We start from the raw sequence: 72,089 nt of genomic DNA, 5'->3' as shown, positions 1-72,089 counted from the left end.
ATTCCGCAGTTCGAAATTCGAAGACGATTCGTACAATATACAGAATTACTTAAAATTTCATATTTTATTTTTTTCGCATTTTTTTAGCCAAGCCTAACCCCTTATGAAAATTTTCAATTTTTGATGCGAAAAATTTTTTCGAGTTGAGTATACAGTATTGAAGATTGTGGCAAAAAATTGGGACTAGTTCAACTCCTATGTTTTTTCTGCAAAAATTAAGCTCAAAATCGCATAATTCATATCCGAAAAGTGCTAAAAAAGGCAACTTGTTTTCGAAATTACTGTAACTTTCTTAGTTTTGCGAACTTCAAAAGTTTTCAGACACCGTTGGATTCGTGAAGAAAGCGGCTTTCCGCCATGGTGCTGTATGAAGCAATAGTGTTAATTTTTCCATAAAAAACGGCGCAAAAAACAAGTTTGTTTGGGCGTAAAAATTCAAGGTCGTTTTCAAGGCCGAAAACGCTGTAATTCCTTCGTTTTTTCGAATTTCGAAAATTTTCAAGCATTCCGCAGTTCGAAATTCGAAGACGATTCGTACAATATACAGAATTACTTAAAATTTCATATTTTATTTTTTTCGCATTTTTTTAGTCAAGCCTAACCCCTTATGAAATTTTTCAATTTTTGATCCGAAAAAATTTTTCGAGTTGAGTATACAGTATTGAAGATTGTGGCAAAAAATTGGGACTAGTTCAACTCCTATGTTTTTTCTGCAAAAATTAAGCTCAAAATCGCATAATTCATATCCGAAAAGTGCTAAAAAAGGCAACTTGTTTTCGAAATTACTGTAACTTTCTTAGTTTTGCGAACTTCAAAAGTTTTCAGACACCGTTGGATTCGTGAAGAAAGCCGCTTTCCGCCATGGTGCTGTATGAAGCAATAGTGTTAATTTTTCCATAAAAAACATCGCAAAAAACAAGTTTGTTTGGGCGTAAAAATTCAAGGTCGTTTTCAAGGCCGAAAACGCTGTAATTCCTTCGTTTTTTCGAATTTCGAAAATTTTCAAGCATTCCGCAGTTCGAAATTCGAAGACGATTCGTACAATATACAGAATTACTTAAAATTTCATATTTTATTTTTTTCGCATTTTTTTAGCCAAGCCTAACCCCTTATGAAAATTTTCAATTTTTGATGCGAAAAATTTTTTCGAGTTGAGTATACAGTATTGAAGATTGTGGCAAAAAATTGGGACTAGTTCAACTCCTATGTTTTTTCTGCAAAAATTAAGCTCAAAATCGCATAATTCATATCCGAAAAGTGCTAAAAAAGGCAACTTGTTTTCGAAATTACTGTAACTTTCTTAGTTTTGCGAACTTCAAAAGTTTTCAGACACCGTTGGATTCGTGAAGAAAGCCGCTTTCCGCCATGGTGCTGTATGAAGCAATAGTGTTAATTTTTCCATAAAAAACATCGCAAAAAACAAGTTTGTTTGGGCGTAAAAATTCAAGGTCGTTTTCAAGGCCGAAAACGCTGTAATTCCTTCGTTTTTTCGAATTTCGAAAATTTTCAAGCATTCCGCAGTTCGAAATTCGAAGACGATTCGTACAATATACAGAATTACTTAAAATTTCATATTTTATTTTTTTCGCATTTTTTTAGTCAAGCCTAACCCCTTATGAAATTTTTCAATTTTTGATCCGAAAAAATTTTTCGAGTTGAGTATACAGTATTGAAGATTGTGGCAAAAAATTGGGACTAGTTCAACTCCTATGTTTTTTCTGCAAAAATTAAGCTCAAAATCGCATAATTCATATCCGAAAAGTGCTAAAAAAGGCAACTTGTTTTCGAAATTACTGTAACTTTCTTAGTTTTGCGAACTTCAAAAGTTTTCAGACACCGTTGGATTCGTGAAGAAAGCGGCTTTCCGCCATGGTGCTGTATGAAGCAATAGTGTTAATTTTTCCATAAAAAACATCGCAAAAAACAAGTTTGTTTGGGCGTAAAAATTCAAGGTCGTTTTCAAGGCCGAAAACGCTGTAATTCCTTCGTTTTTTCGAATTTCGAAAAATTTCAAGCATTCCGCAGTTCGAAATTCGAAGACGATTCGTACAATATACAGAATTACTTAAAATTTCATATTTTATTTTTTTCGCATTTTTTTAGCCAAGCCTAACCCCTTATGAAAATTTTCAATTTTTGATGCGAAAAAATTTTTCGAGTTGAGTATACAGTATTGAAGATTGTGGCAAAAAATTGGGACTAGTTCAACTTCTATGTTTTTTCTGCAAAAATTAAGCTCAAAATCGCATAATTCATATCCGAAAAGTGTTAAAAAAGGCAACTTGTTTTCGAAATTACTGTAACTTTCTTAGTTTTGCGAACTTCAAAAGTTTTCAGACACCGTTGGATTCGTGAAGAAAGCCGCTTTCCGCCATGGTGCTGTATGAAGCAATAGTGTTAATTTTTCCATAAAAAACATCGCAAAAAACAAGTTTGTTTGGGCGTAAAAATTCAAGGTCGTTTTCAAGGCCGAAAACGCTGTAATTCCTTCGTTTTTTCGAATTTCGAAAATTTTCAAGCATTCCGCAGTTCGAAATTCGAAGACGATTCGTACAATATACAGAATTACTTAAAATTTCATATTTTATTTTTTTCGCATTTTTTTAGCCAAGCCTAACCCCTTATGAAAATTTTCAATTTTTGATGCGAAAAATTTTTTCGAGTTGAGTATACAGTATTGAAGATTGTGGCAAAAAATTGGGACTAGTTCAACTCCTATGTTTTTTCTGCAAAAATTAAGCTCAAAATCGCATAATTCATATCCGAAAAGTGCTAAAAAAGGCAACTTGTTTTCGAAATTACTGTAACTTTCTTAGTTTTGCGAACTTCAAAAGTTTTCAGACACCGTTGGATTCGTGAAGAAAGCCGCTTTCCGCCATGGTGCTGTATGAAGCAATAGTGTTAATTTTTCCATAAAAAACATCGCAAAAAACAAGTTTGTTTGGGCGTAAAAATTCAAGGTCGTTTTCAAGGCCGAAAACGCTGTAATTCCTTCGTTTTTTCGAATTTCGAAAATTTTCAAGCATTCCGCAGTTCGAAATTCGAAGACGATTCGTACAATATACAGAATTACTTAAAATTTCATATTTTATTTTTTTCGCATTTTTTTAGTCAAGCCTAACCCCTTATGAAATTTTTCAATTTTTGATCCGAAAAAATTTTTCGAGTTGAGTATACAGTATTGAAGATTGTGGCAAAAAATTGGGACTAGTTCAACTCCTATGTTTTTTCTGCAAAAATTAAGCTCAAAATCGCATAATTCATATCCGAAAAGTGCTAAAAAAGGCAACTTGTTTTCGAAATTACTGTAACTTTCTTAGTTTTGCGAACTTCAAAAGTTTTCAGACACCGTTGGATTCGTGAAGAAAGCCGCTTTCCGCCATGGTGCTGTATGAAGCAATAGTGTTAATTTTTCCATAAAAAACATCGCAAAAAACAAGTTTGTTTGGGCGTAAAAATTCAAGGTCGTTTTCAAGGCCGAAAACGCTGTAATTCCTTCGTTTTTTCGAATTTCGAAAATTTTCAAGCATTCCGCAGTTCGAAATTCGAAGACGATTCGTACAATATACAGAATTACTTAAAATTTCATATTTTATTTTTTTCGCATTTTTTTAGCCAAGCCTAACCCCTTATGAAAATTTTCAATTTTTGATGCGAAAAATTTTTTCGAGTTGAGTATACAGTATTGAAGATTGTGGCAAAAAATTGGGACTAGTTCAACTCCTATGTTTTTTCTGCAAAAATTAAGCTCAAAATCGCATAATTCATATCCGAAAAGTGCTAAAAAAGGCAACTTGTTTTCGAAATTACTGTAACTTTCTTAGTTTTGCGAACTTCAAAAGTTTTCAGACACCGTTGGATTCGTGAAGAAAGCCGCTTTCCGCCATGGTGCTGTATGAAGCAATAGTGTTAATTTTTCCATAAAAAACATCGCAAAAAACAAGTTTGTTTGGGCGTAAAAATTCAAGGTCGTTTTCAAGGCCGAAAACGCTGTAATTCCTTCGTTTTTTCGAATTTCGAAAATTTTCAAGCATTCCGCAGTTCGAAATTCGAAGACGATTCGTACAATATACAGAATTACTTAAAATTTCATATTTTATTTTTTTCGCATTTTTTTAGTCAAGCCTAACCCCTTATGAAATTTTTCAATTTTTGATCCGAAAAAATTTTTCGAGTTGAGTATACAGTATTGAAGATTGTGGCAAAAAATTGGGACTAGTTCAACTCCTATGTTTTTTCTGCAAAAATTAAGCTCAAAATCGCATAATTCATATCCGAAAAGTGCTAAAAAAGGCAACTTGTTTTCGAAATTACTGTAACTTTCTTAGTTTTGCGAACTTCAAAAGTTTTCAGACACCGTTGGATTCGTGAAGAAAGCGGCTTTCCGCCATGGTGCTGTATGAAGCAATAGTGTTAATTTTTCCATAAAAAACATCGCAAAAAACAAGTTTGTTTGGGCGTAAAAATTCAAGGTCGTTTTCAAGGCCGAAAACGCTGTAATTCCTTCGTTTTTTCGAATTTCGAAAAATTTCAAGCATTCCGCAGTTCGAAATTCGAAGACGATTCGTACAATATACAGAATTACTTAAAATTTCATATTTTATTTTTTTCGCATTTTTTTAGCCAAGCCTAACCCCTTATGAAAATTTTCAATTTTTGATGCGAAAAAATTTTTCGAGTTGAGTATACAGTATTGAAGATTGTGGCAAAAAATTGGGACTAGTTCAACTTCTATGTTTTTTCTGCAAAAATTAAGCTCAAAATCGCATAATTCATATCCGAAAAGTGCTAAAAAAGGCAACTTGTTTTCGAAATTACTGTAACTTTCTTAGTTTTGCGAACTTCAAAAGTTTTCAGACACCGTTGGATTCGTGAAGAAAGCCGCTTTCCGCCATGGTGCTGTATGAAGCAATAGTGTTAATTTTTCCATAAAAAACATCGCAAAAAACAAGTTTGTTTGGGCGTAAAAATTCAAGGTCGTTTTCAAGGCCGAAAACGCTGTAATTCCTTCGTTTTTTCGAATTTCGAAAATTTTCAAGCATTCCGCAGTTCGAAATTCGAAGACGATTCGTACAATATACAGAATTACTTAAAATTTCATATTTTATTTTTTTCGCATTTTTTTAGCCAAGCCTAACCCCTTATGAAAATTTTCAATTTTTGATGCGAAAAATTTTTTCGAGTTGAGTATACAGTATTGAAGATTGTGGCAAAAAATTGGGACTAGTTCAACTCCTATGTTTTTTCTGCAAAAATTAAGCTCAAAATCGCATAATTCATATCCGAAAAGTGCTAAAAAAGGCAACTTGTTTTCGAAATTACTGTAACTTTCTTAGTTTTGCGAACTTCAAAAGTTTTCAGACACCGTTGGATTCGTGAAGAAAGCCGCTTTCCGCCATGGTGCTGTATGAAGCAATAGTGTTAATTTTTCCATAAAAAACATCGCAAAAAACAAGTTTGTTTGGGCGTAAAAATTCAAGGTCGTTTTCAAGGCCGAAAACGCTGTAATTCCTTCGTTTTTTCGAATTTCGAAAATTTTCAAGCATTCCGCAGTTCGAAATTCGAAGACGATTCGTACAATATACAGAATTACTTAAAATTTCATATTTTATTTTTTTCGCATTTTTTTAGCCAAGCTAACCCCTTATGAAAATTTTCAATTTTTGATGCGAAAAATTTTTTCGAGTTGAGTATACAGTATTGAAGATTGTGGCAAAAAATTGGGACTAGTTCAACTCCTATGTTTTTTCTGCAAAAATTAAGCTCAAAATCGCATAATTCATACCCGAAAAGTGCTAAAAAAGGCAACTTGTTTTCGAAATTACTGTAACTTTCTTAGTTTTGCGAACTTCAAAAGTTTTCAGACACCGTTGGATTCGTGAAGAAAGCCGCTTTCCGCCATGGTGCTGTATGAAGCAATAGTGTTAATTTTTCCATAAAAAACATCGCAAAAAACAAGTTTGTTTGGGCGTAAAAATTCAAGGTCGTTTTCAAGGCCGAAAACGCTGTAATTCCTTCGTTTTTTCGAATTTCGAAAATTTTCAAGCATTCCGCAGTTCGAAATTCGAAGACGATTCGTACAATATACAGAATTACTTAAAATTTCATATTTTATTTTTTTCGCATTTTTTTAGTCAAGCCTAACCCCTTATGAAATTTTTCAATTTTTGATCCGAAAAAATTTTTCGAGTTGAGTATACAGTATTGAAGATTGTGGCAAAAAATTGGGACTAGTTCAACTCCTGTAATTCCTTCGTTTTTTCGAATTTCGAAAATTTTCAAGCATTCCGCAGTTCGAAATTCGAAGACGATTCGTACAATATACAGAATTACTTAAAATTTCATATTTTATTTTTTTCGCATTTTTTTAGTCAAGCCTAACCCCTTATGAAAATTTTCAATTTTTGATGCGAAAAAATTTTTCGAGTTGAGTATACAGTATTGAAGATTGTGGCAAAAAATTGGGACTAGTTCAACTCCTATGTTTTTTCTGCAAAAATTAAACTCAAAATCGCTTAATTCATATCCGAAAAGTGCTAAAAAAGGCAACTTGTTTTCGAAATTACTGTAACTTTCTTAGTTTTGCGAACTTCAAAAGTTTTCAGACACCGTTGGATTCGTGAAGAAATCCGCTTTCCGCCATGGTGCCATATGAAGCAATAGTGTTAACTTTTCTATAAAAAACATCGCAAAAAACAAGTTTGTTTGGGCGTAAAAATTCAAGGTCGTTTTCAAGGCCTGAAACGCTGTAATTCCTTCGTTTTTTCGAATTTCGAAAATTTTCAAGCATTCCGCAGTTCGAAATTCGAAGACGATTCGTACAATATACGGAATTACTTAAAATTTCATATTTTATTTTTTCGCATTTTTTTAGCCAAGCCTAACCCCTTATGAAAATTTTCAATTTTTGATGCGAACAAATTTTTCGAGTTGAGTATACAGTATTGAAGATTGTGGCAAAAAATTGGGACTAGTTCAACTCCTATGTTTTTTCTGCAAAAATTAAGCTCAAAATCGCATAATTCATATCCGAAAAGTGCTAAAAAGGCAACTTGTTTTCGAAATTACTGTAACTTTCTTAGTTTTGCGAACTTCAAAAGTTTTCAGACACCGTTGGATTCGTGAAGAAAGCGGCTTTCCGCCATGGTGCTGTATGAAGCAATAGTGTTAATTTTTCCATAAAAAACATCGCAAAAAACAAGTTTGTTTGGGCGTAAAAATTCAAGGTCGTTTTCAAGGCCTAAAACGCTGTAATTCCTTCGTTTTTTCGAATTTCGAAAAATTTCAAGCATTCCGCAGTTCGAAATTCGAAGACGATTCGTACAATATACAGAATTACTTAAAATTTCATATTTTATTTTTTTCGCATTTTTTTAGTCAAGCCTAACCCCTTATGAAAATTTTCAATTTTTGACGCGAAAAAAATTTTCGAGTTGAGTATTCAGTATTGAAGATTGTGGCAAAAAATTGGGACTAGTTCAACTTCTATGTTTTTTCTGCAAAAATTAAACTCAAAATCGCTTAATTCATATCCGAAAAGTGCTAAAAAAGGCAACTTGTTTTCGAAATTACTGTAACTTTCTTAGTTTTGCGAACTTCAAAAGTTTTCAGACACCGTTGGATTCGTGAAGAAATCCGCTTTCCGCCATGGTGCCGTATGAAGCAATAGTGTTAACTTTTCTATAAAAAACATCGCAAAAAACAAGTTTGTTTGGGCGTAAAAATTCAAGGTCGTTTTCAAGGCCTGAAACGCTGTAATTCCTTCGTTTTTTCGAATTTCGAAAATTTTCAAACATTCCGCAGTTCGAAATTCGAAGACGATTCGTACAATATACAGAATTACTTAAAATTTCATATTTTATTTTTTCGCATTTTTTTAGCCAAGCCTAACCCCTTATGAAAATTTTCAATTTTTGATGCGAAAAAATTTTTCGAGTTGAGTATACAGTATTGAAGATTGTGGCAAAAAATTGGGACTAGTTCAACTCCTATGTTTTTTCTGCAAAAATTAAGCTCAAAATCGCATAATTCATATCCGAAAAGTGCTAAAAAAGGCAACTTGTTTTCGAAATTACTGTAACTTTCTTAGTTTTGCGAACTTCAAAAGTTTTCAGACACCGTTGGATTCGTGAAGAAAGCCGCTTTCCGCCATGGTGCTGTATGAAGCAATAGTGTTAATTTTTCCATAAAAAACATCGCAAAAAACAAGTTTGTTTGGGCGTAAAAATTCAAGGTCGTTTTCAAGGCCGAAAACGCTGTAATTCCTTCGTTTTTTCGAATTTCGAAAATTTTCAAGCATTCCGCAGTTCGAAATTCGAAAACGATTCGTACAATATACAGAATTACTTAAAATTTCATATTTTATTATTTTCGCATTTTTTTAGCCCCTTATGAAAATTTTCAATTTTTGATGCGAAAAAATTTTTCGAGTTGAGTATACAGTATTGAAGATTGTGGCAAAAAATTGGGACTAGTTCAACTTCTATGTTTTTTCTGCAAAAATTAAGCTCAAAATCGCATAATTCATATCCGAAAAGTGCTAAAAAAGGCAATTTTTTTTTCGAAATTACTGTAACTTTCTTAGTTTCAGACACCGTTGGATTCGTGAAGAAAGCCGCTTTCCGCCATGGTGAAGCAATAGTGTTAATTTTTCTATAAAAAACATCGCAAAAAACAAGTTTGTTTGGGTGTAAAAATTCAAGGTCGTTTTCAAGGCCTAAAACGGTGTAATTCCTTCAATTTTTTGAGATTCGAAAATTTTCAAGCATTCCGCAGTTTGAAATTCGAAGACGTTTCGTAAAAAAGCTAGAACCAATTCAAATTTCAAATTTTTTTTTTCGCATTTTTTTAGCAAAGCCTAACCCCTTATGAAAATTTTAAATTTTTGATGCAAAAAATTTTTTTTTGTTGAGTATACAGTTTTGAAGTTTATGGTGAAAAATGCGGTTTGGTGCTGTTTCTGTGTTTCCAACGCTGTCATATGTGCCAGTCTTAAAACATAAATTTGTTTGAAAAAAATCCTACCATTTAAAGGCAAATAAAAGAAAAAAAACTCATTCGGTGCTAAAATGTTTTCTTTTTTTTTTTTTGTTTTGTATTTTATAAAAAATTCAAATATCATTTTTTGTTTGTTTGTTGTTGTTGTATGTAATCATAAGTAGGGGTTTTGATATTAACATTTAAATTTGTTTAAAACTTATAAATAACTAAAACATACACATATATTCAGAGAGAGAGGGGGGAGAGAGAAATAAGGGCAATAAAGAAGTAGTTTTCACACAAAGAAAGAAAATATAAAAATAAATAATGAAAAAAAAAGAAAACAAAATTATATTAAGCATAATGGAATTTATGTTCAAAAAGGAAAAGGAAGTACAGAGGTATAAGCTGTTAAAAAAGCGGCCAGGAAATGTTAAAAGTATTGGTGATATTTTCATTTTTCATTCGTCGTTTATATATATATATATAGAGAGAGAGAGAGGGAGAGAAGTTAATTATATATAATTTTTTGTTTGTTTTGTTGTTGGTAATTTTGTGAAACTTACAACTTAAATACTGTATAGCAAAAATGTATATAGTTTATATAGTAGTAATACAATAATAATCATAATAATAACTATAGTAATAATGCAACTATAATATTATTTAGTTTAATATTTATATATATTTATAAATGTATATGCATGTATATACTGTGTGTGTGTATGAATGTGCTTATCATGATTCGATTTTTATTTTTATTGATTATTTGTTGTTTTTCTTTTTCTGTTCTTATAAGTTCTTAGCGGTCATTTTTTTTAATAATGGTTTCCCTTTTTTTGATACACATTTTTTTTAATTTTTCAAATTTCTCTTAAGGATTTTATATGTGTGGGTTACTGTGTGTGTGTGTGTTTTTTGTGTCTAAAAACTAAGTACAACAAATACAATTATTGTTTTTTTTTATTTTCAATTTATAAATTACAAAGTACAATTTTTATTGTTGAATTATTTATTTTAAATGTTTTTGTTTTTGTTTTTTTATATATATATACTTCCTCTATCATCCTCAAATACATACGCATTATCTCATTGTTCTGCTTTGTTCATATATTTCATTTTAGGTTTGTTTTCATGAAACTCTAAACCTTGTTTTTTTTGTTTTTGTTAACATTTAAAATTATTTTTTTTGTTGATATTTGTGTTTAGTATGTATAAAAAAGAAAAATACTGTTTAGTTAGTTTTTATTTTTTGCGAAAAATACAAAAATTAATACAAAGTGTTGTTTTGTGTGTTTATGTGTTTAAAATATATGCTTAAAACAAAATAATTTAATTATAAACTTTAAAATAAAATATATATTCTATATTTTTGTTTATTGAGTATACTTTTGGACAAAAATGAATTTCCGTTTTTTTTTTTCTTTTTCTTGTTCTGTTTGTTGTCGTTTTTGCAGTAAGTAGTAAATCGGGGCGCTTAATTTCGCTCTTTCACACTTTTTTGTACGTTTTTGTGTTTTTTTTTTTGCTATTTTTCCTTGTTTTTTATTTTGCATATTAGTTGGGGCGGGAAGGGCATAGCAGAAGGACATGCAAAATTATTACCTTAGCTTAAAAAAATACAGACTTTTTTTGTTTTTTCTTCTACAGAAATTAAAATTACAATTTTACACATAAAATCATTTTGGACATTTCTTAAAAAAAAAATTAAAAATTTAAAACTAAAGTATTGAGTTTCTTGTTTTCGTTTTTTAATTTGTTGTTTGAGCAAAACTTTTTAAAATAAAGACCTTTAATAGGGTGGAGGAGACAACAATTGTCGAGCCTTTAGAGAAATTTATGAAACTTTATAAAAATTTTTATGAAAAATTGTTATGAAACTTTATAAAAATTTTAGACAATACTAATTTTTTTTAAAACAGGGTTTATAAAAATTTTTCTAAAAAAAATCGGAAAAATTTACTGAATGCAATTGGCAACTAAATTTAATTTAAAAAGATGGAAAATTTTCAAAAAATTCTCAAAAATTCCAAAGTTTTCTATAAAATATTTGTTTAAAACAATGCATACTAAAATCTTGTATCTATGAGATTTTCTCTGTAGACTCAAATAGTGATACCTGCAAAATGCAAATTTGCCCATGAAAATCCATTAAGAAACAGGGGCAAACTTCTCACATATCAATGAGTGCAGTCCGATTCAAGTTTAAGCTCAATGATAAGGGCCTCCTTTTTATAGCCGAGTCCGAACGGCGTGCCTTATTGCGACATCTCTTTTGAGGAGAAGTTTTTACATGGCATAATACCTCAGAAATGTCGCCAGCATTAGGAGGGGATAACCACCGCTGAAAATTTTATGATGATCTCACCAGGATTCGAACCCAGGCGTTCAGCGTTTTAGGCAGACATGCTATCCTCTGCGCTACGGTGGCCTCCCATAACCTGAGGATGGGTTAATATGGGAGCTATATCTAAACTTGAGCCGATATGGCTTAATTGAAGCTGTTGTATATGTTCGGACGGGCTGACCTGGCTAGACTGGATCAACCATAAATATATTTTCTGGCGTCTCAAAATATGTTTTCCCAAAAATTTCCATAAAATTTAAAATTTTCCATAACTATTTGCAGAAAAAAAATTATTTTTAGGAAAAAAAAGTTATAGAGAATACATCTTCCAAAATCTTCTCATAGAAAGTAAATTTTCGGAATATTTAGGTAAATTTAAAAAAATTTGCTTTTGATCGCAATGATTTAAAAAGGTGGTCTCACGCGAACAGCTGTTATCAGCCGGCCAGGTTTGACGGTATTAAGATGTCAGATTTTTGTTTGCCTTCTCTTTGTTGTCATCTTCTTTCTGGCATATTATCTACTCATGTATGGACACGTATACACACGCAAAACGTCGATCAGCTTGATGGCAAGATGGCGGATTGCTCCATATGATTTGTGGTTGTTGTACAAATGAGACCACCTTTAATTGTTTCGCCATGAATTTACCTATGCAAAAAATATCCGAAAATTTACTTTCTATGAAAAGATTTTTGAAAATTTTTTGAATTTTTCGGAATTTTTTGTACTTAAAAAAACGGACAAAAAGCAAATTTCCCGGAAAATTTTCTACAGGAAGAAAATTTTCTGTAGAAAGTTAGTTTTATTTGCTGTCTTTTATTTTGATCTTAAAAATATTTTTGTGATTTTTCGAACCATTTCTTTCTTTCTATAGCATAGCAAAGGACTTATAAATGTTGAGCAAGTGTGTGCTGTTATTCAAAACACTTTGACTGGCAAGTGTATCATGATTTCTGTTACGCCATGTAACTTCATCAGTACCTTTGTCAAATTGATTATGGCGCCCAAACATTCAATAAATCCTCCAACTCAAGAGAGAAGAAAGCCTTACTTCCCATATTCCGATACAAACAAATCATTTATGCTAAGAACAACAAAAAAACTGCTCAAAAATAGGCCCTACATCGCTATTCATTTTTACAACTTCAAAAATTGTACATGCATGCCTTCAACTACGCACACATTCTTAGTGGGTGTGGCCGACAGAAAAAAAAAAGATGACTCATATTTTTGTTCAAGAAACAAATTTTTGCTCAAGAAATAAATTTTTGTTCAAGAAATAAATTTAAATATACAAATACTTTTATAAAAAGCCATTCAAAATTGTTTCCGAGTTTTTTTGGGGGAAATAAGCTAGTAATTGGGGATTTTTGGGGACAAACGATTCGAAATTTTGGGACAAGAGAAGGGAAAATTCAGGCAACACTGTAAAGATGTGCACATGAGTTTTTCACTCACACATGCTCACGGGACAAACAAATTCTTCACGCACGCTTACGCACGAATTTTAATTCGACTCACGTTTACGCAAATTTTACTCACGCACACGAGACAAAAATTTTACTCACGAAAAAATCACGACTCACGAAAAACTTGTAGATCACGGCTCACGAACGTGTGAATCACTGTTAAAAAAATAATTTTTATGCAAACGTGGGCTAAAAGTAGGTGAAAAATAGGCCAAAACACAAGTTCTCTTCTTATATTGAGGAAAATGGCATAGGAAAATTATATTAGCAACCCTTGAAACCATTACAGCTACCATTGCCGGTACAATTTTTTTGTTTTATTGGTCTAAATGGTTAGATTTTTTTTTATTTCGGAAAAAAAAAATAATTAATTAAATTTAGAAAACAATAAGTGGAGAAAAAAAAAAGTGTTTTGGTATGGAAACTAAAACATTTGAATGCTGTCAAATATCACTCAAGAAAATTTTAGCGACTTTTCCGATAGCAGAATAGAATATCAACACAAAGTCGTGAATTTCTTATGAGTCGCAATCTAGTGCTTTGTGATTTTCTCGTAAGTCGTGATTAGCGTTGTGAGTCGTGATTCACGCACGATCAAGTGTTTAGATTTGGATCTTACTCACGAATCAAGTGACACACGGGTAATGCACACATGACGCGACTACTCACGACTCACATGCACACCTCTACAAGACTGTACGTATTAGCAAATTGTAGAACAATTTTCTATAGAAGATAAGTTTTCGGAAAATTTTCTATAGAAAGTAAATTTTCAGAAAATTCTCATTGAAAGCAAATTTTCAGAAAATTTCCCATAGAAGATAATTTTTTTGAAATTTCTGTAGAAAATAAATTTACGGAACATTTCCTATAGAAAGTAAATTTTCGGAAAATTTCTATAGAAAGTAAATTTTATTTGTTGGGGTATTGTTGACCTGTTTTAACATTTTTTCAATTTTGTTGTATTGTATCGGCTATAGGTTCATGAAAACACAAATATTTAATGTTTTTTCTTTGATTTCATTCCAATATTTCGGTAGACTCCGAATATTTGTGTTTTCATGGACCTATGCAGATACAATACAACACAATTACAAGTAAATTTACGAAAAATTTTCTATAGAGTAAATTTTTGCAAAATTTTCTAAAGAAAGTATATTTTAGGAAATTTTCTAAAGAAAGTAAAATTTAGGAAATTTTCTATAGAAAGTAAATTTTCGGAAAATTTCCAGCAATTAATTTTTTTGTGAGAAAGTACATTTTCGGGCAATATATAAAACACATTTTTGAAAACCTTTCTATAGAGAGTAAATTTTCGCAACATTTTCTAAAGAAAGTAAATTTTAGGAAATTTTCTATAGAAAGTAAATTTTCGCAAATTTTTCTAAAGAAAGTATATTTTAGGAAATTTTCTATAAAAAGTAAATTTTCGCAAAATTTTCTAAAGAAAGTATATTTAAGGAAATTTTCTATAAAAAGTAAATTTGTGGAAAATTTTCTATAGAAATTAAATTTTCGGAAAATTTTCTATAGAAATTAGATTTTCGGAAAATTTTCTATAGAAATTAAATTTTTGGAAAATTTTCTATAGAAAGTAAATTTTCGGAAAATTTTCTATAGAAAGTAAATTTGTGGAAAATTTTTTATAGAAAGTAAATTTGTGGAAATTTTCTATAGAAAGTAAATTTTCGGACAATTTTCAATAAAAAGTAAATTTTCGGAAAAATTCCAAATTTTTGCAAAATTTTCTAAAGAAAGTATATTTTAGGAAATTTTCTAAAGAAAGTAAAATTTAGGAAATTTTCTATAGAAAGTAAATTTTCGGAAAATTTCCAGCAATTAATTTTTTTGTGAGAAAGTACATTTTCGGGCAATATATAAAACACATTTTTGAAAACCTTTCTATAGAGAGTAAATTTTCGCAACATTTTCTAAAGAAAGTAAATTTTAGGAAATTTTCTATAGAAAGTAAATTTTCGCAAATTTTTCTAAAGAAAGTATATTTTAGGAAATTTTCTATAAAAAGTAAATTTTCGCAAAATTTTCTAAAGAAAGTATATTTAAGGAAATTTTCTATAAAAAGTAAATTTGTGGAAAATTTTCTATAGAAATTAAATTTTCGGAAAATTTTCTATAGAAATTAGATTTTCGGAAAATTTTCTATAGAAATTAAATTTTTGGAAAATTTTCTATAGAAAGTAAATTTTCGGAAAATTTTCTATAGAAAGTAAATTTGTGGAAAATTTTTTATAGAAAGTAAATTTGTGGAAATTTTCTATAGAAAGTAAATTTTCGGACAATTTTCAATAAAAAGTAAATTTTCGGAAAAATTCCAACAATCAATTTTTTTTTTGTGAGAAAGTAAATTTTCGGGCAATATATAAAACAAATTTTTTAAAACTTTTCTGTAGAGAGCAAAGTTTCGAAAATTTTGCATGGAAAATAAATATTATGAAAATTTCAAAATAAATTTCAAAAATGAAAATAAAAAGAAAAAAATCAAAAAATTTTGAATTTAAATAAACTACAGAACAATTTCCTATCGAAATTCAATTTTCAAATAATTTCTTTAGAAAGAATTAAACAAAATCTTATAGACTTATATTTTACAAAAATTTTTTGCCAAATAAGAAAATGGGAAATTCTGTATAAAAAAATACTAAACTTCTGGTATACCTTTTTTATATTTTTTTTTTTTTAATTTTAAATCGACAAAATTAAAAAATATTGTTGCCCATAAAATTTGCATTTCCAAAAATTTTCCATGTAAAGTTTCCAAAAAAGAAAAAAATTTTTAATAATACAAAACTAAGCTGTCCCTCGAGAATTGATTTGGTTTACATTATAGGCAGTAAAAAAAATGTTTAAATATAAAATGCCATGATTTCTCTAAACATGCATTCATTGACGCCTCCTTCTCCCCATTCTATATTCAGTTGATGGCTTGTCATTTTTTTTTTTTTTTTTTGAAGAAATCACATTATCTCATTTTAATATATAAAAGTGGATTTGTATGTGTGTCTATATGTGTCTCAAGCTATTTTAGCTAATTTTAATTATAGTTCCGTCTAACTTTAAAATAAGGTTTATTTCTTGTGGGCATGAAAATGGTGGTGTTGTTAATTGGAAAAGTGTCAAGGAGATGTACTTGTTGTGTATGTGTGTGTGTTTCTATACTTAGTTTATAATAAATTTTAAGCCTTTTTTCTTTTGTTAATATGTGTGTTGTCTTATTTTACTATCCTTTAAATTGTAATAGTTAAAACTTTTGAAGGAAGTGAGGGGGGATCCTTACGGCGCATGTTAGAGGGTTTAGTGAAATGTTTATGCTCTTTCAGTGGTTTGTTTGTTTTTTTTTTTTTTTGCTTCAACTGTTTTTTCTCTAAATATTTATATATGGGATATAAATAAAATGTTTCTTTTCGACAAGAAAGAAAGAAAAAATGAAAATGTTTCACATTTCATTTCACATTATTGTGTGTTGGTATGTGTGTGTGTGTGTGTTTCTTTTTGTATTATTTTATTCGCTGTTATATTTGAGTTGTTGTTGTTGCGACTGTTGCGATTGTTGTTGTGGTTGTTGTTGTTGCTGCTGTTGTGTAGCCGTATGTTGTTGCATTTGATATCATGAGTGTTTATCAGTCAACTCAGCCCAACGCATTTCAAAGAACTTACGCATGCCATGACCAGCTTTACCCACCGGCGAATCGTCCTCATTGAACATTTCACAATTATCGAATATCTGCCGGACATCAACGCAGAAATCTTCGCGGCTTTTGTAACTGTTAACATGCAAAGAAAGTAAAGAATTAGAAAAAGTAAATCAAATATGTAAATCAATATAAAGAAATATAGTCCTTACCTCAGTTCTTGTAGTCTTTTTTTTATAGTTGACAAATCCATAGGATTTTTTATGATTTTACGGTAAGTAGGAAATTGTTTGGTATTTACTGGCAACAAAAATGGCCACGAATCTTCATGTAGCTGTAAACAAATTAAAAAAAAAGGTCTTAATACAATTTTTTCTTAAAAAAAATTATCCTTCCTTATAATCAGGGCTGCGGGGTCGAGTTTTTGAGGCCGGAGTCGAAGTCGGACTAATGAGCCGGAGTCGGAGTTGACCATGTTAGCCCCGACTCTGAACTCGCTCTCCGACTTCGGCTTAATAATCGGACTCCGACTTACACTCCGAACCGCGGACGAAGTCTAGGGCTAGACTCCGCAGCCCTGCTTAGAATCGAATATTCCCGAAAAGCCTCAATATCAAAAATTTCTTGGAAGAAACTGGGAGAGAAAACAAGTAAGAGCGTGCTAAGTTCGGCCGGGCCGAATCTTATATACCCTCCACCATTGACCGATTTGGCCGAAATTCGGCATGTAGTGTTCTGTTATGACTTCCAATAACTGTAGCATGTTCGGTCCGAATCGGTCTATAACCTGATATAGCTCCCATATAAACCGATCTCCCGATCTGATTTCTTGAGCCCTAACAAGCCGCAATTTTAGTCCGATTTGGCCGAAATTCGGCATGTAGTGTTCTGTTATGGATTCCAACAGCTGTGTCAAGCACGGTCCGAATCGGCCTATAACCTTTGCACGATAACTCTTTTTAGGCAAACAAAGAATAATGAGTAAGAACTGTTATGCTATTGGAGCTATATCAAGTTATAGTCCGATTCAGACCATAAATGAATTGAATGCTGAACATTGTAAAAGTCCTTGTGTAATATTTCAGTACATGCGGACAAGAATTGCGCCTTGTAGGGGTTCAAGAAGCAAAATCATGAAATCGGTTTATATGGGAGCTGTATCAACCTATAGATCGATTCAGACCATATTGGACACACAGGTTAAAGGTCATGGCACAAGGCGTTGTACAAAATTTCTGCCAAATTTGATGTGAATTGCGCCCTCTAGAGGCTCAAGAAGTCAAAATCCCAGATCGCTTTGTATGACAGCTGTATCAGGTTATGTACCGATTTACCCCACACTTGGCACAGTTGTTGAAAGTCATAACAAAACACCTTGTGTAAAATTTCAGTCGAATTGGATGAGAATTGCGCCCTCTAGCGGCTCAAGAAATCAAGATCCAATATCGGTTTATATGGCAGCTATACCAGATTATGTATTGATTTGAACCACACTTAGCACAGTTGTTGGAAGTGATACCAAAACACCACGTGCAAAATTACAGCCAAATCAAATAAGAATTGCGCCCTCTAAGAGCTGAAGAAGTTTAGACCAAAGATCGGTTTATTTGGCAGCTATATCCGGTTATGAAACGATTTGAACCATACTTAGCACAGTTATTGGAAGTGATACCAAAACACCACGTGCAAATTTTCAGTCAAACTGGAGGAAAACAGCGCTTTTTAGAGGCTCAAGGAGTCAAGTCCCAAGATCGGTTTATATGGCAGCTGTATCAAAACATGAACCGATTTGGCCCATTTGCAATCCCAACCGACCTATACTAATATAAAGTATTTGTGTAAATTTGCAAGCGCGTAGCTTATTCGTTTGAAAGTTTGCGGTCTTTCGACAGACAGACGGACGGACATGGCTAGATCGACTCAAAATGTCATGACGATCAAGAATATATATACTTTTAGGGGTCTTAGAGGCAGGTGTTACAAACAGAATGACGAAATTAGTATACCCCCATACTATGGTGGAGGGTATAAAAGGAGAAAAAAATCCTATGCAATTTCTGGTACATCAATACAAAGGGGTACGGTGCAGCTGCTGCACATTTTGCCGGTTTGTAAATGTCGGGGGGGTCACATAGTTCGGCGATGATGACACTTGTGATCCACCCTACAACATGGTCAGTACTACTATATTAGCCATTTAAGCACGCTCAAAAATGCCACTATGGATGCACCTCAAGGAAACCGACTGATCCGCATGACAAATCGAACAAAATGTATGGGATAACAGTTAAGTCAGGAACTGCCGAAATGGAGCTATACAACTTGTGTAACCGCCGTTTGGTAATTGTGACCCAGATTATAAGCTCATCCCAAGATATGGCGTTTTTGATTCGTAATGACCAGCGGAACACGGCTTTGGCAGAACAGATTGATAGGCTTCACGTTTTGAATGAGGATCTTACCTTCAAATCTATATAAAACCCATTCCAAAGAGGCTACCGTAGCACAGAGGTTAGCATATCCGCCTATGACGCTAAGAGCCTGGGTTCACATCCTGGCAAGAATATCTTAAGAAATTTTCAGCGGAGGTTATGTAAAAACTTCTCCCCAAAGAGGTGTCGCACTAGTGAGTCCTGATTTGCAATGAGTTCTTCGTGATGCGTGTGAAGGTTGATAAGAAGCCTCGAAAAGGAGATTCAGGAATTCTGTACTACTAACAAAATCCCTAATTGTTTTCCAGGTTTACCTTCTTTCTTAACTATGTAATTTCTTTACTTTTCATATATCGCTTACCTCCATCTCCCCTAGAACAGTCTTGCATACGGCCAATTCTTTCATCAACTTTTTGGTGGCATGTTTTTCTTTCTTCTCCTGTTTCATCTTCTCCTTGGCCTCTTGCACCGCATGTATATTAAGTGGTGGTGGTGGTCCCAAAGCAGTGGAGCTGGCAATGGGGGATGTTAGCGAGGGTGAAGTCATGGCAGGTGAAGTTGCTGCAGCCGACGCCACCGCCGCCGGTGTCCCAAGCAATTGGGGAGAATGTTGCGGCTGTTGTTGGTGCATCTGCAGCTGCTGTTGCAGTGGTACAGCATTATAAAGCATTGCTTGCGATTGGGTGGGTGTGGATGAACGTGGCGACGTTAGGGAATGTTGTGGTGATGTTGAACACATTAAAGAAGAGACTGTGGGTGCTGTGGTCATTGATGTGGGAAGTGTTGCTGTTGATAATATAGGCATATTAATCGATATGGGCAATTGGCTGGGTATAATGGGCATTGGTTGATTGCTCACTGGCGGCATTTGTGCGGGCATTGCAACTGAAACAGTTGTTACGGCCGTTGGCGGCGGCGGTTGTATCAATGAAGTTCCAACAACAGCGGCATTCATTGCAAAAGGTGCCAAATGATTGCTTTGATTAGCGGCAGCCATCGAAGGATGGGGCGGCACTGATGCTGCCAAATTGGCAAACAATGATGGTGACATTGTTTGTGGTGGTTGAGGTGGCAGCAGTGTTCCGGGCGCCATGCTATTGAAAAGTTGCTGTTGTTGTGGCATGGTTAAGGGTAAAGACATGGCAGGCTGCTGTGCTATCAAAGGATTTGGATTGGACAACGTAGCAATGCCGCCAGGAAGCTGGCTGTTTAACAGTTGCTGTTGCTGCATATGTTGTGTTTGTTGATGCTGCTGGTGTTGTTGCTGTGTTGCTAATAAAAGTCCATGATTAGTTGCTGCATTGATATTGGCTGCTGCCGGATTATTGATGGCATTACCATCCATGCTGGTATCGTTGTATTCATTATTAGGCTGAGGACTTAGCACCGATTGACGATTGGTAACTTGATTCTGGAAGCGCGTGGTATCTATGGAATTATTGTGATGATCGTCATAGGAAGTCGAGGCCACCGAATGGGCAGGACTATGAGAAAGAAAGCTATATGTTAATTCCATGCATCTAAATGGAATTTATTTTGAACAAATCTTTACTACCTTAAAGGCGGTGGCAATGAGGTCATGGATTCATCGTGCGATGAATTGTGCAGATTATGATGGTCCGTCGAAGTGTTTAGCTGCTCACAACTGGACGATGTATTGTGATGTTTGTCCTTGCGTTTCGACGATAGCGAGGTGGACGATGAGTCTCGATCACGGCGAGGCTTGCTGGAAGAGGAACGTTTTTTCGGTGGTGGTGCCTTTGAAACGCAACCATGACAATACCACTTGCCACGAGGCACTTTCAACAATGGCGGAATGTAACAATCGGCATGATAAGCACGCGGACACAAATCACAATAGATCATCTTGCCCACCGGGGGTAGGCGATGGCCACCGCATACAATGCATTTGCGTTCATTGGTGGCCTTATTGACGCATTCATAGCAATACCTAGAGAGAGGCAAAGACGGGAAGATGCAAAAAAAAAAGAAAATAATTTTCATTTTTCAAATATTTAACCATGAATCTGAGAATTTTTGGAATATTTTTGTTATTTCTCGTTAATTTTAGTGTTGGATTGGATTAGTGCTTTCTGAGAGGGAGAGTGGCTGGGTGACAACATGTTTCAAGTGGCATTGTGGTGGGGGTAGGTAGCAGGGCTTATAAAGAGTTAACAAGAAACTGTTGGAGACGGACAAAATATAATTGTTTCGAGACTGATGACCATACAAAATGAGATAAGACAAACTCGTTTGAAAAATGAACAGTTAAAAGTTGGTGAAGTGAATGTGGGAGGTTAACGAGCTTGGAACTGGTATGTCTCAAATGCAATGAATGCCATATAAAATTTTGATGCCACCAAAACGTTTTACACAAATTTTAAACAAAATTTTTTATTCAACCAAAAATATTTCAATTCGAGAGAGAGAGAGGATTTTTGTTAGTTCTGTTTTTTTTTTTTGCTTTTACTTACCAATCGCCATCCGGTATATTGTCCATTTTCGGCTTGAAACAATAGGTGTGATAACCCTTATCACAGCCATCACACAGCAACAGCTTATCCTCATTCTCGCCAGATGTGCAGAACTGGCAATTCTGTAAGGAATTCGAATATGGGGAAGAAGATTTTGTAGATGTGGTTCTTTTACGGCTTCTACCTAATTTTTTAGTATTTGTTGTTGTTGTTGTTTTGGTGGTGGATTTTAAAATATTGGGGCAGGGAGGTTCATTATCAATACTATGGGTGGTGATGGTAGTGGGATTTGTGGTTGTGATGGAATTGGAATCTTTTGAGGGATTGGTTGAACTGATTTTGGCTGTTTTCAATTTTTTACCACTATTATTCTTAGAAGCTACGTTTTTCATTTTGGCAGAATTTTTAACACAAGGACTAGTTTCACCTGATGGCAATGACAATTCAGAACCTAAAGAGTCGTTGCCAAGATCTGTGTTCATAGATGGCCAATGGTGGTTATGGTCTAGACGATTAAAAGGGGTAGGTGGATGGGAATCTGAGCTTATCGTCGATGATGATGATGATGTTGTTGTTGCTGTCTCAAATGATGTTTCGGGTGCTGCTGCGGCCGCCTTTAAAGCATTTTTAAAACGCTGTTTTGGGGTCTGATAGGTCAAATTTATTTTGATCGAAGTGGCTGTGGTCGATGCACAATACATCCCCATAGTCTCAGTTGTAGGAGAAACAGATTTTTCTCCATTCCCAAAGAAAGTTTGAAGACTCAGCGATGAAGTGTCATATTCACTATCATGATTTTTATTTTTGGATTTCTTCTTTTTTGGGTGTTTATGCTTATGTTTACCATTGGTGGTATTATCATACTCATCCTTGTGGGAGTTTTTCTTGGCTTTAGATTTTTTTTCTTTTTTTGATTTTTTGGATTTTTCGGGTTTTTTCACAGCTGCTTTCTTTGGTTTTGTAGGGTAGTTTGGACAGGAGATGACAACGGCAACAGGTCAACATTTAAACAAACAACAACAACAACAACATTTTTCAAGGATAAAAAGGATGGGAAGGTAATAATAGGAAAGGAATTAGGAATTTAAGACCATTTACCAATAGGAAGTGAAAGACAATCATGTGATTGAGTGAAAGAGTTTGGAAACAGTTTGGGCATGAGGATGGATAGGGATAAGTTATAATGATTTCAAATGAAGTGTGAAGAGTGTTATATTGATTGATTGCAAATGTTCATATGATGAAGATGATCATAAGGGATGTAATTGATTATGGTGTTTTTGTGTGATAATGATAGTTATGTGTGTTAATTAATTAAAAAAAATTAAGCGTATTTTGTTAACAAAAAAAAAACATTCACCATTAGGATAAACATAAAGAAACCATACACATCATATATTAATAATAACAATAAGACAAATTAACAAAGCACACAATTTTTGTTTTTTTTTTTTAATTCACATATAACAATACAAATTGAATACAATTTTCAAGAAAAATTAAAGTTTAACAAAAGAGAGATTTATTTTGTTTTTGGTTACATAGTTTTGGATTTGATCAAGCGACACAGATTAATTATAAAAGTGCGTAGTAATTGGACAACAACAAATATCATTTTTGTATTTTATTTAGAAAAGAAAAAAATCGAAAAGAAAATTAGATTTGTTGAATTTTTTTTTTGTTCGTCTTATATTTTTGAATTTTCTTTTCTTCTCATCGTTAAGGGATTAAGAAGCTAAGAAAGCCATAAGTAACTATAATTTCATTTTGTGAGAAACAGCAGCAAGAAAACAATTGTAACTACGTACGTAATGGGTGAAAGTAGCAGAAAAAAAACACAAAACATTAAATAAAAGATGTTAATGGTGAAAATAACAATAGATCTCAAACAATTATAACAAAAGTGAGAAAACAAAAAATTGGATATGAAAAAGAAATTTTAATGCCATTTTAAAGCCATTCTCAAAGTGGAAATTTGTAAAAAGTTAAAGGCTGGGTCCATCACAGATCGCATATGCAAAACTAATCCATATCAGTTAAGAATTGTATTCTTCTGGTTCTGCAGGAGTCAAATCGGTAGATCAGTTTATATGGCAGCTATATCAGTGCAATGGCCGATTCGGACCATACGTGACATGAAAGTCATAATATTGGGTTGCCCAAAAAGTAATTGTCGGTAATATTGTAGTAATATAGTCGGCGTTGACAAATTTTTTCAACGGCTTGTGACTCTGTAATTGAATTCTTTCTTCTGTCAGTTATCAGCTGTTACTTTTAGCTTGCTTCAGAAAAAAAGTGCGCCAAATTTCGTTTACATTTGTTTGTTTGGCGTCAGTTTTAATATGGGTACCACATGTATTGTAAGAACTTCATTTAACAAACCGAATCAACGCTTGTGATATGCACCTTAAACGCAATGAATTCGATCCGTTTTTAAAACGAATCATAACTGGAGATGAAAAATGGATTGTTTACAACAACGTTAGTCGAAAACGATCATGGTCCAAGCATGGTGAACCAGCTCAAACCACTTCAAAGGCTGATATCCACCAAAAGAAGGTTAGGCTGTCTGTTTGGTGGGATTGGAAGGGTATGGTATATTTTGGGCTGCTTCCAAGGAACCAAACGATTAATTCGGATGTTAACTGTCAACAATTGGACAAATTGAATACAGCCATCAAGGAGAAGCGACCAGAATTGGTCAATCGTAAAGGTGTCATATTCCACCAGGTAAGCTTGGCTGGGAACTTTTGATGCATCCACCATATAGCCCTGACCTTACACCATCAGACTACCATTTCTTTCGATCTTTGCAGAACTCCTTAAATGGTAAAACTTTCGGCAATGATGAGGCTATAAAATCCCACTTGGTTCAGTTTTTTGCAGATAAAGGCCAGAAGTTCTATGAGCGTGGAATACTAAATTTGCCAGGAAGATGGCAAAAGGTTATCGAACAAAATGGCAATTATATATTTGATTAAAGTTCATTCTAAGTTTAATTAAAAATGCATTTACTTTCTTTTAAAAAATCCGCAATTACTTTTTAGGCAACCCAATAGAAGCCACTGTGTTATAATTCAGTTAAATTAAACGAAATATTTTGGGGCTCAAGTATTCAAAGTTTGAGATCGGTTTATGTGGAAGTTATATCAGATTAAAGACGTATTGGCATGACGCTTGGCATGAAAGTTTGAAATTTTAGTAGATATTATTATGCAAAAGTTCAGGTAAATCAGAAATATTTAAATATTTTTTTTATGCGCAGGCCACTGCAATGTCAAATCGCCAATGATTCGCTGGAAGCAGAAACATGCCGGGTTTTGTGGATATATGAAGTGGTTTGAGATGGCCCTTAAGCTATTGAGCCAATGTCCCTTGCTCACAAGAAAGATCTTAGTTGGGGTAGTTTTAGTACCGTTTTCCAATAGAAAAGGCAGTTTTGGTATCCTTTAACAAGGAAAATCGCAGTTTTAGTACCATTTCTTTAAAAAATGCTAGTATTAGTACCGCTTACCAAAGGAAACGATAGTTTTAGCTACCTTTCCCAAAAAGAAGGGACAGTTCTAGTACCCTTTATCAAAGGAAATTATAGTTTTAGTACCCTTTTTCAAAGGAAAGGGTAGTTTTAGTACATTTTACCAAAGAAAACGGCAGTTTTAGCACCTTTTTCCATAGAAAAAGGTATATTCAGTTCCCAAAGGAAAGGTTAACTTTAGTACCAATTCCCATAAGAAAGGGTAAATTTAGTACCATTATCCAAAAAAAGGGTGCTAATTTCCAAAGGACGAGATAGTGTTTCTTTCTTTTGGAAAGGGGTATTCCAATTAACCTGCAATACCATGGAAGCCGGTTGTACGTACCGGATGGATCCGATGAATTCTTTCATCGGCAAGGGTTGCCGCCTCAGTGTATAACACACTGCTACAACAACAACAAAAGGGTAGTATTAGTGCCACTTACCAAAGGAAACGGTAGTTGCAGTACCTATTTCCAAAGGAAAGTGTAGTTTTAGTACCCTTTCCCAGAGGGTAGTTTTAGTACCCTTTCCCAAAGGGTAGTGTTAGTACCCTTTTCCGAAGGGTAGTTTTCGTACTCTTTCCTAGGGGAAGTTAAGTACCTTTTCCCAAAGGATAGTTTTGGTACCCTTTCCCAAGGGGTAGTTAAATACCCTTTCCCAACGGCTAGTTTAAGTACGCTTTCCCAAAGCATAATTTTAGTACCATTTCCCAAAGGGTAGTATTAGTACCATTTCCCAAAGGGTTGTATTAGCACCCTTTCCCAAAGAGTAGATTTAGTATCCTTTCCCAAAGGGTAGTTTTAGTACATTTTTCCAAAGGGTAGGTAGTTTTAGTACACTTTCCCAAAGGGTAGGTAGTTTTAGTAAACTTTCCCAAAGGGTTGGTAGTTTTGGTAAACTTTCCCAAAGGGTTGGTAGTTTTGGTAACCTTTTCCAAAGGGTAGGATAGTTTTAGTACCCTTTCCGAAAGAAAATGACAGTTTTAGTAAAGAACAGGGTGATTACGGTACCCTTTCCCAAAGGGTGGATTTAGTACCCTATCCCAAAGGGTAGGATTAGCACCTTTTTCTAAAGGGTAGTTTTGGTACTCTTTCACAAAGGGTAGTATTAGTACCCTTTCCCAAAGAGTAGTTTTAGTACCCTTTCCCAAAGGCTAGTTTTAGTACCCTTTCGCAAAAGGTAATTTTAGTACCCTTTCCCAAAGGCTAGTTTTAGTACCCTTTCCCAAAAGGTAGTTTTAGTACCCTTTCCCAAAGGGTTGTAATAGTACCCTTTCCCAAAGGTTAGTTTTGTACCCTTTCCCAAAGGGTAGTAATAGTACCGTTTCCCAAAGGGTGGTTTTGGTACCCTTTCCCAAAGAGTAGTTTTAGTACCCTTTCCTAAAGAAAATAGTGGTTTTAGTACCATTTCCCAGCCGAGGTGCATAGGGGTGTATGCCCGCTTGTCGTGTCCAAACTAACGGGTTCAAATCATGCCGATGAGAACACCTTAAAACATTTTTCAGTGATGATTATCCCCTCACCAAATGCTTACAACATTTGTATTTCAGCCATGTACAACTTCTCAACAAAGAGGTGCCACTTTTCAGTGACACGCCGTTCGTACTCGGCATAAAACAGGAGGTCTCCTTATCATTGCGCTAAAATTTGAATCGGGAAGCACTCTATTGATAATGTGAGATGTTAGTTTACTCCTAATTTGTTCCATATAGAATGTTCCGAAAGCACTAAACCACATTCCCAAAGAAAACAGTTGGTTTAGTACCAATTCCCAGAGCAAATGGTAATTTTTGTACCCTTTTCCAAAGGAAAGGGAAGTTTTAGTAGTCTTTCCCAAAGAAAAGGGTAGATTTAGTACACATTTTCCAAAGGATAGGGTATTAAAATTGACCTTTCCCAAAGGAAAGGGTACTTTTTGGACACTTCTCAAATGAAGAGGATAGTATTAGTACCCTCTATCAAAGGAAATGGTAGTTTTTGGGACCCTTTATGAAAAGAAATGATAGTTTTAGTACTATTTCCCAAAGGAGAATTGTTTTAGCACCATTTATCAAAGGAAATGATAGTTTCAGTTTTAGAACGATAGCTTTGTACCCTTTATCAAAGGAAATAAACGTTGTAGTACCCTTTTTGAAAGGAAAGTGTAGTATTAGTACCTTTTTCCAAAGAAAATGGTAGCTTTAGTACCTTTTTCCAAATAAAATTGTAGCTTTAGTACCTTTTGCCAAAGGAAAGGGTAGTTTTAGTACCCAAAGGTTAGGTAATTAAACTTAAACTTTTACAAAGGATAGGGTAGTTTTAGTACCATTTCCCAAAGTAAGTGGTATAACAATTAGCCTTTACCAAAAGAATGAATACCAAAAATAAAATTTTCCAAAGGAATTAGTACTAAAATTACCTTTTCCCAAAGGAAAGAATACTAAAATTGCCCTTCTCAAAGGTATGGACATTAAAATTACGCTTTTTCGAAGGTATGGGTACTAAACATACACTTTTCCCAAGATATTGGAACTAAAAGTACCCTTTCCAAAGCTATGGATACTAAAATTACCCTTCCCAACAGTTTTTAAAACTAAAATTAGCCCTTTCCGAAGGTAAAATGCTAATTTTGTCCATGAACATTCCACTAAGGAACAGGAGCAAATTTCTCACATATCAATGAAAGGGTACTAAAATTACCCTTCTCAAAGGTATGGACATTAAAATTATGCTTTTTCGATGGTATGGGTACTAAACATTCACTTTTCCCAAGATATTGGAACTAAAAGTACCCTTTCCAAAGTTATGGATACTAAAATTACCCTTCCCAAAAGTTTTTAAAACTAAAATTAGCCCTTTCCGAAGGTAAAATGCAAATTTTACCCATGAACAATCCACTAAGGAGCAGGAGCAAACTTCTTACATATCAATGAGAACAGTCCGAGTCCGAACGACGTGAGAGAAGTTTTACATGGCATAGTAGCTCACAAATGTTGCCAGCATTAGGATGGTCTTGCCAGGATTCAAACCCAGGCGTTCAGCGTCATATGCGGACATGCCAACCTCTGCGCTACGGTGGCCTCCTTTCCGAAGGTATAGATACTAAATCTACCCATTTCCGAAAGTATGGGTACTAAAATTACACTTTTCCGGAGGCATGGGTACTAATATTCACTTTTTGCCAAGAATTAACTTTACCTACATTTGCATTTGCAACTATACCCCCTCCTATGGTGGGGGGTATAAAAATAGTATTTCCATTTTTGTAATATAAAATGAATACTCGAATTAACAACCACCTTGTGAAACTTGTGTATCAATCCCTGTTTTGATTTCATCATTCCCTATTTCAATCAAAATGGTCAAATTTTCCAGCATGCAGAATATAAATAAAAATCGAATATTGAAGGCAAGAAGATACAGGAATGCGATTAAAAGATGGTTAGTAAAAATGGTGGTAATGGGCTACCCCTTGAAATACAAATAAACTAATGCTAAGTAACTCAGGAAGCAATAAATGGCAATAAAATCTCAAGAAATTTTCCAAATAAAGTTAACAAAAAACAATAACAACAACAATGAAACAAAATGTGTGCTTGTGTGTGTGTGTGTGCGTGAGAAGTGTGTTAATATTAATTTTGGGCCGGATTTTCAAATCAAATTTCAAATTGAAATAGAAACGACTGACTGACTGACTCTCTATATCTATGTATGCAATAGTTGTAGTAGTAGTAGTAGTCCATTAGCATGGAAGTATCAGTGAAAAAACTAAATCGTCATTCAACACTTACCGCCTTCATAATGCTCTTGTCCCAGGCCACACATGATTCCAGCACATACAGGGCCATGGCCAATTGAGCAGTGGTATGGGATCGTGAGACAGCATCACGCCATGACACCAAACCTTTGGGAATATTCTCCACCTTTTCATCTTTATCACTATCACAATTGCTCGAAGGTGAATCACCGCCTGAATTATTTTCATTATGCGTCTGCGAATTATTTTCGGTATTGTTGGCGGCGGCCAAAGCCATGGCACGCTCATTGAATGCCGAGGGATTGAAGGCCTGTTGTTGCTGTTGGGCAGCGGCCTGTTGCTGTTGCATTTGCTGATAGTAGGCGGCAGCATTGGCGGAATTTTGCGTTTGAGTATTTTGCTGATTTTGTGCGATGGCAGCTAAGTGAGCATCACCCGTATGGGCTCCTAGCGGTGGTTTGAGATAACGTCTTTCAATATTTGCCTCCAGATCGATAATGCGTTCCCTAATCATAGGAATTATGCTGACAAAATCTTCTTCCGTTATGTCCGCATCACTTTCCAGATTGAGCTCAGACTCAATGCGAGGTGGCAATGCCCAGTTTTTCAATTGCATAGAGGCTGAGGCAATTTTATCTTCCAAAGCCTCCAGCTGCTCCAACAAGGCCATTTCAACACGCTTGGCTATTTTAGGTGTCCAATCGTTGGGCTTATCTGGCATTACAAAAGGCTGATCCGACTCTTTTGCCTCACCAAAGGCATAGGGTAGACCCAAAGGTATTTCTTGACTTAAGAAACGTGTTAGATTTTCCTTCAGTTCCTTTTCTCGCAGGCCTGATGAGTTGAGTGAGTTAATGACCTGTTGCAAAAGCTCCATGGTGTCGATCTTCCACCAGTTGTAACGAAGGTTGTGCGGCACAAAACTATTGTTTACCTTCTTGGGAAACCCCTCCTTTTTAATTAGCTCCAATTTTTGTGACTCTTCGAGGCTCATTTGCAGAGGCGTGGGAACGTCGTATTGTATGAAATTGCTAATGTTGGTCAAGGACATGTTGTGCATATTTTGCAAAGACGTTTGCAATGCTTCGTCGAGTTTTATTTCCAATTTCGGTTTTATATCATAGCAATCGGTGGCATCTCCTCCCCCACCACTGTCGATGGCTTCGTCCTTAGCAAAATGAAAAAATTTTGAATCCGATTCATTTTTTACCAAGGATTTCTTGTCTAGATGTTCTTCGCCCACCTCCTCGTCATCGCAATCCATGTTATCGGTGGTTTCACCTTCAGTTTTCATGCTGCTGCTGCTCATTTGATGATGACGAGGAGTCTCCAAGGAGTTTTTTGAATTTTGTTGTAACTTTTCTTCGAATTCTTTCAATTTTTTATCAATCTCATCCTGGTCCAGGCCGGACAGGGAAACAATGCATTCTGTGGTGAGTTTACTCAGATCGGCCTTACAGTCGTCCATGGTCACCGTAAAGTATTGGACATTGTTTGGCAGATCCCACGGATGGCCCTGTATCTGATAGCTAGAACTGCACGTTATATTGGAGTAGAGTTTTTGGAATTCTTTCAGATTGGTGGCATTCTGAGGTTCGGTTGTTGTCAATGGCACTTCACGATTAACAATAGAAAACCATTTATCCTGGGGCTCTGGTGGCTGCATTAACGGCTTGCACTCCGCGGGTCCCGAAGAGGAGACAATTATGCAGTCATCTTCTTTCTTGTCATCGATGACCTTCATGGGATCGACCTTTATGGTTGGGGAAGAATTGATTATGCTGGTGGGTGTGGTGGCAGCTAGGCCAGTAGGGGCGTTGGTGTTATTTATCATATTTGTAATTTCTGATTTATCACAGTTTGTCGTTAAAGAAATCTGAGAAGGATTGAGAGTTCCGCCAACGCCTCCTGCTCCCAGCTTAACGTCACTTTCGAAATCTTCCTTCTTGGGAGGATTGGAATTATTGGCTGTAGGTGAAGTGCAGGTGACATTTGCTGCGGAGCTGCTCGATATCGGTGGTGGTGGTGGTGGCAGAAGACCGGCAGCATCCGGTTTCTCCACTTTAGCTGTACCATTGTTATCGATTTGAATAGCTTGGGGTTTTATGGCCACATCGTAATCATCATCATCATCATCGCGCAAATCCACAATTTCTGGTTCGACGCGATTCGTTTCGATGACATCATCATCCGAATCATCGGCGTTGGTTTCTGCATTTCCCGAAGTAGTGTTTACCATATTGGCACATTCCGTCGCAGAAGATGTGACATTTGATGCCGTAACCTCATCATTCGTCATTTCCACATCATTGTTGATCTCGCACGGAGCCTCATTATCTTCGCTAGCCTTCGGAAGTTCAGATTCTTCAGCTGGAACTTCTTGATCTGGCGGCTGATTTAATCTGCGCTCCTCATCCTCTTGCTCCAAGATCTGATTGTATTGGAATATATCATTTTGTGCCGATTCTAGAGCCTCTATGAATATACCACCAGCCTTGGGTAAGCGCCAATAACGTCTCCAAAATCTATCTTGGCCAAAACAAGTGGCACGCAGTTGATTGGTGGACTTCTCCAGAACCTCTTTGCAATTCAAATTGGCCCTTATGATTTTATCCAATTTCTTTTGCAGTTCGTCTGCGGACAGGCGATTATCTTCATCCTCCTCCACATTGGTTATTTCAGATTCCATATCACTCATGTCTTCGTCCATGCCACCATCAGTGCAGGCATCATCATTAAGACCACCAACACTGCGGCCACCGCCTACTTTGGAGCCACCATTGTGATAAGATGTAGCCGAAAGATCATCCAGCTTTGGCATCTTTGTGGGCGTAATGTCTGAGGTGAGGGCCATCAATTTGGCATCATCCAAAGCAGCGCCAGGCAGGTTTGTTAAATCTTTATCCAATAGTTGTTTTTGTGCGGACTCACCACCATCAACTTCCATACTTTCATCTTTGTTGTTGGCATTATTGTTTTGCTCTCCGCCAGCAGCCTCTGTGGAGGTTTGCTCCAATGTGGAATTGGGATTATTGGGATTCTCATGATCCACTGTTGTTGCTTCCTTATTACCATCGGCATTCTCCTTTTCCATGCGCTCAGCATCCAGTTTCTGTTGGGCGGCCATAGCCTGCATGGCAGCTTCCCTTTCGGCTTGTAACTTCTCATAGGCCTCTATGCGGGATTTGCGCATGTGCAAGGCCTTGTACTTACGCACCTTCATGTCAGTCATATATTTTTCTTTGCGCATTTGATTGCACGTATCTAGGCTACTTTCGATTTGCTTCAAGACAGCCTTGTTCATGAGCAAATCATTGCACAAATGGGCCAAAATTTGGGCTTTCTTGGTGGGATTTAAAGCCACAAATGGACGATCTTTTAGAGCCATTGAAAGCTTCCATGTTTCATTCTCGTGCAGCAGCTTATAATATTCGGCATTTTTGCCAGTGTGTACAACAGACTCGGAATCGATTTGATGATGATCGGGTACGCGACGTTCCCGCTCACGATCCATGACGACGCCAAACATTTGGCGAATTTCTCCGGTGGCTGTGGCATACAAATAGATGCGCAATATTTCGGCTACATTGGAATTGGTTATATCGGCATTGCGTAGCGATTGTCCCAACAGGGTGGTGTGTCGCCCGGGATTTGGTATGCCCGGATCTTCTATGGCACACACCAGCAGATGCGTCATCACAGACAAGAGTTCTTCTTCGGCATCGGCATTGCTATCGCTGACAAGGGCATCATGGAGATTCTGTAGTGTGGGTAGAGATTCCATATCTGATAGTGGACAAAAAAAAATACAGGAAGGTTAAAGGTCTACTTAAATGTGTTTTTTTATCAAAAGCTTTGCTTACCAAATCCTAAAGTTTCACCGAAATTGTGCAAGAATTCAAAGACCATTAACAAATCAGCCATAGCCTGACCGGGTAAACGATTACCGGCTATACGCTCCAATTCCGGTATGGGATTTGGTTGTATCAGTTCAGAATCTTCTTGAGGTTTCCTGTAAATGAAAACAGTATGTGAATAAATTGTCTTGCCGCCAGTTCTTGGATGCTTATGCCAATCAAAACTCCTTTCTTATGAGAATGTCTGCGAACAGCACCTCACCTTATTTGTGCTAAAATTTCGGCATCTCTCTTGCGAGCGGCCAAACGTTTCTCACGCATAATCAAACGATCCAAGACCATTTGATGTTTCTTCTTTTCGCGCTCTTCAAATTTGCGACGCACCTCCAACTGGCGTATCAGATTCATATGTTGACGTCTACGCTCCCTTTCCATTTCGGCAGCCAAAAGCAATTCCTTTTGACGATTCAGTTCCTGTGAATAGGGGAGAGCAAATAAAAGTATTTATTAATAAAAAAAGCAAGATGGAAGATGGTAGCTTTTGCTTCGTAAGGAAGGTCTGTCTATTATGTTGGGAAAAAACTACGTTTTTATAGATTTTTACTACTCTATTCTAAAGAACAAATATTTATATATTGATGTTGTTATCTACAAAGTGTCAATTTGTAGTTGAGGTGTTAAGAGGTTTGGATAGACAATTTGGTTTGGTATACCTGTTCTTTAGCTAAAATAGCTTCTTGACGTTTCTTTTCCTTTTCCTAAACAAAAAAATTATTCAATATTAAATATTTTGAATTGTTTTTTGTAAACATTCAATAAGCAAGTAAAAGTAGAAGGCAAAACCAAAGGAATACACAGAGAAAAATCAAGAAGAAAAATAGGAAAAAAATTAAGAAACACTAAATAACAAAATTAATAATGTCCAAAAGTTTTGCTATAGGAAAATTCGTTCAACTTTTTGAGTTTAAGGCAAGAAATTTGGAATTCAAGACAGTTTTATCCAAATAGAAATTGTACAGAATAAAAACAGGGCCCTAATTCTCCGTTTTCGAGCGAGTTTTTATTCGAAGAGTAATTCCGTTCCGTAAATACTAATTGGATGACTAATGTAATTTGTCAAAAATTTATCGATTTCGGAGAAGAAAAAATCGATCAGCCGAGCGTATTTTGCCATCTCAAAGGTAAACAAAACAAATTATGTTTTTTTTTAAGGAGTCATTACTGGCAACAAAATGATTAAAAACACGTTTTAGACAATATACCATTGTTTTTTTTTTTTTTGATATGTTATTGTTTTTACACATTAAATTGTTGTTTTATGTGAAAAATATTAGTTAGTATATGTGGCATACGTTGCCTCTCCCTGCACGGGATAGCTGTGAGCACCACACAGGCTGGAACATTGAGGTCCGATCCATGTGGTGTTCATTGCTGTCACGGGAAGCTTAGCTGCGAGATACCGGGCGCGTCCACATGTTGTGGATAATGGAATACTCCATACGGAGTAGATGCAACAGTAGTCGCGGACAATTAGCGGTATCGAGCGGAGGGTCTCAGTGTGAGGCCGGGCGGCAGTGGCTCTTGCACAAATACTGAGTGCCTATGGTGGCTCGATGTGACAAGGTTATTGGCGCCTTTAAATAACCAATGGCCACACTGTTTCCGCGGCGATTGATCCTTTGGACCGGAACGAGCTTGCTCATCTACAGGAGCTTGACAAGGATCGCCATTTCCGAATGAAACTGTGGCTACAAAAACAACATACGTTGTCTCTATCACAGCAAACGGTTAGTTTATCTGTTATCGATAACTATCCGGGAAATTTTATTCTGAACATCTGGCTCAAGGCGTATTTTTAAGGTGGCCGCATCGGTAAATTGCTACAACAAAGCATCTTTTTTAGAAACTTGATATGTCAAAATGTGTAAAAAGGGCAAAGAAAACTCGATTCGCCGTAACTTTTAAAATTTTCAGCAAATTTGCTTCGACCAAACAGAGCAAGAAGAAAGAAGTTTATAAATTTTTTGTGTCAAGCCAGAAAAAACAAATTTAAAAATTTTCAAAATTCCTAACAGCTCTAGAGGCTTTACTCACAAAACCACAAAGATCACAAGTTTAAGCAGTTTTCTCTCTTTTATTGTAGCGGTAAAATAGCTGTCAAGTGAATGCCTTTAACCTTCCATGGTAGACCAGGGTAGTGCTGGTTCAATTCCAATTGGGCTGGGACTGATTTCAACTTAATCGACGTATGTCTCGATTATAACCTGGGACCACACATCAAATGTGTCAAATGCATGATTATCTGGTGAACATTGAGATTCCTCCTGATTTGAGTTCGTACAATGTTGCAAAGGGCTTTAAAATGAATATTGTGACTAGAGCTCAATCAGGTAACTTGGTGTGTTTAGGGGACCTCTTCTAGATGAGGTGGAACTATCGCTCGCACTACTAAAATTGGTCCTGACAAACCATTGCAATGTCAAGACTTTAACGCCGCGCTGCACACATGGCGGACTTGCGCATTATAGACGGTAAAGTACCTATTGTGACACTGCTTGAAATTGCGGGGGTAGGTGCAGGGTAATGGCAAAACGGAGATCTTTTTTATGTCTAAATTTTTTTCAGGCAAATGGTCCCTTCGCCTTTCTTGACTACAATAGGAGCTTGAAATAGTTGACTGGAGGGAACTTCTCCAGACCGCCAGGCCCCGATTATTGTCATGCATGTTGGTTTATCTTCTTCCTTCTTATGTCTGGCATTGTACGCCGTAAATTTTGTCTGTATTCTTCAGCGCTTTTTGAATCTTTTTCGGCGGCGACACATTGATCCTAAGTTCCCTGAGTGAAGCTTATAGCGATTGAGGTTGTAAGACGCCTTTCATTATGTAACCTAAGCTTACAATAACAATAACAGCAGCATAAACAGAAGTCAATGTACAAAATATTTATTTCAAAGTTTCTATTTTCTCGATCATAATAAATCGATTGTAGATCTGAGAAAAGCAGTAAGCCACATTAAAAATAAGTATACACGATAGACATTGAGTGAATGGCATGCTCACACCTTATACCAGCAATCGTTGTTGACGCTTACAACTCACAACGACCAAAACATAAAATACTCCTTTAAATTCGTTGAGGTATAGCATAAAATGATTGCCAATCATATTTTGCATTTTAAGCAATACGCAGCCCTCATGCGTTTGACCGTTTGACATTGACCGCAACTAAATAGAAGATACACACACAGCTAGCTTTCAATGTTTTGAGAGTTCAAATTAATTTACGTGCTTTGTAAAGGCCACCGTAGCGCAGAGGTTAGCATGTTCGCCTATGACGACTGGGTTGGAATCCTGGCGAAACCATCAGAAACAATTTTCAGCGGTGGTTTTCCTCTCCTAATGCTGGCAATATTTGTGAGAAACTATGCCATGTAAAAATTTCTCCCCAAGAGGCGTCGCCCTACGGCACGCCGTTCGGACTCGGCTATAAAAAGGAGATGTGTGGGGGTTTAGAACGAGGGAATCGGAACGAAAGCTGCGGGGTGAGGAAGAAACAAATGGTGCTTTGTACCGATGTCTGTAGTCGTTGTGGACTGTGGGGGTCGGTCGTTGATATCAACTCCGACAGCAAGAGGAGCTTCAATGGTAGAGAAGGGATTTGAGGAAGGAGGTCTTTGCCAAACATAACATCTCATAGAAAGAGAGGTTATGGGCAATGATAAAAAAAAAAACAAAGAAAGAGTGTGGGAGTTAGATTTCAAGTATAGTTTTATTGGATAAACCTTATGTGCTCACCGTTGTATAGCTATTGCCAAGAAATATCTTAACTCTAGATTGTTAATTCACAATAGTGCACAATGGTCTTAAAACTATTGAGTGAGTTAGTCAACATAGTATCCCAAAATTCAAGTATTAAAATATGTTATGTATGTCTAAACACGTAAGTTTATAGAAGCTGTCTTATCATTGAGTTTAAAACTTGAATCGGACTGAACTCATTGATATGCGAGAAGTTTAGCCCTGTGCCTTAGTGAAATCTTCTTGTAAAAATTTGCAATTTTGATTTGTAATGGCTTGGGTAAAGAAAAAAATGAAAGTAAGTTTGTCACTTTTGAACAGACGAAGACAGACAGCACGCACGTCACTGATAAAAGCTAGTCTCATCCAAAAAAAAAAATAAAAAAACATGGGAGTATATCTGTGCTGATCAACAACACTTAATGACTTATTCCTCTGCTTGTTTTAGCTTCATATGGCATTCATCTGAGTGGTCCGTCATCCATTGAACGGTTACTTAAACGTTCGGGCATCTCTCACTCTAATGTATGAGTGCGAGTGTTTCTAGCTAACTTTGTTTTTAGGTGGCGTGCGTAACAGACAATTGCTTTGGGCAAGGTGCCTATTGAGTGTCACATTTTTGGGTCTCATGCAGTTCTATGTTACGAATGCGTAAATTAGACACCAAACTTTTTCACATTCGAAGGTTTCAAACCAAAAACATTAGATTTTGCAACAAGATTTAATCAGTGTCTTTAGTCTGATACCAAGGATGACAATATTAACTGGGACTGACTATGGACTCTATAACAACAAATCGGACGTATACCATCTCTTGGAATATCTTAAGTGAGGCCTGAATGTTGTTGTTGTAGCAGTTTGTTATGTTCTATCTTTCGTCTTCTTTATTCTGTTAAGTTTTCAGATCCAGGAATTCTGCAACTAAAATGGGGTGTGTCCAGAGGTATCTAGGTCTGAGTCGAGTAGGTCTAGCTGGGCAGTTAAACAAGTGTCGTGTGGCCCCTGGTCACAATCAGAACATACATCTTGCACGTCGGCATCAATCCTTGCTCTGTAGGAGCAAAAGTTTTGTGAGTGAGGCCGTTATCTTCAAATGTCTTGAAGCGAAATAAGCGGCAAGATCGGTGAGGTAGTAGTTCAACCTAACGCATATATCATTAGAAGGTCAGCTGAAAACTACCGCAGGTTTCGGATCGTGTAATGCTCCATACGGAGTAGCTGCAAATGCAGCCGCGGTCAATCAGATATATTGAGTGGAAAGTCTCAGTAAAAGGCCGGGGGGCATTCTTGCTTACATACGGCGTACCTATGGTGATTGATATGGCAAGGTGCGTTATTTGGCTCCTTTAAATATCCAATTGGCATTACGTTCCCGCGACAAACGGTCCGGTGGAACGGAATGAGGTTTGCTCACATATAAGATTTAAACGGGGATCCCTAACTCCACAAGAAATTACGTATGTGGCTACGTAGTGTCCCGAAACCAATATTTTATAATTCTTGAAGCTGTCTGGAGGATGTGGAATAGAGGAAAGGTAGAGAGCAAATTCCACAAACGACTGGCGACCACACAGACCATTTGTGATCTAACGTCTTAGATGGAAGGACTTTAAGGCGCGATGGTATCAAAAAACGTGGCATGAATGACCGCATTGGTGTACAACCTACTACTACAACAATAAAGACAAAACCTCTTTATCCTCACGGCCTTAACTTTAGTGGCCGCAGCACATTAAATCATAAGGATGCCACTTGATTTAATGAGCGGATAGTGGAATGCTCCATACGGAGTAGCTGCAATTGCAGTCGTGGACAATCAGCGGTATCGAGCGGAGAGTTTCAGTGAGAGGCCGGGCGGCACCGGCTCTTGCGTAGATACTGAGTGCCTATTTACCTTTGAACCGGAACGAGCCTGCTCACCTATAGCAGCTAGACGAGGATCGCCACTTCCACATAAATGTGACTTTTGAAATTTTCAGCCCCAACAATAACAGGCATATCGTCAGCATTAATTGTGCACAGTCACATTTGACTGAAATACTTCGTTGGATATTGCAAATGGGCAAATGGGCCCGATAGCCGAGTTGGTAGCGTGCTTGGATTACCAGTGCAGGGGTCGTGGATTCCATTCCTGCCAGACTTAAAATTGTCTAAGTGAGTCTGTTATTATTGTAGCCACATTTGTATGTGGAGGTAGCGATCGTCCTCAAGCTCTTATGGGTCAGCAAACTCGTTCCCGTTCATAGGACCAATCGCGCCCGGACTCTCACTGAGACTCTCCATTGAATGTCTGCAACTGTAGTTGCAGCTACCTACTCTGTATGGAACATTCCACTATACGCAACTTGTGGACGCTAAACACCACACCACGTCGGAGCTCAAAGTTCCAGTTCAAATTAATTTCGTGGTGAAATCAATGGAACGTTAGGTTAGGTTCGGTTCAAGTGGCAGTCTACCATCAGACTCACTTAAGACGTTTTCGTCCATTGCGATACCACAGGAACAGCAAAAGAAAAACGCCTTCTAGTTCCTACCATTGAACCATCCAGCGTAACAACTTGCGAATGTTCACATCCTCTAAACTAGACAGGTTCTCAAAGAAATGAGAACCTAAAGTTGGACTCTTTCTGACTGCTAGTGCGGAGCACACACAGAAGTTGTTCTATTGTCTATTTTCTTCGATGTCCTCACAGCTTCTGCAAAAGTCGTTGCTGGCAACCTTCAGTCTGTCAGCATGTTTTCCGATAAGACAGTGACTTGTCATGACGGACGCAATGACTGAGACTTCTGTTCTAGCCAGTGACAGCAAAGCGGTAGACTTCTTTAAGTCTAGATTAGGCCAAATAGTTTTGAAATGCTCACAGCCGCCTCTTAGTGACCATCTATCATTCATTGTCCGTTGGGTCTGGTCCTGAAAACTTAGCTTACATGTCGCTAGAGGCATACCCACAGATTCCAGTTTCCCTGGAATGTGTAAGGTAGTTCCTAGTCACGCAAGCTTGTCAATGGAAACTACTGTATTGAACAAAAACTAAATAAATGAAACTTTTAGAACAAAAAGATTCCTACGAAAACAAAGAAATAGAAAAACTGGCCAAAGTTATAACGTTTTAAAATAAATATAGGACTCAAATAGACTTAAATGAAAGAAATTATACCTTTTTTAGGTATTAAATCAAAAGCTTTAGAGAAAAATCATAAAAATTATCAGCATTACCAACCTGTTGCTTCTTGAGTATCTCTTCCTGTTTTAAACGTTCCAATTCTTCCTGTTTTTTCTTGCGAGCCTATAGAAAAACAAAGAACACACATTGACACAGGAAATTTTAAAAACTTTCTTTTATTCCTACCTCAATGGCCTGTTGATTCTTTAATTCACGCTCACGTTTTTGCTGCTCCAGCTTTTCGTTTTTCTCTTGGCGTGCCTTCTCCTTACTACGTGCCATTTCCTCCTTTTGCGCCTTTTTGGCATCCCTAAGGGCCTGCTGTTGCTTGGCAATCTGTATACGTTCTTCGACATTCAATGTCTGACGTGTGAATATTTTTAAATCTTCCAAACGTTTGGCCACATCCTCATCCGTCATGCGTATGTATTCACCATCATTGGCATATGGCGGTGGGGCTGGCTGCAAGAATGTACCCACAATGGCTCTGGCCGAGAAGCTAAAGTTTTCACGCAGTAACTTCGAGGGATTCTTGTCCAAGTGCTAAACAAAAGGAAAATGAAAATGAAAACGGAAAAGGGTTTACATTAATTTATTTCTCAACTCCTACGCCTTGGCAACATATAAACACACTCGATGTTTATGATGCCTCATCATATTTGGGGAATGGTACTCGTATTACTAAAATTTTTGATCTACAAACAACTCACAGCGAATACTTGTCCTATGGACTTTATGGGCACATTACTGCCCGGGGCATAATACGTGACTTCGCCTTTGATTTGTCCTGCCTTGGTTAGGCCTCGTATGACGGTTTCTCGTTTCCAGCCCAAATCAAGGGGTATTCTCAGTTCGGTAACATTAAGGAGATTTGGTTCTTCAGTCTCTGATTCGGAAAGGCCCGATTCGGCGGCAACACTTTCCGAATCGGTGGACACTTCCATTTGGGCATTGGCTTCACTTAAGGCCTGACGGATTTTTTCCTAAAAAACATTACACAACAACAAATTAAATTGAATTCTCTTAATGCCGCACAATTCCAATATGACGACTTACAATATCAGCTCCTTGCTGCAGTAATTGCTGGGTAGCCAACATGGGCTTAATACCCACTGCCCTTGATTGGGCCAACAAAGAGGCTACTGTATTCTTTTTGGGCTTTGAGACACCTCTGCCTAGATTTCTGGGTCTTCCCTCTTTAAAGGAGGAACTTTGCTGTGATGATCTGTCATTGGCTGCATTATTGGAGGATGAATTGCTGCTGCCATTACCTCCCATACTGGAGCTATTGCCAGCTGCACCAGAACCTCCGCTACTTCCACCAGCACTACCATTACCTCCCAGGGCCGCAGTTATCGAACTTAAGCTCTGCAAGCTAGAGGCACCAGAATTTCCAGATCCTCCGCCACTGACGGAGCTGCTGTTACCTCCAGACAAATCGTTGCTGGAAGAGGAGGACTTGTCGGGCTTCATAGACAAATTCAAAGGAGCATCAAAGTCATCAATAGTTATGGTAGTTCCCGTAACATTTCCTCCAGCACCATGCGTAGAGTTTGAAACTGCAGAAGCGGCTGGTTTTAGACTGAGGTTTACACCCGAATTAAGATCAGTGCCTCCGGTCAAATCGTGTACATCCTTGTTTTTATTCGATAGATTATAGGCCCCATTTGAGGTAATAGTAGGTGGTAATTTAATCACCTCCACACGATCTGTTGAAGAATCACGGCTGGTGCGACCACTGCTGGGACCTGTTAAATCCAAGTGAGGGGTATTTTGCGATGAACCTCCGGACGTGGAGGAGCCCGGGGTTGCAGTGTTAACGCTCGCCCCTAATGAACCGCTCAAGGCGGCCATTTGTGAGGCGGTCAGATTGCCGGGTAAACCGGTGGAGGAGGAACTACCTAAGGCACCACCAACCCCACTACCCCCCACACCACCAGCGCCAGCCGCAGCACTTTGCTGTTGATGTTGTTGCTGGGCGGCATTGGCCGCAGCGGCAATGGCAGCATACTCCATTTCGAGTCTCGCCCTTTTCGCTGGGCTAAGACCTGGAAATGCAAGCAAAGAGGAAAGAGCATTTGTTGTTGAATCTAAGTCAAGTTTTTGTTGTTGTAGTTGGTTTTGTTCATCTGATATGGTCTTTTTACGACCACGTGAAGTAGTACCGGGTATTTTGGGGCCCACGATGGATGAGGTGTACTTGATGATTTCCGTATCGGGTGGCAAGCGAACTCCCAGCAATGAGGGGTGGTCACTAAAAGGTAAAGAACAAACAGAAAGGATTCAAAATAGTGAGATGAAATAAAAGCAAATAAAATTCAATAAATACTGTCAAACTACTGAATAATTCTAATTTCGATTAGTGATAAAAAAAACTTTGCTAGATCGTCAAAACAATTAATCGCAGCTTATAATTGATTATTATCGATAACCAAACATCATTTACTTTTACTAGCCAACTTGCAATATTCTAATTTATTTATTTGAAGCTAGCTTAGGTTCCTTATGCTGAGTTTACATGGCACATCTGATGTATGGTCATTGCAATAGTATTGGTGAAAACAAAGGTGTATTCGTCACATGTGCACATAACCATCGTTTATGGCTAAAAAATCAAAACCATTTGATTTTTCCATGAATGAGGTCTATCGATTACCGTTTACAAAGATATGTGTAATGATTAATTGACAGATATTGAAAAACACGTTCTGTGACAAATAAGGTTAAGAAATGAAAAATTAAAAAAGATCAAAGAAAAGAAAAAATCGATGTACCGTTTTAGGCAAAAGCTGTAATCAACATGTACACACGATAAGTACGATCATGATGTGCCATGTAAACTCTGCATTAGGTGTGACAAAATATCGACTTGTATTAAAAATAGAAAATTACAAATCAACTATAAATAATCGATTACACAGCAATCATCGATTAGATATACCATTCACTAATATCTCTCCAATTTTCAAGGCAAAGACGTATGTTGGGTTGATGTTCTCCGGACTTAACCCCACACCCCTCTTCCTTTCTATTATTGTTTCCTTTAGGAATTGTTTCCTTCCAGAAACTTTGAACTTAACTAACATAGCCATGTGTGAACTACTTACCCTAATCCTCCAGATGGTATAAAATCTTTAGAAGATTTATTATTGCCTCCAGTTGTTGAGGAGGCTGAGCCACCTCCCCCAGAATTATTGCCTGATGTAGCAGCCGCAGCTGCAGCAGCTGCCGCTGAATTACTGGCAGCAAAGGCATTCATCGCTGCCTGCATACTTTGCTGCGGTGTCATACATAATGCACCAAATTGCGATAGGGAATTCAAAGCGTTCAATGAAGCGTTATTCTTGTCGGCGGCATTCTTGTCACGCGAGGATGATGAGGAAGAAGAATTGGAGCCACCACCACCAGCGCCACCTCCACCACTGCCACCGCCCCCCATTGAGCCATGCGGTGAGATTAGATTCGCTGATGATGATGATGAAACATTAGTGGGTAATGAAGAATTTATGCCACCAGTTAAGTGATGATGGGAAGTAGAAGAAGAAGAAGAGGATGAAGTGTTACCTGACGATGATGAGTTATTATTTGATTGTTTGGATGAGGATTTCTTTGAAGAACTTGGTGCACCAGAGGCCGCTGCTGCAGCTGCAGCCTGTTGCATGGCCAATAATTCTTTATGCAATTGTACCGGATCATATGCCGATCCCGGTGGTGGAGGCAATTGAACCTGTATAGGGTTCGACGATGATGATGACGATTTGCCAAAGTTTGAGGAATTGTTCTGCAAAAAAAAAGAAAACACAACGAATGGTAAGGGATGAGTCTAAGGAGAAGTAAAAAGGAAGCTAGAAAAGGATGCTTAATTTCATTTAAAGATCCAAGTGAGGAAGTGGCAGTAAAAGTTTAGTAACTTGTTTTTAATAGCCAACTTTGATCTTTAATGAAAATTGGGTATTTTCCGGGGACATGTTATGGCATATATTCTTTGAAGCCAAACCCATTTCCCCAGACATTCATTCGTACATAGGCGATTTTAAAGAAGAAACCTACCTTATAGGCATTACTAGAACTACCACTATTGTTACTACCACTACCGGCAGAGCTACCTAGACCAGATGATGGCGTTATGGTTGTACCAGCACCCACCAGACCATGCATACTTGACAAAGCTGCCGCTGGATTTGCAGCTACTGCCGCTGCGGCCGCCGCTGCTGCTGCATTTAAGCTATTGGCCAATGATTGTTGTTGCTGCTGTTGCTGTTGCAACTGTTGTTGTTGCTGCTGCTGTCGTTGCTTCTCTTTGCGAGATTTACTGCTTGATTTGCTGCCCGATGAATTGCTATTGCCACCTGCTGAACCAGAATTTCCACTGGAATTGGCATTTTGACCTCCACTACCGCCAGCACCACCCACACCACCACTACCACCACCGGCACCAGCAGCTCCAGCCAAACCCAAAGCGGCTGGATTGAAAGCTGCTGCAAGATCGGCATGGGGAAAATGTGTAAGACCGGAGGCTTGCAAACGATTGAAATAATCTTGGGCAGCTAATTGTGTGACAGCCCACCAATCTACATAGAAAATAAAGTAAAATAAAAAAGAAAATTAATAAAAAAGCGATATTAATATAAAAAGAGCATGTAGAAATAAGTGAAAAACATTTACAAAATATTTTAAATAGTGTAAAAACAAAATTAAAAAATTCAGACTTCTCGGGGCTCAGGAAGTCAAATCGGAGAATTGTGGAAATTGCAAACGCATAGCGTCATTCCTTCAAAAAAATCAATTTGTATTAAAAAAAGAAAACAATTTTAATAGATATAATATTTTGTAAAAAATTGTCTACAGAAATAAAATTGTCCATGCAACCGGATATTGTCCGGCTGCAGACGGGACAATACAAGTAAAAACCCGTTAAGAGCGAACTTGTCATGACTATTAGAAGTCATAAAAAATACCACGTATACAATTTCAACCAAACAATATCGCCCCCAAAAATCTCAAAAAGTCAAATCGGGCGATCGGTTTATATGAAAGCTATATCATTTTATAAATCTGTTTGGACCATACAGGGCGCGGCTGTTGGAAGCCATAGCAAAACATTAAGTCCATAATATCAGCCAAATCGGGTGATAATTGCGCTTCTTGAGGCTTAGAAAGTTAAATCTGAATTTCGGTTTATGTGGCAGTTATATCAGGTTATGAACAAATTTGGAAAATACTTGACAGAGTTATTGGAAGTAAAACCAAAACGCCTCATGCAAAATTTTAGCTAAATAGGATAAAAAATTGCGCTCTCTAAATGGTCAGGAAGTCAAGATCCAAGATCGGGTTTATATGGCAGCTATATAAGGTTATGAACAAATTTGCACCAATCTTGGCACAGTTATTGGAAGTAAAACCAAAACGTCACGTGCCAAATTTCAGACAAATCGGATAAGAATTGTGCCCACTAGAGCCTCAAAAAGTATAGTCGGGACATCTGTTTATATTAGAGCTATATCAGGCTGTGAACCGATTTAGACCATACTTAGGACAGTTGTTAGATGCCATAAAAAAACATCTCATACAAAATTTCAGCCAAATCGGATACAAATTGAGTCTCAAGGCTCATGAAGTCAAGTTCCGAGATCGGTTTATATGGCAGATGTATCGATTTGAAACTTTAACAAAACACTTCATGAAAAATGTCAATAATTGCACACCCTAGAGACTCAAGAAAGTAAGATCCGTGATCGGTTTATATGGCGCTATACCAGGTTATGAATCGATTTGAACCATATCAGAGAACTGCATGAGACCCAAAATTTGGCACTCAATAACCACTTTGGACACAGCAATTGTCTGTATCACATGCCACATAAAAACAAAGTTAGCTAGAAACACACGCACATATACAATAGAGTGATAGATGCACGAACGTAATTTAATTTCAGCTCTTATAACTTTGAAAGGTAGCTGAGTGTGTGTGTCTTCTATTCAGTTGCGTTCAATGTAGACCATCATGCATATGGTTTAAAATGCAAAATTTGATTGTCACAATAGCTCAACAAATTTAAAAGAGCATTTTATGTTTTGGTCGTTGAGAGTCGTAAGCATCAACAACGATTGCTGGTATAAGGTGTGAGCGTGCCATTCGCTTCATGTCTTTCGTGTGCACTCATTTTTAATGTGGCTTGCTGCTGTTCACTGAACCACACTTGGCACAGTTCACAATCCCAACCGACCTACACTAATAGGAAATATTTGTCCAAAATTTCAAGCGCCTAGCTTTATTTCCTCGATAGTTATTGTCCTTTCTACAGACGGACGGACATGGCAAAATCGACTTCGACATAGCAAGACAATCAAGAATATATGTAGATCAGGGCGGGTCCATTTAAATCGTATAGCAAAAACGTAAGGTACATACAATTCTAAGAAGTTTTTCCGAAGGAACCATGTATCTAAAATAAAATCCTAATCCGACTTAAAATTTTTATACCCATCACCTAAGGATGGGGGTATATTCATTTTGTCATTCCGTTTGCAACACATCGAAATAGCTATTTCCAACCCTGTAAAGTATATATATTCTTGATCGTTGTAAAAATATACGACGATCTGGACATGTCGGTCCGTCTGTTTGTTGAAATCACGCTAGTCTTTAAAAATGGAGATATTAAGCTGAAACTTTGCAGATTCTTTTTGTCCACAGGCAGGTTAAGTTCCAAGATGGGCTATATAGGACTATATCTTCATATAGCCCCCATATAGAGCGATCTCTCTCTATTTAAAGTCTTAGGCCCATAAAAACCACATTTATTATCCGATTTTGCCGAAATTTGGGACAGTGAGATGTGTTAAGCACTTCGACAATCTTCTTTAATTTGGACCAAATCGGATATAGCTGCCATATAAACCAATCTCTCGAGTTAAGGTCCGATTTCGTTGAAATTTGACACAGGGACTTATGTCAGGCTTTTCGACATCCGTGTCCTATATGGTTCAGATCGGTCTGATTGATTTTTAGGCTCTAGTAGCAATAATTTTAGTCCGATCTTTACAACATTTTGTACAAGACATTCTATTTAATGTTCCAACATGTGTGCACAATATTATCGAAATCGATGCAGATTTACATATTTTTTTTAATTTCGTTTCACCCATACAAATCAGCCCGCCCTAACGTATATACTTTGTTTTCGCCATGCTACAAACGGAATGACGAAATTATGCTTAATTTTAAAAAAATTTCTACAGAAATATCATTTTTACATTTCTTTTTATAAAAATAAAATTAAAAAAAACTCTGCCTTATAGCCGGACAATATTTTGAAAAAAATTTTACTTTAATATTATCTAAAATGATGAAAACATGTTATATGTTACATGTTCAAGTTTTTAAAATATAAGCCGTCTGCATTCTTACAGAATTGAGGATATTTCTCAATGCCTTTTCATGTTGAGCAATGAAAACCCGAAGGAATCCATTAACTCTACACAAATTGAATACAGAACAGTTTTGAGGTTTATTCTAGGAGCATTTTCTTCAAACGTCATTCTTGTAATTCAAATGAGTCTGCTGTTTTACCCCTGAGATACAGAAACCAGAAAGAAGTTAATTTTTTTCTGCCTGCTAAAATTTCGCCACTACCGCGATTTGAACCTGAGACCTCAGAAATTGCCAAACGATAGAAAACAAACGCACACAACTCTCTAGACATTTCGGCCATCGTGGTGATCAAACATGTTGCAACTAAAACCGTGTTCAAACTGATTACCAACATGATGAGTATAAACAAATCAAAAGAAAAAAACAATAACAAAACACAAGTGTTAAAGATCACAGAATGAGCAGAGAGGTTTCATGGCTATCTTTAGAACACTCAAAAACTTGGCGCGCAAAGTTAAAAATAACTCATGGGTTCCATACATGGTGAAATATGAGATTTTAAGCAAATAAGAGGAGTTTTGAAATTTATTCTAAAAAGCCTTTTTAATCATTCTATGACCTTCAAATTATGGTTATATGAGAGATTGAGACCATTTTCCTGAGTACATGAATACTTTACACAACAACTCACTTGCTGGATGAAGGCTCGCCAAACTAGCGGCCTGTGATGCCGCCACGGCCATTGTGTTCTGATGATGATGTCCAGCTGCTGCTGCAGCAGCAGCCGCTGCCATGGAATAACGATCATTGGCCGAACCACCACCGGTAGGATTGGGTAGCAAGCCCAAGCCAGCTGCGGCAGCAGCATTAAATTGTGCGTTAAATAACGGATTTGTGGCAGCTGCGGCAGCGGAAGCAGGATCGCGGCCCCAATATGCTAAAATGAAAGTAAGAAAAAATAATTGTTAATACAAAAAAATTTTGTAAAAATATTTTATAACTTTTTTTTAATAAAATTCTCATTCCAAGTTTTATGATCAAATACGTAGTCTATACTCTTAGAAAGTTTGGTGAACATTTTTTCAGTGTTTTAATTTCAATATTATTAAATGTTTAAACAATTTTCTGTAGAAATTAATTTTTTATAATTTTTTAGACATCAAATTTTTATTAATTTTTAGAAAAATTTTTGAGGTTTTTTTAAAGTAATATTTAAAAAAATTTGTATGCCCTCCACCATAGGATGGGGGGTATACTAATTTCGTCATTTCGTTTGTAACACCTCGAAATATGCGTCTAAGACCCCATGAAGTATATATATTCTTGATCGTCATGACATTTTATGTCGATTTAGCTATTTCCGTCCGTCTATCGAAAACACGCTAACTTTCGTAAATGGGCCAAATTGGTCCATGTCTTGAGCTTCTAAAGGGCGCAATTCTTATCCGATTATCCTGAAATTTTGCACCTGGTGTTTTGGTATCACTTCCAACAACTTTCCTAGTACAGTCTTAATGGGTTGATAACATGATATAGCTCCCATAAAAATCGACCTTGGGTCTTGATTACTTTAGAGGGAGCAATTCTTATCCGATTTGTCTGAAATTTAGCACGAAGTGTTTTGGTATGACTTCCAACAACTGCGCCAAGTATGGTCTAAATCAGTCCATATTATCTAATAAAGCCGCCATATAAATTGATCTCCCGACTAGACTTCTTGGGCTTCTAGACGGCGCAATTCTTATCCAATATGGTTGAAATTTTGTCATATGTCGTTTTGGAATGACTTCCAACAAGTGTTTCAAGTATGGTCTAAATCGGTTGATAACCTGATATAGCTGCCATATAAACTGATCTTGGGTCTTGATTTTTTGAACCTCTAGAAGGCGCAATTCTTATCCGATTTTTCCGCAATTTTGCATGAAGTGTTTTATTTTGACTTCCAACAACTGTGTCAAGTATGGTGTAAATCAGTCCATATCCTGATATAGCCGCCATATAAACCGATCTCCCGATTAGACTTCTTTTGCTTCTATAGGGCGTAATTCTTATCCAATATGGCTCATATGTATTTGAAAAAGTCATTCAAAGAATTTGACAAATGCGATACCTGGTGGAGGGAATTTAAGATTCGGCTCGGCCGAACTTAGAACGTTTTTAATTGTTTAAAATAAATTTTCATTAAAAATTTTAAGATCAAATACAGTCAAAACCGGAAGTTTCCAGTCGAGCGATAATGGTATAGGTGCAAGAGAATTTTTACGTCAACGTACTTGTTATGTACGTATGTGGAACTTATGTTGAAGAGCAATGCTCAGCAGAATTCCTTAAAGTAAGAGATAATCATACGCGATATATTAAAAATATTATTTTTTTTTTAGTAACAAAATTTTTATCACATTTGTTAGAAAAAATTTTGAAATATTTTTTAAAAAAAAAGTTTTAACAACATACATTATTTTTAAGAAAAAGTATAAAGAAAACAATTCTCAAGAAATAAAAAGGAAAACTGTCAAAAAAATTAATTCATAGAATTTTTTTAAATAAAAAATTAGGGTGTAGCTAGGCCCGGTGTGCTTTACGGCCGCTTTAAACATTTTCCATATTTTAAAATAATTTATTTTCGTATTTACCACTTAAATAACTTTTTTTTAGAACCCCATTTTATGCCGATCGACCTACATGCCCGTTTGGTTTTGGTTTTAGGGGTAAAGCGGCTCCCTGAGACTAGATCCAAAATTTTCGAAAATTTGTATATTAATTTTATATTCTACTTTCAAAAACCTTTCATTTGTGTCCCATATCCCGTTCGGTGTACATGTCCATTTGTGGCAAAATTTTTGGGGTGGGCCGACCACCCTGGGAATATACATCAAATTTTTATATAAATTTCGTATTCTACATTCAAATACCTTTCATTTGATTCCCATATTGCCGCTTTCGTCTACATATCCGTTTGGGGGTGGGACCACCACCCTGCACTAAGGGCTACATTTTTGTATCAAGTTCGTACTCTGCTCTTAAATACCTTTCATTCGATACCAATATTGTCCCAATTAATAAACATGTCCGTTTGGGTGGTTTTTGGGGTGCGGCGTTTTGGTCTATGTTTGGATAGCGATTCCTCGATTTATATTTTTGGGCTCATAACCGCAGCGAAATTTCGCATAGTGAGCTGTATAAAGCTCTTTGACATCGCTTAGGGGCCGCCCCACACCCAAAGCCCACCATATGGATTTAAAGACCAGTCATGAGAATGTGGAGCATAGTTGAAAAATTTTTGAGAGCAGAAACGAATCTGTACTCTGCACCCCCCACCGTTTGGTAATTGCGTCCTCTGTATGCTCAAGAAGTTAAATCGGTTGATCGATTTATATGGGAGCTATATCAGGTTATAGACCGATTTCGACCATACTTAGCACAGCTTTTGGAAGTCATAGCAAAACACTACATGCAAAATTTCGGCCAAATCAGATAAAAATTATGTTCTCTAGAAGCTCATAAAGTCAAGATCCAGGATCGCTTTATATGGCAGCTATGGCCCATTTAAAATTCAAACCGACCTTCACTTATAGAAAGAATTGGAAGCGGCACGAAATTTAGCGTGGCTTCGACAAACGGACATGGCTAAATCGACTCAGAATGTCAAGACGATCAAGAACATTACTGGATCTCAGATCAATATTTCGATGTCTTATAAACGGAATAACGAAATTAGTAAAGCCTCATCCTATGGTGGAGGGTATAAAAATATTGTAAACATATTTTTGTACAATATTTACGTAATCAAAATTTTATTTCCACAAAATTTTTTTGAGATGTTTTAATAAAAATTTTGGGGGAAATTTAATTGTTTTCAAAACTTTTGCTAACATTATGTTTCAACGGAAAATTTCGTTGAAATGTTATTTTCATTCAAGGCCTTGTCAAACAAAAAGTTTTTTGTAGCTAGTCATTTAAGAAAATTTTAAGTTTAATTTTTGTACTTCTTTCCCAAAATTTTCACAACTTACCAAATAATGAGGCCGCATCTAATAAAGCTGCTTGATCATGCGCGCCGGCAGCACCTGCACCAGAGTTGGCTGAACCTTTGCCACCTCCGCCACCGCCTTTACCACCGCCGCCACCACCTCCGCCACCATCGTTTTGTTGTCCACCCTCACCCGCATTTTTATCCATGTTTTTCATGAATGTATGGGGGTCGAAGGGCCTATTGTTGCGTTTAATTTTGTGGCTGTTATTTTAACTGGAATCTTAAAGAAATTAATTAAGCGTCGCTGTTGCGCTGCTCCTTGTGTTTTTGTTTTTGTGGGATTCGACGAGAGGCAAATAATTTGCTCATTAATTTGAGATTCTTCATTTCATCATGCTTCTTGGCTCGTCATTGTGTTTGGCAAATTAATTCCAACTCTGAAAGAAGAAATAAAAAAGGAATGAAATTAATAAGAATTTAAAACAACATTTCAATAATAAACTAGTTCACTTTTGGTATAGCCTCTAAAGAAATTCCATTGAAGCAACATTTCCCCTACACAAACGTGTTGGGCTTTATAAAAAAAAAACAAAAGACCAAGTAAATCCACTCAAACTCCAACAAACATGTTGCAGAGCAATGGGTGGTTGGTTGACCATTTTCGATAGACTCTCTTTTTCCACTCTCTCTCTCTCTCTCTCGATGTTAATTACACTCAGCAAAAGAGCACAGTTAATAAAATTCAAAGGAAATTCGAAACAAAGAATAAGAAGACAAAAACAAATGACAGCAAATGTCAAAGAAAATAAAACAACGAAGGAAATCTAGTGGAAATGTCAAAACAAAATAGCAAACAAAACAAATGACTAAAAAACAAAATAAAACAAAAAGCATATAACAAGTATAGAAGATAATGAAAAGCAAAGAGTAGAATTAAAAAACTACACACTCGCTGCTGCCGTCGCAGTCTCTGTCGCCGCTGCTTTTTGCTGTACTCTCTGTACACGAGCAATGTGGTGCACATTTTATTTGAGAAAAAAAAGAGTGCTGCCGAGAGTATTGTCTGCCGATTATGGCTTTGGTTCGGTCGATGGGGGTCGTCTATTCGGTGGCCGTCTTCGTCGGTCGGTACACAACAAATGAGAAAATTGGTCAATTAATTTTGCCTAAAGGTTTATTTATGACTTTACGTTGTTGTTTCTGGCATTCACAGCCCCTTTTATTGCTGCTGCTGTTGTTGTTGGTGTTCAGCTTTGTCTGTATTGTGCATGTGTGTGCTTTTATTGTTTTGTGGGAATAAATTATGACGGTTATATGGAAATATTGTAATTGTAATTAAGAAATGACAACTAATGGTTAATTTTAATGCAATGATTCATATAGTTTTATTTAGTGAAAGTGTTAAAATAAACCTAGAAAAAATAGATTTACCTACTAAGGAATAATATGGGAATGGTTTTTATTTTGGTTTAAAGTAGAGTGACTTTCGAAGTTTGGAAAAAAAAATAAATTACTTAGCTAAATATCAATTCAACTCATAACTCAGTTTTTTTTCGACAAAGAGGAATTTCGAACACATTAAATGGGATTGTCTACCTATAAAACGTTGACAAAAGCGGCAAATGACCTATGAAACATATGCAAATGTGAATTTCGGCTTAGATGCCTCAGATATGAGCATAGGTTTGATCACATAAGATCTTAGGAGATGATGCAGAAAATCCAGGTTCTTAGGAATTTTTACCACTTTCGACATATTTACAATAATGATATTTTGTGTAGCAAGAGATTTTCTCCCAGAAAATAGCACAAATAAAAAATCTTTTTAAAATGTAAAAAATTTAAGGTTTTTTTAAAGATTAGTGTAGAAATATCAGTAACACGCCCAAAAATAACAAAGCAGCAGGAGACGATAGGTTGCTCGCTTAGCTATTGAGTTGCCCAAAAAGTAATTGCGGATTTTTTAAAAGAAAGTAAATGCATTTTTAATAAAACATAGAATGAACTTTAATCAAATATACTTTTTTTACACTTTTTTTCTAAAGCAAGCTAAAAGTAACAGCTGATAACTGACAGAAGAAAGAATGCAATTACAGAGTCACAAGCTGTGAAAAAATTTGTCAACGCCGACTATATGAAAAATCCGCAATTACTTTTTGGGCAACCCAATTTTTAGAAGCGGAAGCCACAAGCGAATATGTTACACGCATTAGCTTGTTTATACAATCTGGCTAGAAGATCGCAAAACCAACGATTGCAATCTCAGTATACTATGTCAAAACGACTTTATTTCGCTTGCAAAATATTATCGAGCAAATAGTATGATGTCTAAAGTCAATTAGAAAAAATTGTCACATCTTCCCAGGGAGGAAATGATATTGTCATGATGAGCAATGATGAGGTTTGTACCTACCCCACGGGAAATGGGACAGGTCCCAAACCTGTCACGGGATAGATCCTATTGTTATAGGGACCCGGTCCAGTTCTCGCCCCCGTACATGGAAAATACCTATCACTTTTATAAGGGTTTGTCGCTCGAGGTGACGAATTGTCACCATTCTAACACCGTAGGATAGGTCCTGGGAAAGTTCGAAAAGGATGAGTATACTTTGCAAGTATTTTTAAGGGAGATAATTAGTTAGCAAATTGAATTAACGGAAAAGCAATTTTTAACAAAAATTAAGCGACTTTTTAAAAAATAATTGAGAATCATAAGTTGCGATAATTGAAACTTTTCAATCCCTGCAGGATATGTCCTGTGACAGGTAACTAATTCTCCAGTTTAGCAACGGTATATTTGTGGCAATTGACTACACATTTCCCGTGGGGTAGGATTATTTTATTTTGGAAACAAATTGTCTTGCGGCTTGCAGGAGAATGTGGGTGACATTCGGTTACAACAGAGATGGTCTGTCGGAAACTCCGACGTTTGTATATGACATACATTTTCGTCAAATACGCCATAAACCTAGCCAAAAAGAGTAGTCTTTGACAGAATTGAAAAATAATTAGGAAATCGTACAGTTATCTAAAATTTTGTGAATTTATGAATGTGGCAACACTGGTGCGTAGGTTAGCACGTGCTTCTATAACAGAAAACGTCTGACTTCCAATCCTGGCGAGAACATCAAAAAAAGGTTGTTTTTACTCCCTTACTAATACATACTAGTGGCATTTGTGAATTTCTTAACGCGGTCACACTGCTCCGGAAGGCAGAGCGCTGATTATAAACAAATTTAAAATAAAAAACATTTTTATAAAATTTAAAATTTTGAAAAATCAAAAACTAATGAACTAACTGCCTGTTTCACTAACTTTTTGAGTAATCAAGTGAGTTGAGTCACTCAATTCAACATCTGTTTTTCCTTTATGAAATCAGCTGGTTTTGACATAAGGGACCGTTCGCCCTTGTCACTCATTTTCAGTGACAAAAAGTTAGTGAAACAGGCAGTAAAAATCATCCTCAGACCAAACCCAAATGAAAATATTATTCGGTTCAACACCTGACAATTAGCAGTTTTGACAGGTACGCAACATTTACACCTCACGTAAAACCTTTCCAACCCACCAATGAGCTGTCCCCGTTTAAGCCTGGTACTGACTTCGACTTTTCCCACGAACAACTGTTAAAACTCACTATAAAAAAATGGTGAAGATAATGCGAACGCATTCCATACAAGTGGTACTGAGTTCTATGAGCAAAATAGTAGCGACATGTCGCTGCATCAAGATAAATTTCGCACAATTTTAATTGCAAAAGTATTTAAATGCTTAGGAAATGGGCCGAATCAACTCTGCTTCAGTACTGTTGTCTTTATTGTGTGTCGTTGTTTAAATTTTTTTGTGTTTTGCCAAAGAAAAGAGCCCTTTGGATTTCGCAATAATTTGATAGGCATTTTCTCTGTGAATGAAGTCGGTACTAGGCTTTAAGGCCGTAGTCGCATAGCAAAAATACAACTCTGCACACAAATCCCACAAAACAACGCGGAAAAGTTAAAACATTTTAATTTTTGACGCTTTGGCCTTAAATACAAAACAGATTGAGCGCGCTGTGCTTTGTTTTTAGCGTTGCGTTAAAAAATGAAACTCTGGAAACAAATATCGCAAAAGCGAAGCTCAAAAGTTAAAGAATTTTCAACATTAGCAAAGTCGAATCATTAGCAAAGAAAATCTCTTCATTCCGACATTTTATAAAAGAAAAGACGAGTTCCCGCTAGATGCCGTTGCGAATGTTGATTCCCCCTTTTGTACTGAAGGCCTGGACAATTGAGAGTGCATGAGCGAGTGATAGGTTAATGGCAAGAATTTCTGGATCAGGATTGGATCAAAATCCTGAAGTCCTCGTTGGCTGAAATAAAGTCCGCATTAAGCCGTGTTCAACATCGCCAGAGCCAACCAACATCGACAGAGCCAACCAAGGGGAGGATAAGAAGCATAAAACAGCCTTCAACTACTCACAATTAATGCACCACCTCGAGGTAAGATTACAAGATGTATCTTAGCCAGCAGGAAATTAAACCTAACACAGATTTCTTGGGATTTGGAGAGGCAAAGAAAGTCACAACTTGTACTGGCCTCCATGTACCTACAGTACGTAAATAGCAATCTTCCGACAGATACTCTCCCGGCGTTGGACAGTTGGTCCAAAACAAAGGGGGAAGCCTTAACACCGCATTCTGTGGGGAGCACGTAAACAAACTAAAGAAGTGGATTCATTTTTGACTACAGTCGAAACCGGATAACTAAAACGCTAAGAATACATCAATTTAACACCGGTTTCTTGGGATTTAGAGAGGCCAAGAAAGTCAGAACTTGCACTGGCCTCCAGGTATCTACAGTACGTTAAGGACAACCTTCTGACAGACACGCCACGCGACTTGGACAATTGGTCCAAAAAAAGGCGGAAAATTAAACCCGCATTCTGTGGGGAGCACGTAAACAAACTAAAGTGGATTAATTTTTGATTACAGTCGGAACCGGATAAGTGAAACGCTAAGAATACACTAATTTGGTTTCACTTATCCGTAATTTTCAATTAAGCGTATTTCGGATAAGGGAAATTAGTTTCCAGGTTAGCGATATAAGCATAAGTGGAGGCCACCGTAGCGCAGAGGTTAGCATATCCGCCTATGACGCTGAACGCCTGGGTTAGAATCCTGGCGAGACCATCAGAAAACAAAAATGTCAGCAGTGGTTTTCCCCTCCTAATGCTGGCAACATTTGTGAGATACTATGCCATGTAAATGAGTAGAATCCGATTCAAGTTTAAACTCAATGATTAGGTCCCTCTTTTTTACAACTGAATCCGAAAGGCGTACCGCGGGGCAACACCTCTTTGAGAAGAAGTTTTACATGACTTAAAACCTTACTAATGTCACCAGCATTCGAAGAAAATAACCACCGATTTTCTAATGTCGTCACCAGAATTCGAAGCCAGGGGTTCAACGCCAGAGGCGGACATGCTAACCCCTGCTTATATTATTACTCCGCTGACTAATTTGTGAGTTGGGGGAAGTACATGTTCATCTTTTGTGGCAATTAGGCTGTTAAGAACAATGGTCGGTTCGAAATCGCGATATCTATAACCTGCCTAATCCATTGCCGAAATATAACGTTTTTTAAAATCGTGGCCGCAGACCGCCAACTAGTAATGGTGGCCAACGGAACAGAAAGCCCTCACGAAGGAGACAAAGCCTTTCTGAAAATGTGTACAGATCGAATTCCGCCACAGGAGACCAACCAGTCATGGTGGATATTGAAACTGAGGGTACTCACCATCAAGAGTAGGAGGCGTTTTAATAGGGCGAAAAGACGATGGAGGTCTGACGCGAACACCTTGGAACCCTGAGCAGCTTAAAGAAGGAGACGATAAAAAGGAGTTTCTGGGTGTAGAAATCGAAGGCAGTAGTTATGCATTTAGCTTTTGACAGATGCTCTCTAAAAATCTTAGCAATTCTCCATCCATGAGAAGGGAGGGTAGAGTTTTGACGAAGCTTTTAAAAAATTTTCAAGCAAAGGAGGTTTGTCTATAGGTAATCAATAAGGATAACATAATGATGGCGATCTTCACACTTTCTGGTCCGACCCGACGGCATCATTCCGTTACGAAGTCATGGTGCTACTCTAAGGCATATTTCTGTCGATGACCAGTGAAATCATGGTAAGGACAGGTAGGTAACTGCCTAGATGGGCTGGATGAGAGGTAGGTTAGGTTTAAGTGGCAGTCTGACATCAGACTTAGACGTTTACGTCAATTGTGATACCACAGGAACAAAAAAAGGAAGATGGCTTCTAGTACCTACCGTTGAACCATCCAGATCGCTTTAAAAAGCCCAATAACTTGCGAATGTTCATATCCGGTAAATCAGACAAGTTCTCAATGAAATGAGAACCTAAAGCGAAACTCCTTCTGACTGCTTTTGCGGGACACACACACAGTCTCTTCTTCTTCGATGTCCTCACAGCATCTGCAAAAGTCGTTGCTGGCAACCTTTAGTCTGTCAGCATGTTTTCCGATTAGACAGTGACGAACAATGACTGAGACGTCAGTTCTAGCCAATGTCACCAAAGCGGTAGACCTCTTCAAGTCTAGATTAAGACCACATTCGCAATACGGATTCAGTTCATACACTGAAAATCTCTTAAGCTCTAACTGAACATATCAGTAATACAAAACGAAGACGATATAGGTTAAGTTAGGTTGAAAAGAGGGTGCAGATAATAATCCGCCCCATGCCACTATGGACATACACCTAAGCCAGTAATTGGCTTGTTGTGCGCTCTAAAAACTATAAACTAACCTCTAAAAAGAAAATTTAAAGTTAGAAACTTCGAAAGCATCTTCAATTTAAGCCAGGTACTGTGTTCACGTATCGCGAAATTTTTTCGCGATACTTTCTTTATATTATAGATTTTAAAGCAAAAACCTTTATGATTTCATTCAACTGGACATTACCTATTGAAACATTTAAGTAAAGGGTGATTTTTTAGCTATTATCTTTTTGGCAACACTGGTTAAACAGCTCACGCACGTTTCGTTTTTGTTTCACTGTCAAACGTCTTCAGTTTGGTCTACAATTTAACCATGAATCGTCTTACAAACGAACAACGCTTGCAAATTATTCCATTTTATTATCATAAAATGAGTGTTCTGTAAAGAAAGTTCATCGCGCGCTTCTTCCATACCATCGACAAAGCTCATTTTTGTCTCAATGGGTATGTAAATAAGCAGAATAGCGAATTTTGGAATGAAGATCAGCCAGAACCATTGCAAGAGCTATCAATGCATACATGAAAAGTCACAATTTGGTGCGGTTTATGGGCTGGTCGCATTATTGGACCGTATTTCTTCAAAGATTATGCGAATCGAAACCTAACTGTGAATGGTGAGCGCTATCGAGAGATGATAACCAACATTTTTGCATTGCATGTGGTTTCAACAAGACGGTGCCACATGCCACACAACACGCGCAACAATGGACTTATTGAGAGGCGAGTTTGGTGAACATTCTATTTCACTTTCGGGACCACTTTGCCCGCCTATATCGTGGAAATTGTGGGGCTTTGTTAAAACTCATGTCTGTACTGACAAGCCCGCTTGAATAGACGCATTGAAAGACTACATTGAAGCATTTATTCGTGAGATACCAACCGAAATATTGGAAAGAGTATGCCAAAATTAGACTAAGCTTATGAACCACGGTCAACATGAAATAATTTTCAAACATTAAATTATATGGACCATACTATCGATTCAAGTAAAGATTTCATGCATTTTTCTGAATTTTATGTGTTTTTCTTTTGAAAAACGTTCCTAAAATCACCCTTTATTTGTATTATGTTATCATTGAGATTTTATGGAACAGGGGCAAGTATATTACATATCAATGAGTGTTGTCCGATTCAAGTTTAAGCTCAAAGTCCGAACGGGGTGCCACAGTGCAACACGTCTTTGGGGAGAAGTTTTTACATGACACAGTCATCACAAACGTTGTCAGTATTAGGATGGGATAACCACCCCTGAAATTTTTTTTGATATTATCCGCAGGATTCGAACTCAGGCTTTCACTGTTATAGACAGACATGCTAACCTCTGCGCTGCGGTGCGATGTGTGTAGTATTTCAAAAAAACTTATCGCAAAGAACATGTGTTTTCAACAATGAAAAACGAACATACAGCCGGCCTTTAAGTAAAAATGGCTTTATAAGCACTTAGCATGTTATACAACTAAATGTGTGCCACTGTAAGATACTTTGATAAATTTGTTGTGGTCAAAAATATGTTAATTTTGAATACCATATTGTTCATTGCTCATTCCATAATCAGAACTTAAAGTTTTGGGGTTTAATGTTATGATAATTGAAGATTGTTCTTAAACACTTCACTTTATTTGGTCCTCACATCAGTTTCGAAAAAACTTAACACCAAATTTTTTTAAATTATAACACACAAAAAAAAACACAGTTCACTGCTGCTATTATTTGCCATAAATCTCTTTTAAATATTTATTTTGTTTTTATTATTTTTATTGCCATGATTTCACATTTAGCAGTTCACTGTTCACAATTCACTGGAGTTCAATTCATCTTAACCTTCAAATTATTTTGAGTAGCATTACTTGAGAGATTACTGTTGTGATGTTCTTTTTTTCTCCAACATTTTTTTTTTCTTGTAGTTCATTCATTAGGTCGGACATTGAACCCACGCACCCGAAACACGAATGAATCCCACCAAAGTAATCCATACCGAACCACACATAACCAAGCAGCCATCATAGCAGTGCTGCAACAAAAGTATTCACCAACGCCATCTCTTTTCTGGCGAATTGATTTTTTGTTTTCATTCAACTTGTTTTTTGCTTTTGCTTTTGTTAATTTGCTACGCATTTAATTAAACAAATGTCGAGATATTAATATTATTAATAGTATACAATTTGTGTGTTTTTGTTTGTTTCTTTCTTTTTTTGTGACGCTTTTGTTAATATCTTTATGCTTTTACGTTGTTTATAGTCGACGTTCGGTTGTAGTTTTCATTCATTTATTTTTTTTTTGTGGTTTACGTTAGTTGTAGTTTGCGATTGAGTTTGTGTGTGTGTGTGCTGTTTGCCATTACTTTTAGTTTTTTCGCTTTATTACGAGAGAGAGTGGCTCTCTCCTTTTTGTTTCTTTTATGTTGAATTTATCTCAGAGAACTATCTTTGCTCTCTCGAATTGTTTACTCTCTGGCTCTGTCTAAAACAAAAATGTCATACTCAAGTGCAGTGTTGCACATGCCTTGTTATCTGACAAAGACAAGTTCGCCGCAATCATAGTAACAATTAACAATGCAGCTGTTCATGATACCGGATAAACCCATGTTAAAACGGGAGGTCTAACATGTGTGCAATGGTAAATCCTAAAATTCAATAATCTGTCACCATTTCATAGGGAAGCGAACAAAAGTCGATTTTGTATAATGGTAGATACTTCAGACACAGGTATATGAAGTATTCTTTGTAAAAATTTGGCTACTGATTAAGGCTTAGAGGATACAATTTTTCATGTATTTCTTTTCAGGTAATAAATGAACCTTTGTTAATTGTAAATATTTTTCATTAGGCAAGGAAGTACATTTTTGCGCCCATCATATAATATAAATGAAAATACAATACTAATGTTGCACAGGGTATTATAACTTTGTCCATTTGTTTGTAACCCTAAGATTGAGATGACGTAAAAACTTTGTTCATTATAGCTATGGGCTTAGAATCACTTTTTGATTTGAATGTTCATGCATGTTTGTGAGCCCCATTTGTGGGTTGATTGACATGTGTACAATTTTGTAACACATGTTACTTTTTTAGTCCAGGGGAGAACGCTATTGATTTTGGAAAGAAATCAGTTTAGATTTGGATTTGAATGAACCTCCTATTTAAAAATCTATATATTTTCTCTGATATGTGCTTTTTGTGTTGAAGTAGCCACAATTTTGTTAAATTTTTTTTACAAAATTTAGCGCCAAATATTTTATTCAGTGTATAAATTTCACATTTTATGCAATAGTCACAATTTATTTCCGACTCTTTCCATATTTTCCAATAGATTTTCTATTCAATATCCCAAAAAAGTATCAAATCAAAATATGATCAGATTTAGTCGACTTGCTTTATAGCCGACCTTCTTCGATTTTTGCCTTTCCCATTTTGTTTTAACAACAAGTTTGTAGGTGATAAGCGGACATGTTACTGAGACGTCAGTAATACAATACAATACAAAGCAATCACTTAAAATTGTACACATATAACCTTGAAGCCCACCGTGTGTAACGGTGGGCTTTAAGGTGGTAACGCTGAACGCCTGGCGGGAACATCAGGAAAAATGTTCAGCTCGGTGGTTATTCCCTCCTAATACAGGCGATATTTTTGAGGTTATGTTAGGTTAGGTTGAAAATGATATTAATCTGCCACATTCCACTATGGGCATACACTTAAAGCTTCTATTAGAGACATGCCATATGAGCAGACTTATCTTATGTACATACGTCATATACGAATAGAGCGGACTCTATACAGCGCCTAATATAATCGGCGTGTATTCTTATATGTGTATTCTCTCTCATGTGCCCATATGTGTATTCGATGAAATAAAAGCCCGATTTAACCGAAATATCCATTTGCCATATTAAATTTTTCGTAGATATCGCACGATTCACTTTCAGAGTTGCTATTTTTGAAATGACATGAACTTTCTGATCGTGTAATGACAGCTTAAGCCAGTATTAGGCTTGTTGTGCGCTCTAAATACTAAAAAGTAACATCGAAAATTTTTTAGCCAAGATTCTGTGCAACTAACAAAATACCTAACTGTTCGCCATTACACGTCCCTTAGTTGGTTCGGGTTTGGTTTTGTGTCTCCACTTAAGTGCCGGTGTCTGTTAGCCACGAAAGCCGTGCAATGGCAAATGCTCGTCCCATCAACATCCCCGCATATCCCACACAGGCTATCACTTGCACACCTATTCCGTATAAGTGCGCTCGTAGTCCTATGACTTTGTGGTACCGAAAGCCATACTAATCTCCTTCATAATGCCTTTCAGTAAAAGCTTTGTTCTCTCACGAGCCGGATCTACCCATAGGATTTTCATCGTTCTATCGACCGTTTCTTAACTTGGACTGTTTCACCCCGGACGGCTTCGAATTCACAAAGTTTGCTGATTACAGACCTGTGGGCTTCATGGGCAAATAGTCTGCTCTTTTATACGCCTTTGCTTTGCTACGACCCGGCATCCAAACAACGCGAACCTTGCCATCCTCAGGGAAGGCGTTTATCACCTTCTTACACTCCAAGACAGTTCGTCACCTTACGGTCCTTGTTGTTACAGCTCTGATGACCAGTTTACTGTACGTAAATATATTCACACTCGACGTCCTCGCGTTAACTTCAACACGAATTCCGTGATCGCCCGAATTTCCGCCTACAGGGTAATGGAAAACAGATTTCAATCCCCGGGTCCTCGATGTAGACCCTCCAGGCCCAATTTGTCCTTTTGCTTTGGTCTATTCGTATAGCAAGAACTACCACATGGCAATCAACCCAAGACTGTGCCGCTGACAGCAGTGTCTCGCACTCGACCTAAAGTTTCGTCTCAGGCATGGGTTCGGAAACCTTTTCCATTCCTTTCAGTTTTCCAACGTCACCTCAATTATACCGCCATGGTATGACCTGCTCCTATCCACTATCCATTCTCCCATCACCTTAAGTCTCATAGCCGCAGTGGCTGCCTCACACTTTACCTGTATGTCAATGGGTCCGATATCTAAAATAGTCTGGTGGTTGTGGTCCTCATAGCCTGGCCTATGCCAAGGCGGAACCTGTTGTATTTTCCTTACGTTGCACTTTTTCTCCATCACAGTCCACCAAACTAATGAGACGTAAGTAAGTCTAATCACTCTCCCGTTGAAGTAGTAGACTATCCCCAGTTACAGGCCTCATTTCAAGCCTACGACCCATGTAGCTACATAGCTGATACGGATCCCTACCTCTCAGAAGTATGGTAATATAGGCAACAGACGGGTTTAAGTACTTTCTGTTATGATCTGTTATTCATAGTGCTCACCCATAGAACCACTATAGGTCATAGGAGTGGCCATAAAATGTCTCCTTGTGGCCTACCCTGTGACACTTCCTCCCTTATCTTTAAGTGATGGGACTCACAATTTATCCACATTTTTCCTTAGAGTATGGTTCCGCCAATGTGCACATATTGGCATCGATGGACTCTTTTATTTTATGCACAACCTCGTCCAGGGTGATCTCCATCGACCTTCCCTTGACATACTTGTCTTTGAGCTATGCATTGGATGTCCTACTCTTTACCATCGTATCCACAATATATTCCATGATTTTTAAGAGAAAGGACGTAGGGCTGCTCACATATCTTTTATATTAAAATTCCAATCCCGGCACGGGATAACTGTAAGAACAAAATAGGCTGGAACAATGAGGTTCGATCTGTGTGGTGTTCAGTGCTGTCACGAGAAGCTAAGCTGCGAACTACCGGGCGCGTCCACAGATTGCGGATAGTGGAATGCTCCACACGAAGTAGCTGCAACGGCAGTCGCGGACAATCAGCGGTATCGAGCGAATAGTCTCAGCGAGAGGCCGGGTTGCACCGGCACCGAAATAAATACTGAGTGCCTATATTGCTCGATATGACAAGGCGAGTTATTGGCGCTTTTATATAACCAATGGCCACCTTCTTCCCGTGGCGATCGGCCACCGGAACGAGTTTGTTCACACAGGAGCTTGACGAGAATCGCCACCTCCACATGAAAATGTTGCTACAACAACATTAAAATTCCAAAAAGTGTTTTTTTACCCTCCACATTAGTTTGATGATTAAAATGTACGTTTTACTGACTGTGTTTGTTTATGGGCCAAATCGGTCCATGCTCCATATTAACCTCAAATTGTATATGATTTGGCTGAAATTTTGCACAGTTACTTCCACGCTATTCAAACCTGTGTGATTCCCATTGAATATAAACAAGTTTTTAGTTTATTGCTATAAATATATATCGGCCAAGGAAATTGCCAAATGCGATCCATAATGCAGGGTATGTAAGATTCGGCCCTGTTTGACATAATGCGCTACAACTAGTTTTTATCTTTTTCTGTTAGGTTTATTAAAAATGTCAGTTTTTATTATTGTAGACACTCTATTTTTAAGCTTTAATTAAAAAAAATTATAAAACGTGAAACAGATTTGTTGCACTTTTTTTTTAATACATACATACGTCCTTCCCTCTTTGTTTACGTTCATTAAAAAACATAAAACGTGTTTTTGTTTAATTCTTTTTCCTCGTTTTACTCAACAAGACAACAGCTGATTCTCTTTAAATGCATAAAATAGTGTTGCCACGCTACTAAATTTGTGTGCATAATAAGAAAGCAAAATAAAAAAAAGAGTCCGTATACTATTGAGGAAATCCACTTTTGGGCAATAGGTTTTGAGCAAATCACCTACTAAAATGTATATCGTAAATTTATTACTTATTTACAAATACATATAATTAAATATATCAAATCGCCAAATCCTACGACATTTTTAAAAGTTAGCAACACTCCTACTAAAAACCATATTTGCGAACGAAAACAGAGCGAAAGGAGAGTTAAGAGAGAAAACGGAGAGACTGCATATTTCCTTATGTTTTGTTTGACGAATTGCACATGAAAACAAAATATTGAAAAAAACAAAATAAAAATAAAACAAACAATTGTTTTCTTACTTTTATTTAGTTTTTCTCGTTTGTTTTGCTGTTATCTTTACTACTATTTGTTTCTATTTAATATGCCTTTATTTAGATAAAATATAAACCACGCAATAGGCATTTAGGTGTTTTTTTTTTCATTCGCCCATCACTCAAGCACCGCACACACACACATACACTCACGCCAAATATTCTCAGAGATAATCAAGCAAAGGAAGCGAACGCGACTACGAAGTGTGGTGTATATGTCATTTGTATCTCAGCCAGCGCATGCATACACCTTTCAGATACGACAACGACGAGAAGCACCAACAACAACAACAACGACAACCACAATGAAAACATGGAAGTCTTTAACAATAATAAATTTAAAAAAAATGAATATACAAAACAAACCAAGTAAAGCGCAAACGGAACAAGCAACGATGATGACGGCGACGACAATGAGTATAACGCCGCCACCGCCGCTATAAAGTTGAATCTATGTATGTACGTACGTATGTACGTACTTGTGTACATGCCAAAGGAAAAAAGTAGCCATAAGTAAGTAATATAATGGAAAAAAAGAGGTGGTGTATCTGGTGAGATGATGATGGTTTTTCGGCTTGCGCTTCTTCTTATTCTACTTATGCCATTCGGCGGCGGTCGCGTTACCACACACCATCCATCCATCCATACACACATTCAAATAAACACACATCTGGCTGTGTGAATACAATAAAATTCGTTGGTGTTTTTCTTTTGTTCTTGGTGTTGTTGTTGTTGTTGTGTATTTCTTGGGTGCTGCTTGTTCTTGATTTCTTGCGAGTATTGTTACAATTCAATGCACTATACACAGCACTCGAGAGTCGTCACTCACTACTAAAACGACGCAAACACACACGCACGCACATTTAAACAGCCCAATACATACACGAGACGATAGCAATGGTTCGAGTTGGCTGGCTGACTGACTGGCTGGCAAAAACCACCAGGGGAAAGAAAATTGTGAAAATTTCTTTTATGTTTGATTAGTATTTGTGGTGGGTTGGTAATTTCCAAAGTTTTGCGAACGTCGTTTATTTGCGCGATTCATTTAAATGATGTGAATAATCGCAATTGATTTGAATTAACTTGGCTATTGGTTGGCGTTTTTTTTGGTTTTTGGTGTTTGATACTCATTTTCGTTTTATTGCTGTTTCTCTATCTCTTCTCTTTCGAATAAAGACAATTTAATTGGTTAGACAGACGTTTTTCTTGGAATTTCTTATGTACATACTACACTTCTTCTCATGGCACTCACACACTCACTCATTGCTCAGTCATTCATCATCAATCACTTTTTTCTTCTTTCTTCAAGCGAGATACAGTATTCAGATCACCTTTTATGATACTTTTATGAAAAATTTGGTTTGTTTTAAAATTTTCATAGAGAAGAATTTTACAGCATATTTGTGTTTGAACATAATTCTGGGTGAAGGGGGCAATTGGTTATTATAACTAAAACGGAATATTGGTTTGCTTTTTTTTTGAAGTTTAAAAACTTTTACGATTTTTTCTGCTTTAATGAAATGTTGGTGTTTTTTTTATCACATTTTGGGGTTTTCCCAATTATTTCTGGTATTTCCACAATATTTCCGGAGTACTTTGTCACTTGTTTCGGGAAATTCACTAAACTTTTCTTTGATTCGTCGTTTATATATTAATAAATATTATTAGTGTACAATTTTATTAGTGGTTTAAGTATCCCGGGGGTAGAAATTTGACTTTGTGGATGTCATAGGAAAATTTGTTTCGATTTAACTTCACCAATAAAACATTAAAAATAGTTAAATTTGTTTATTTTTCTTGGCAGAATAAATTTAAATTGTTTTCTCTTTGCAATTGCAAAAAAAAAATTATAACACTGAATTTTTTTTTTCATTCATTCATCAAAAATTGTTGGCCATTTTCTTTGGCAATTTTTTCATTGGGGGTTTTTTTTTTTTGCTTTTTACACACCTTTTCTTTGTGAAGATGAAGACAACGACGACTACGATATGTTTAAGATTTGGGGTTGTCCCCCTCCTCCTCGCTTTTACGCACTTTTTTTGCTATTTTGTTTCATAGCAATTTTTATTCAAACAATTTTTAATTCACTTCACTTTCTTGTCTGGAAAAAACAGCACTTTTTTCTTTAAATCGATTCGATTTTTTTCTTGGCTTTTCTTCTTCGTTTCCTTTGTGGTATGTGTGTAGTTTTAAGGGGAACTAAAATAAAATGGCAGGCAAACCACCAACCAGCAGGAATAAAAATTGATGATGATTTCCGTCCGAGAATATTTGAAACGCGCGTCGCATATGTGTTTACTTTAGTACACCAGCAAAGTATCTGACGGATACTCAAACTACTCCAATACTACCGCTGCTGCTGCTGCTGTTGTTGCTGTTGCGACCGACGAATGTGTTTTAGCTGTTGTTGTACTCATCGTAGTCGCAGTCGTCAACGTTGTTTTTGTTGCTTTTACTGTGTTTTGTCTCTTGTTTGGTGGTGCTCTGAGAATGAGCACGCCAACCAAGAAAGCAGCCCATACAAGACAACAGTGTTGCCATATGTATCAAATTTATTAACGTTGTAAAAGCATTTCCTAAAATGGATAAAATGCATATGAAACAAGTCATTTGGATATTTTGAAATAAAATAAATAACAATTGTGTTCAAAATCATAGCACAGAGTAGCTGACAGGAAGTTTTAAGGTCACATTGGTATATATGAGAGCTAAATGATATTTGTTTGATTGGCAGCTAATTCTATTATTTATAAGCTACCAGCAAGCATTTGCTTCTAAGTTTATTTAAACAGAAAGTTATTCGTGATGGTGTTCAAGCGTTATAGTCAGGAATGCCAACTTAGTGCTTTAAGCACTAGATTTAGTGCTTTTTAGGTCACCAAAAACCCAAAAAGTTTAGTGTCGAACGAAAAAAATTCACTAAGTGGACGCTATTTTCATTTCTATTCAGCTCTTTTTATCCTTTTTGTAAATTTGAAGTTTTTGCTGTCATTTTTCACAGGGAGAATTATACTAGCCTTTTCTAATCTAACACAAATTTTCCCACAAACATTCCATAAAGGAAAAAGGAATTTAAATGAGTGTGATCCGATTAAAGTTTAATGTTCAGCACTGTTCTGTTCAATGTTCAGCACTGTTCTGACTGGTCAACAAGCTGGACGTTCAAAGGGAAAACATTCGATGGCGACGCCCCAATTTTTCGCGTTGAATCATACTTTCTTTGCTATCTTCTTGGATTTTTGACATATCCCAAGAATGCTAAGCCCCGATTTTCTTTAAAACTATTCACCTATTTGCAAAATTTAAAAAAAAAATCTGTTTAGTATTTTTTTTTACTCTTTTTTACACAAATTTTAATCTTTTTTACCCTTTTTACAATTTTTGTTACGCTTTTTGCTAGTAAATTGTTGACATCACTGGTAATAGTGTGATTGTGTTCTATTTGGCTGGAAAGTCACAACACATTTCAAGTGATGGTATTGGCAGCAGCGACTACCGATGATTGCTATACAAACGTTTTCATTGTCAAAGTAAATGCGACTTATCATGGGGCTGATGATGCGACTTTTGTTGAGCTGCGGGCAACAAAAGTTTATGTCGTAGACCATGGACGTACCAACAAGGCTCGGCACCGTTACTTAAAGCACATGTAACCCAAGATTAAAAAAAATTATGGTCGCAGTTCATTTCGTCCACGTAGGCGCCAATCCGATGTACTTTTCTATTTTGCTAATTTTAGAGTGCAAGTTAAGGTATAAAAAGGACAATTGTCTGCTCCTTTGTAAATGCCGCAATATACGTTATTGGGTACCAAACGCTTCCGAGCAAAGGAGAAAATAAGAGAGGAGAGAAACTTATATTCCGTGTGAGCGAATCGAAATTATAAGGATTTCTTGGTTAAGATTAGGTTAAATGGTATGGAACTAGTTCACTTGCTAGCTGCTTCACTTCGATACCTTAAGTTCATTATGCGCCCTAGAAGAAGATGAGATGAGAAAAATAAGACAGAGAAAAAACCATAGCACGGTACAAAACAACACAATGCACAAAACCAAAAAGTAGTGAACCAGCCGACCCGTGGGAAAACTCAGCAGAAGGAGCATGTTCAAGCGAGTCAATTCAGGCCTCCACAGAACTCTAGAATGAGAAGAGGTCGTAAGCGCCTGGAGAGAATCCAGATACGGACAGTGGTGTCACCCATTATCGTCAGTCTTCCCCTCGATATTGCGGGGCGGTGACATATTAGATGGTCGACAGCATTTAAATGTATCTCGTCATCACATACCCTGCAGAATTCTGTCTCTCCATGGATACACCGCGACAAAAAGGACCTGAAAGACTAAGGGCCTGCAGGGAATCCAGACACGGTTAGTTTTGTTCACACATTATCCTGAGTCTTCCCCTCGAAATTACGGAGCAGTGACACACTAGATGCTCGACAGTGTCCAACTGTACCGTCATCATATGCCCTGCAGTAATCTGTGTCTCCCTGCATACAGACCGACAAAATCGTCCTGAAATTGCAATCACCAGTCAGAAAGTAGTCCTAAGTCATGCTTCCGAGGTGCCAGGAAGTCCAAAGTCATGCCCAAAGAATAAACAATATTCTGTTCTGCGAAATACACGGACCCAGGGCCTTCGCCATCCTGCAAACCACAACATGAGCCCAAACGTGCAGAAGGAGTAGTCATTGCAGAACGAATCCTCCCAATCGAAAAGCTCGTACAATGGAGGGTCACTAATCTGCGCTAATCAGGATCCATTCCTGGCCAATACGCCATTCACTTCGTTCCCGCCAACACTTAATGTCTCGCGGCATAGCAGAGCCTGCCAGCCTTTGTCATGAACGGAACAGAAGCTCTTTGCATTTTCTAAACAGCCTCGACCACACATGACCCGAGGCCAAACTTTCAGCGTTGGGATAGTCAAATCGTAAGGCCTCTCCCTCATCGACATCGTGTTCGGGATCGCGAAGACCTTCACATTAAAGCCAAGATACCGGTTAAGAAAATGATTCCCTGAATCTGAGAAATTCAATAGACTTTTGGGCCGTTGCTCCCATCCAATACAGACCTAGCCGGGTGTAGAAAAGCCCCTGGAAGGGCTCTTTCGAAGATCCCTTCTCGAGGAAAACGACTTCCCAACCGTCAACAAGGAAGGACTTTCCCAGCAGAACAGTAGAAGGCCTAAAGTTTGAAGAGCATCAGGTACATGGCTTGCTTAGCTTTAAAAGTACCTTAGTTCCCACACACCCCACAACTGTAAGGCTTGGGTTAGGTTAGGTAAGAGTGGCTGTCCTTTACAGACACAATTAGACAATTTTATGTCCATTGTAATACCACAGTAGCGACAGACCAAGACCACGACCTCCGACTTTGACGCTAAATGCCTGGGTTCGAATCCTGGCGAGAACATCAGAAACAAATTTTCAGTGGTGGTTATATCCCTAATGTGGACGACATTTATGAGGTACTTTGCCTTGTAAAAACTTCTCCCTCAAAGAGGAGTCGCTCTGTAGCACGACTTGCGGACTCGGCTATAAATAGGAGGCCGCTTATCATTGAGCTTAAACTTCGAATCGGAATCGGACAGCACTCATTGGTATGTGAGAAGCTTGCCCCTGTCCCTTATGGAATGTTCATGGGTACACTAATCGGGGCATTTTGTTCATAGCAACTCGAAATATCGATATTTGTCTCTATTTCTTCTTAAACACCATGGGACGATCTTCGACGCTTGGCGATGTAAGATATGTACTTCACTGCCAAGTACCTTTTATTTGAGTTCCATACCGTCCTTAACTATCCACATGTTCGTTCAAAGTTATGTGGGAGGAGTTGGTCCCCCAATGCTGGAACCCATACTTATACTCTACTCTCGAATAGCTTGCATATGAAGCCCATTTAATCGGGATAGGCTTGCCAGGTCATCAAAGCAATAAGTCGTGAAACTTGGGATGAAAAAAATCGTATCCAAAATCCAATATCAAGTTAAAAAAACTGCCGCTACAGTAGTGTGCTTTGAGCAAGGAGACATACGGACGCACAGATAGTCAGCCACACGCATTAGCAACCGGATCTAACTTCATATAAACAAAGATTGCACAAAAGAAGGTTCCTCGTAGCGTTAACTTAGTCTTATAATGCATCATATTCATACTTCCGATTCATTCAACATTTGTCTAGACACTGAAATTCGAGATTTTTTCATATTTTTCCCGAAAATTTGGGTGTGAGGACAGCCGGGATAATACTGATCAATCACGACCAACTGTCAAGCAAACCCACACCCTTAGTCCCAAATTTGGAAGTCAGCTTCGTACCAGGGATGATACTTTGGTACTTTTTGATACTTTTTTTACAGTAACGGCACTTGCCAGTCACATTAACAAGTAAAAACGGCACTTGCCAGGAACCTTAACAAGTATACCTACGACCAGTGATGCCAACAATTTGCCAGTAAAAAGCGTAACAAAAATTTTAACAAGTAAAAGCGAGCTTAGTTCGGATGGGCCGAATCTTGGGAACCCACCACCATGGATTCTGTTAAAAATTTATACAAAATAAATTTAGTTGTAGCGCATTATTTTGTTCTACATACCAAACTTCTGTCAAACCAGCAAAAATTACCGTATTTGGCACAGGTGTTGGAAGTCGTTACAGAACACCGCATGCAAAATTTTAGCCAATTCGGAAAAAATTTGCGGCTTGTAAGGACTCAAGAAGTCAAACCGTTAGATCGGTTTATATGGGAGCTATGTCAGGTTATAGACCGATTTGGACCGTACTCGACACAGTTGTTGAACGTCATAACAAAACACTATATGTTTAATTTCAACCAAATCGGACAAAAATTGAGTCTTGTAAGGGCTCAACAAATCAAATCGGAGATCGGTTTATATGGGAGCAATATCAGTTTATAGACCGATTCGGACCGTATAGTTGTTAGAAGTCATAACAGAACACTACATGCAAAATATCAGCCAAATCGAACAAAAATTGCGGCTTCCAGGAACTCAAGAAGTCAAGTCGGGGGATCGGTTTATATGGTAGCCATATCAGGTTATAGACCGTACTTAGTCATAACAGAACACTACGTGCAAAATTTCAGCTAAATCGGACAAAAATTTCAGCTTCCAAGAAGTCAAATCGGGAGATTAGTTTAAATCTCAACCAATATCGTATATATTTGCAATCCCCAACGACCTACATAAATATTAAGTATCTGTGCAATTTCAAGCGGCTAGCTTTACGCGTTCGACCGCTATCGTTATTTGGATAGACGGACATGGCTAGTTGGAACATGGAATCGCGATCCTGGGACCATGGTTGGACGAGATAAGAATGGGCTAATGCGACTAATTTTTCCTTTTTTAAAAGTAATCTAATGAAAATACGCTCATGTGCCTTCAAGGGGTAAAATTTCCTTACTTCGGTTTATTCGTATATTGGAGCTCTCTCAAAATAGAGTTCCAGTTAAGACTCGGCGACAACAAGGACGTCCCTTATCAATGAATTGAAAACTTGAATCACTCATG

General features: G+C 37.1%; 1 protein-coding gene across 7 annotated transcripts; it reads right to left on the bottom strand.

Moving 5' to 3' along the window:
* Nucleotides 1–15,528: 15,528 nt before the first annotated feature.
* On the bottom strand, nt 15,529–66,843 carry LOC106091376 (bromodomain adjacent to zinc finger domain protein 2B). 7 transcript variants are annotated; one of them, XM_059368822.1, is made up of 19 exons: nt 66,503–66,839; nt 50,815–51,211; nt 47,493–47,738; nt 43,477–43,997; nt 42,534–43,207; nt 41,592–41,680; nt 40,483–41,474; nt 40,137–40,409; nt 39,613–39,969; nt 39,484–39,549; nt 33,177–33,221; nt 32,726–32,937; nt 32,470–32,618; nt 28,641–32,392; nt 21,355–21,476; nt 20,436–20,831; nt 19,242–20,364; nt 16,661–16,782; nt 15,529–16,580 (listed from the first exon to the last, which is right to left on the bottom strand). In XM_059368822.1, the coding sequence occupies exons 2-19, from the start codon at nt 50,987–50,989 to the stop codon at nt 16,424–16,426; spliced, it is 9,471 nt and encodes a 3,156-aa protein (XP_059224805.1). In that variant the 5' UTR covers nt 50,990–51,211; nt 66,503–66,839; the 3' UTR covers nt 15,529–16,423. The 7 variants fall into 7 exon arrangements, with proteins under 7 accessions (XP_059224805.1, XP_059224804.1, XP_013113356.2 ...); XM_059368821.1 differs by having other exon boundaries at nt 40,483–41,680; nt 42,534–42,891; nt 42,991–43,207; XM_013257902.2 differs by having other exon boundaries at nt 40,483–41,680.
* Nucleotides 66,844–72,089: the final 5,246 nt, after the last annotated feature.

This window comes from Stomoxys calcitrans, chromosome 5 (genome assembly GCF_963082655.1).
Source record: "Stomoxys calcitrans chromosome 5, idStoCalc2.1, whole genome shotgun sequence".
In the NCBI taxonomy this organism is placed as follows: Eukaryota; Metazoa; Arthropoda; class Insecta; order Diptera; family Muscidae; genus Stomoxys; species Stomoxys calcitrans.
The sequence above is the reverse complement of the archived record's forward strand: the minus strand, read 5'-3'. Positions and strand labels throughout refer to the sequence as shown.

Coding starts and splice junctions, on each gene's coding strand:
- LOC106091376 (XM_013257902.2), bottom strand. CDS start 50,989: ATGAAAAACATGGATAAAAATGCGGGTGAGGGTGGACAACAAAACGAT. Junction 20,365..20,435: donor TCATTGCCACCGCCTTTAAG/GTAGTAAAGATT, acceptor TCTTTCTCATAG/TCCTGCCCATTCGGTGGCCT. Junction 16,783..19,241: donor CTGTTCTAGGGGAGATGGAG/GTAAGCGATATA, acceptor ATTTGTTTACAG/CTACATGAAGATTCGTGGCC.